Raw genomic sequence first — 72,089 nt, 5'->3', positions numbered from 1 at the left:
ATCAGCATCTGCATTTTATCAGAGATACAATCCTGTTTGCCATTAATTCTCATAATAATACAAATATTTTCTCCTGAACATGGTTATTTAATATGTCTCATGTACTAGAAAGAGAAGGTATTCCCCACTGCCCATAATAAAGTGTTACATTGTTCTGGTATATTTTACATGTGATCAGACAGGAGATGTAAAAGCTTTGGTCAGTCCAAAGCCAGTCACTCCACTGTGGCCAGTCTCTTTCTTCTCAGTTTCATCATGTCTTCAGTTGTCACAATGAGAAGAAAAGCACTCGTGGAAACTTTTCAACTTAATTACATTCAGTAACTGTTCTAACTTCTTGATTATTTCTCTTCTTTCAGACATTGGAAACCCAGATTTAGTGTTGTGACAAAAGTATGGCATAAGCTCCACAGAAATTCAAGACTGCAGGAAACCAAAGGAAAACTTTTTTTCCTTTTTTTTTTCCCCCTGAGAATGACAAGCATCTGGCAATTTTATGTTTGGTTCTTTCCATAATTTCACCCAATAATTTTGAATGCCTTCACTCATTTTCTGTTCCTGAACCACAAACATCCCAACTCTCAAAGCAGAAATGTCTTGTGAAGACTGAAAACTTAAGAACAGTTTTTACRAAGATGTGCTTGCAGTGGAAACATAGACAGAATCCCAGCATCAAACAAAACTTTACCAAGAAAGACATGTGAAAGATGTGTTTAGGATAAGACCCTGCTTCAGAGGAAAATACATTTTTGGGTGTCTGGAAGCCAGAATTAATCCCCTAGGAAAATGACTTTGTGTTAAAGAGTATGGTTTGCCCTCTCTGAGTAATAAATTGCACCTTTGCCTTTCCTGAGAAAGAATCCATCTCTTGGTTTTGTGCAGAATTGAARCAATCCCTGTGAAGCAATCAAGAAGGTCACGAAGAAGTTACTAAATTTGAGAAAGGTGAAATATTAGGGATAGGAAACACTCAGTTTCACATCTACTGAAGAGTCAGAGGGCAGMAGCTGGATCATCAGTTGCAAGAGCTGGTTTGTCAATTCTAAGATATTTTGCCAATTAATCTTCTCTGAGCTTTCCCTAAGATTGGGGAGTCTACAGAAACCAGCAGGAAGGAAAGAAAGCCTCTCAATCAGGCTGAGTGCATCACTGCAAAACTGATAATCTCACTGATACACAGGGAAACTGAACAGATCAACCTGTCTCTTTCTACCCAAACTGGAGATAGCTGAACTGGCAGAAGCCATAAACACCAGCCACGTTGGTTTTTAACTCTTCTTAGACTTAGACTAACCCTTAGACTTTAGCAGTCCAGGCATGTTTTCCTTGTGTGAGGAGTGTCTCTGCGCTTAGTTTCACATTTGGTAATGGTTTGGCTCCCATGTCTTCCTCACTCAGCAGAGACCTGTGCTAATTAGGTATGACGTGGTGAGCTGGTTGTAAAACACTTGTCACTTCCAGGAATGAACACTCTATGTGTTTCCATGATGTTACAGTAAGGAGTTTGGGCACTTCCACACCTGTATGCTAATGATATAATTATTTTTTTCCCTCCTGTTTTTGCCATTGATCTCTCTACCATGCTTTGGAAAGACAGGMTTTCAGTGCAGTGTCATGGGTGAGGAGGCTGGGACTGGGTGTGGGTGACAGACACTGGAAAATGCCTTTGACAGCTTTCAAACAGGAGTCACTCAACAGCAGCTACTAAATCCAGATGTCACTCCCTTATGGCAAGATGTCATTACAACTCTCCTGTGCAAAGCAGCTTCAAYTGGGAATTTTCTTACACATTCCCATTTTCTACTATGGAATAATTATCTGGTACTTGTCTGAATTTAAAATATTTTAAAATATCAGGTAAGACTTACTTTGGCTTATAAAATTACTCCCCACAAAAATCAGAAGATTCAAAATACTGCAGGGTGGGAACAGACCAGCAGATCCATAGCTAAATTGCAGGAACTTTATCCCAGAGCTTCTTATATTGATGCAAAGTTCCCTTGAAAGTTTCTTCTCCATGATGCTCACGCAGAAAGGAGTGAACAAGGCACCAGTTTGGACACAAGCATTCTGTCTACACCAACATTCATTGCTGTTCTGATTAGTGGTGCTCAGCTGGTTCTGTGACTGTGATGGAAAGGGGAAGAAAGATGCCTGTGTAAGCTCAGGCAAAATTCCATGTGAATATTCAATTTACCATTTTTGTACTGAGGCAATCTAGGTACCCATTACGTAAACAACAAGTGACACATTAAACCATCCTATGATCTAATGAAAGCTGTAACTTTTTTTCTTAAGTGCTATAAGCCAACTGGAAAATGCTGATGAGAGACGAGTCCTTTCTCTGCCATTGCAGCAATTTACAGTGTGGGTTTTCATTAATCTCTTCCCTCCATTACCCCTTGTCTTTCACTGCAGARCTGACTTGTTTTCTCATTTGAAAAAATCCAGTCCTCTAGCAGCTCACTAGTCTCTGGAAAAGGATTAACCCATTTGAAGGCATCACTAGGGGCTTCAAGCAGTTGCCCAGAAGAGCAGAAGTGAATTTCTGTTGGTAATTACTTTCAACTCTCAATCTGTCCTTCACTGGGTATTTGAAATTTAACCTTAAATGAGTCAAATGGCTCTTATCCCACAACTTCTTCAAAGCTTGTAAAACACAAAGCAAGAAAAGTTACAACACAGTAACTTCTCCAGCTTTTCTTGACACCAAAGCCCTTGCAGATGCCTCCAAAATGTAAGTGATTAGGAGAGGTGGAGGTTTTACCTGAGATGTCAAAGTGCGCTTGAGAGAGTGGAGGAGGCTGTGCTTGACCAGAATTTGTGAACAGGGCAGAGTAAGATCCAGATGARAAAGATTTCCAGGCAGTGAATCTTTTCTGTCTCCAGTGGGAAAATACCTCAAGTTACTGTATTTTAAAAATAATACTTCTTCTTGACAGTTACTTCACAACAGACTGTAGTCTCGGACACACTTTCTTACTTTGATAAATACATTCTCATAGTAAAAATTACAAGGGAAAGAAAGAAATTACAGCTCTGAGCAAAGTGATTACAGCAAAGATAGACAGGAATTAGACCATCCAAAGAATGTAATTTTAAGCTTTAATGATCACAGGCTRTACACTGCAAAATGCCTGTGACAGGTTATGTTAACCACCACAAGGCTGCCTGCAAAGAGTACGGCTGTCTTATCCTCCTGGCCACAGCAGGGTTCTAATCCTTTTCCCACATTAGGATGGCACATTTTTGACAATACCTTGGAAACTGTAAAATKATGTCTTGGGTTTGCTTATCTGATTTTTTTTAACCTTTTTTATTGAATAAATTTGTAAAATTGTCCCTGGGGCCACAAAGTCTTGTGGATTTCCATCATTCTGCTCTGAAGTTTTGCAGCTTACATGGAGTTTCCTATCTTAAAATTCATGAAGTCTGTTTAAACATCTATCTTTTGCATAGAAAAATGAAGCAGTCTTCATAAGCCTAAAAAGTAAGTTTTGTAAGTTAAGGTATCCTAATTTGTCACCTTAAAAACTCCTACAAGAACACTGAATTTTCTGCTGAAAGGGTTTCTCAAAATTCCTTCTGTTTCCTTACAACTGYGTACAATCCTAAAAAATATCCAGCTAGAATTCTCTTAAACCCAGAKGCATCAGACCTTGAAGTAATCTTTTCTGTATAGTTATATTTTCTAAACACTGATCCAATCAACCGAAAAGCATTTGCTGAACAATCCATCATCAGCTGTTGTGTTTTACCTTAAACAACATCCAGTTCCACAATCAAATGTCCATGGGGAAGTTAAACCAAGCAGGGCATGGGAAATGCCCCTGACTTCATTGGGTGGTCGCACACATCCACGGCAATTCTCCAAAACTGATGGCCACAGTCATGGTTCAGCCATGGGTTTTGTCTGGACCCAAACCCTCAGAAGACCCTCTGTAAAGTTTTAATGTCTCCCTCCCTCCATAGGTTTTTGAGGAAGAAGAATTTCATAGTTTTAATAACTGTAGGGGTTGTGCAACATTTGGTACTGCTGGGTGACACGTAGGTAAGAAATTCCCACAGGAATTTCTGGGGATGTGGTGCTTCAAAAATCAAGGCCAGATGAATGGTGGGTTTTGGACGAATTTTCAGATAAGTGAAGAGGTTGCACTTTCAAACTGGTGTAACTGTGTGTCTTGGGTTGATTTTGTGTCWTTKCTGTATTCCTATTCCATTGGCTTGTATGCCCAAAAGGTGTCTGTGCCTTTAAATGCGACCCAGAAGAAGGGACAGGGGCAGCGTGGGCAGTTTAAAAGCCAGGGCTGCAGTGCAGCCGTTCACTTTTGGAGMTCAGCTCCTGGGCTTTTGAGCTCAGCTCCACGCCTCGGGAGGTCCTGCTCACTGAGTGAAGGGGAGTTATATTGTTGCCGTTTARCTAGCTCGGGTGTGTCAGCTTGGGCAAACATTTTTTCCCTGGACTACCACCCCTTTCTACAATTCGTGTGATTTTTCTTCTGGAGCAATTTGGCGGCCGGCAGAGAGAAGCCGCCCTGCTCCGTCTTGTCCCGGACTCTGGAAGAAGCCAAGCCGGCGACAGAAAAACACACCGAGCCCTCTCTTACATCCACAGTGAGGACTGCCACAAGGTTGCCACTGTTGCCAGAGCGGTCACGTGGACTTGTTTTTTTTTTCTTTTGTTTCTTTTTTTTTTCCATGGGGTGGGAACCACCATTTTTTCTCCACATCACCAGGTGACCAAGCAGTTTGTAGGGGGAGGGGGCGGCGTGTGTTCCTGAGTGTTAAATATCTTACAGTTACTTTTTATCTCTGTCCTATGGGCACTGTGTTTTGTTAATAAACTACTTTTCTTTTTCTTTTCACTTTTGCCCAAACATCTATTTCATATCTGTGGAAAAAAATTAGCCAATTTTTCACTTCAGAGGAAACATTTACCTTGTAATGTTTTTTTCTCTGAAAACATTGTCTCAAACCGAGACATTGTGACAGAGAGGTCTCATTCCATTTCAGAGAGAAATACTACAGACTCTTGTTGTGTTAAGGGAAGGCTGAATTTCCTAAATACTGGCTGAAAAAYGAACACTATCAATACCAGTACAAGGTATCCATGGATATATTACCCAGCACACTTCTTCACCACACTTACAAGCAGTCAATGAGATGTAACACTATGGGATTTCAAAAGTGTAAAGGGAATTAAAAGAGAGATGGCTAATGGACAGAATAATGGAAAGTAACTGTAGAATGATCACAAATTGATTCAGTTTATATTTAAAATMAAAGAATAAATAGGAGTAGGTCTTTTTAGCTAAAAATCTGGATTTCAGAAAAGCAAATTTAGACAAGCTAGGGAAACTGATTAGCAAAATCCATTGGACTGAGATAATACAGCAGCTTGACTGTGGAAAGAGAAAGGAATTTAATTGCTATCTGAAGAGTTGAAAGTAACAGAAATCTTCAACCTTGGCCAGAAATAAAACTTATAGAAATTGATTCCACACTTATGTAAATAAATATCMACCTTTAAAAGGATATTTAAAAATATATTATACCACCTTTAAAAGGATATAAGCAAAAAGCTTGCTTGAAARGCAAAAAAACAGATATGTAAATAAAGCTGAATTTCACAGAGTAAGACATACAAGGATAAAACAATGTAACTGGAAAAAAAAAGTAATATGAGCTGCTCCTGGCTCTGCTCAAGTCCAGCTAACTTAAAAAATCCAAAACCAAGGAGAGAACAGGAAGCTAAAGCACTTAATCTTGTAAAGTATGCATTTTTTATTTGTAKTTATACCATAAAAGCACACACCACAATCAGCCTTTTTTTCTCCATTTCATAAAACCTTTTCTACTGTCCTACAGAGTATCTTGTTCTCTGACTAGCAGGCCAGAATTTTTTCACATATTCTGGATTCAGTTCATTTTTCTTGAACTGATGACAAAATTCTTGACTGCTGTATTTCAGAGGAGAGCTGGTCAGGACAGTGCCCAATGATATTTAAATTTCTTGAACTGGGAAATATTTTTCCCAAAGTATTCTAGGGGTATCTCTGCTATCTCTGTCTCTCTTATATGTGACAAGTGATAAGACACCTGTCATTCACAAGTAGATTCAAGTTTACCTTAGTCACTTCTTCCTTCAGGTTACAGTGGAAGTTTGTAACAGAGACTTTCTTGTCCTAAGAGACTCTTTTAATGTCCTGTACTTAAATATTTTTCAGCCACACCCACCATGTTCTCCGGTGTTTTTCTGCTGGTATTCTCATACTGTTCTGCATGATGATGCTTCTCAAATCTGTCAGTGCTGCACTCATCTTGTTGTTGTGAAGATCATTAATGGAAACCAACAGGGTCAGCTCTTCTAGGAACATCCTGCTACCACATCTTTAAACCTGACTATTTCCCCTGCAGCAAGTTCCTGGGTGTGCTCTAGTTCCCTGTAGAATTTTCCATATCTCAAACAGGCTGTGGTACTCAAATCTAAAATGAATGGCAATCAAAAGAGSTATAGAGCATCTAAACTCTCTTGAAATGATCAGATGAATTGCAGCCTTTATCAGGATCTGTCTCTGTATCTGTTTCCAGCCCACATGAAATATCTATCATGTAAACTAATAAATGTTGTCATCACCAGAAGGGGAATGATGAAGATGTTTAAAATAGAGGTACCTGGTCATTTTGTAAAGGAAATATACCTAAAGACCTGYACACCTTGATACAGGTTGCAGAAATATAACAGCATATGCAGGCAAATGTAAAGAATAGGAAAAAAATTTGCGGCTGTTCACTATTTTTCTGTTGCTTTTTATATCCCAGTTTCCTGAAAATCTTACTGCTTTCAGAAAAAATAACCAGAAGTGCCTGGAGAAGAGTTATGTGGCAAGAGGCTCTCTGGCAATATGCCTGGAGAGAGGTCTGAGCACCCTGGTCTGACCCCGGCAGACCCTGCTTTGAGCAGAGTCCTTCTGATTCCTGTTCCAATCTGAATTACTGATGGTCCAGTGAGGTGAAGTTGCATTTCTGCARCCCTGCAGCACAAGCAGAAATGCTGAGCTTACACAGCAGGAGTGTGCTGGTGGCGTCTAAGACTATAAAGTCCCAAAGCTGTGTCCAAAGGTAAAATCCAACCCCCAGTTTCCTATCATCTCTCTTTTTAGTTGGATAAACATAAAATGAAAGTGAAAAAATATCTCAATTTGGCACAAAGAGARGTTTGAAGGAATGTTTGAGTTTATTTTATTCTTCTGTGTGARACACTATGGAAGCACACAAGACTCTTCACATTCCTTTCCCCAGTGGGGCTACTCGTTGACCCAGCCAAGCAACACCTCCAGCCATTGGGACAGTGGGGTCAGCCATGGCTGGTGGCAGCTGTTTGCAAGGCTGAAAGCAAACAAGCTGTTTAACGAAGAGTATCTGGTTAAAAAAATTTTAAAAAAAAATAAAATAAAATTTAAAAAAAATTTTTAAAAAAAGAGCTTGGGACCGTGCTAGCAACCCAGAGCTCACCCCTACCCCTCTGATTAAACTGTCATAACATATTCTTTSTGGTGCCCCAACACCACAACATTTGTCTAGAGTTCAATGGCACTGGGAGGAAGGGATTTAGCTGTCTGCAAAACAAACACAGAAACAAAATCATAAAGCAATAGCAKGTGAGACCAAAGGCACAAAACTCTCTTTTCTGACCAGTAGCTCTGCAGTGCTCACAGACCTGTGCTGGCAGCCAGGCTATAAAACAGATGCCTGTGTCACTAACAATGCCTTGGGTAAGAGAATCATTACTCCGTGGTAAGAGAATCATTACTCATCAAAAGCGTAAATTATCTCCACTGATTTCCAGAGACGGTGAAAATTCCTATTCCTATTTATGCCAYTATTTTTCAGAAGACAGGATCTTGATGAGCCCTGGACATCTTCTACAGCCTGTCCTCACTAAGTGTACAATGGCTATTCTCACAGACAGGGGGATTTTTCAGTGAAAAATTACAAGAAATTGAGTTAGAGGTACCTTTCTGACCCTTGGCATACCCCCACACTCTCCTCCAGACAGCAAGCTCCCTGATCTTGGAGCTGGCATTGGAAGGCACAGCAGTGCTGTGGGCAGTYTCACTATATCCCACAGCCATGGGGCTCAGGAAAGTGGTTGAAATTGTAGGTCCAGCTGGAGTAGCTGAAGTGGAGCCCAGGCACAACATAAAGGCTAAAACAAAGCCTGTAGGAAATGTCATCAGACCTTTAGTTATTAAAGTCAGGCAGAGTATTGATCCTTTGTTGCATCTGAAAAGCAGATGACACATAGGCATGTAGAGATGGTGGATATACCTCTGTGCACAGCTCAGTTGAATTCACAATAAATTTTAAAACACTGTCATCTACCCACTGTCATTCCCCTCCCAGAGCTCCTGATTGTGTCAAGTTACCAGATTTAGAGAGAGCGTTGGGCAATTATATTCCAACCTTATTTCTTTTTAAAATTTACAAGCTGGCCWTAATGTAAAAATATTCCCTTTAGGGTTTCCTGGCAGAATTAGAAACATAAAAAATTATTTMATAGCTGCAGGAAGGCATGTTTTCTGAGATAATATGGTTTATGTAAAGAGATTATTCAAATACTATGGCAGTCCTTTTCAAAATACTGGAAGGTTACATTCAGGAAAGATCCTAAGATTGCTGAACCTCTCCAGAGGGAGGAGATAACACCACCTTCTTGAAACCCGCTGCTTCCCTCAGCCTTTTTAGCAKAGTGCAGCTGCAGGGTGGAGGGAGGTGTGAACGAAGAGAGCAGRCAGCAAGACAGGGAACAATCTTTCATTTTTACATTGAACCTCATCCCCCAAAACCTGTCATAGGCCAGTGAAAGTACACAGAATACAGGTGGGAGGGCARTGGAGCGTGGGTAGCCATGGCCTGCAGTCTGCCATTGTTGCTCTTTCCAAGTGATTCCCAAATTGCTGTCAAATGAGGGTTGGAGGCACCGTGCCCATGTGGGTCTGTGTAAGCCTGCTCTCCTGGGGGCGTGGATGACCACACCGGTTGCTCTGTGAGCTGGGGTGGGAGGGAGGCCTTGGGGAAGGACACAGCAAGAGTCAGAGCAGGGCTGGCTGCTGGGCTTAGATCTCCCCTGGAAAGGATTTCAAATGCCCTGGCACTATGAATTTTGGCAGAGTTATGCAGTAAAAACTGTGGCAAGTGGGGATTCTGATTTGGAAGAAATTTAGCGAAGAGGATAAAACTGTGGATGGGAGAAACTCATTTAAAAAAATCTCTGGATGGAGCAAAACCCACAGAAATGCTTGCAGAAAAAGAGCCTGAAGTGATTATTATGGAACCAGGGTTAACCTTGGAAGGCTGTGCTACACTAGTGCCAAACAGCACACCATGAGTAGGATTTGAACTTTTAAAGCYGTTCACCAGATCCACTTTCCTTATTCCACTTAGCAGAGCAGTTCTGGGCATTTTTCAGGTTCTGCCCTGAACAAAGGAATAATGGACCCATTTTCCCAAAGTGCTTGTTCTGTTGTTGGCAAACTACAGCATTTAAGGCAATGACATGAAGTCTTATTTAGCAGAAAATAGGAAAGGTACAAATTTCTCTCAGTTGGGTCCTGAAAAGCTGCTTTTTGTTTAAACAGAAGGGACAGCACTTCAAGGGATGAGCGCTCACTAAATCATTTGTGTGCTCTGTCTTGCCCTGCCAATGGCTCTCTAAGTGATATCTTTTAACTGGTTCAAAGATTTTCCCATCTGTTGACCTGGGATATATTCAAGCAGATTGGTCTCCCACTCCTGGTTTTGGTGTGTTTTTTTCTTAAACTGGAAGATGCCTCAGTTTGCACATGTGATTTTGCAGATGTCAGTGGATAAACTGGTAAACAAGGTGGGTGAAACAATAGAAGGTGTTGCTTTACATCTTGGAGAGAATCGCAGTGGGAARCACCAAACACAGGCACACCAACAGWGTTCCCCTTCTGCAGGACCACAGTTTGCAACACCTGAGCATGAGCAAGTKCTGTTTGTTTAGAGCACATACATAGAGATATTAGTCTCTGCATCCCTGTTTTTAAAGAAACTCTCACCCTTCTGCAGTCAGCAGCTTCCTGTCCTGATGCTTACAGCAAAAACCTGCTCATTCCAAGCTTTTTGAAATTGGATTCATGGCACMATCCAGAGCAAACAAAAGCAATACTGACAGTACCAGTGCAAACCAGAGTGGAACAGCAGCAAATGGTCTCTTTAGAACCCCTCCTTTTACCTAAGTGATGCTTTGTACACGTTAAGTATGGAAATGAAAGATTGCAGATATTCTGATTCAATTTTATTAAGTATGTATTTAAGGCAAGCCCTTGAGATGTTAAAACATCTTCAGACAGAGATCCTTTAATAACAGAACAGATTGAGCAAGTCACTAAATGACTGAGCTAAAAATTGTGTGATTAAAAGGAAAAAGACATAGACTTATGTCTCATTTTAATGAAATCAACTTCTCATGGCTGTCTCTAAGCTTGAAAATGCAAGCTTTTTTTCTTCCTGGTCATCTTGTTTTACCACTAAAATATGACCCCTACTTTTTATGTATGCACTGCTGATGCGTGGACTTCTTCAGCAGACTTAGTGATATTCATTGTTGTCATTTATTCCACACTCAGCTTTTACAATTCAGGATATGAAGCATTTTTGGGGCAGAACAGGACTTTTAAATAAGTGAGGCACATCAAACATACTTAGCTATACTGCCCAAAATATTTATTACACATTTGTCATTATTTTTAACAGATGTTGAGGTGACTTTGTATTAATATCTGGGAGTTTTAGCATTACAAGAGTAGCACATTTTAATGATAAATAGTTGTGTCAGTTTATCTAGTACCTACATTTGCAATCTAAGCTTTTTTCCCTGCAGGAAGGGGAGGARTACAAATATTTTTTTTGTATGAATTTCCTTAATAATTTTCTTTTACCTCTAGACCTTCCTGTTGCTGCCATACCTTCCACATATAAATAGATGCAGCAGTTAATATATCTGGAASCGAGCAATTAACCTGGCTGTTTTTTCTTAATTAGAGTTGTAAAGATGATATGTTTAAAAGTTTGACACTAGTCATGCATGTGACCTTAGGAAAACAGATAGAAGTCTAATTCTGCCTTTCTGTGAAGCATCCCAGGAAAATTAATTTCKTGATGGGGTGCCAAGATCAAAGCTTATCTGAAAACATCTGAGATTACAAAGATGCCAAGTTCATCCACAGCTTACCTAAGGCAGTTTCCACCAAAAATCTGGCCTAGCATTCTCCTTTCTTGGAAGTATAGCCAAATGGTTAATTCCTGGAGTGAAAAATATTTCTATAGRTTCAAGCAGTATCAAGAGATATGACTATCTTGCTGCCAGCTCTGTGGACAGTTTAATAACTCTGTTAATAATGCTCTACTGTGTGCCAGAGGCTGGTGTTGACTTTGGATGGATAGATAATCTTGGGCTGCAAAGGGAAATGCAACCTGTCTTGCTTGGCATGCAGAAGATAGGTGCTGAATTCAGAGAGACARCACCAAGGCTTCCATGTGGGAATCAAATACACCCCAAGGACATTAAAGGAGGCGAGTCACCTGGAAACAGTCAGGGATGCAGAGTTAGGCCCTGAAGAGTTTCATTATAAACTACTAAAGCTCTACAGCAACTCTGTTTTATGTTGTCTTGAGGCCTTGATAAGATCACTTTTCTTCTCCTGCTCATGCCTCTCTTGTCATTTCCTCCTGTCAATCACTTTTTTGAAAGCAGAATATTCTCTTTTCTGAGTTGAACGTTGAGCTGTTTACCTACCTACATTTGTTTTAAAGAGGAGAATCTCTGTGTTTGCATGGAGTGTAAATTCCCAGGCTGTATATGTGCTGTAGGTAATCCTATTGATCMCACACAGGACTCTTTGCAGAGGCACTAACAAATGGAAATAGTAGGCCTTTTTGGAGTTGCAAGTGTGGAAGAAAAATATTAGGATTCCTGATAAAAATTCTCAAAGTGCAACCAAATCAAATTTTTATAGACCTGGCTGATGGGAAAGCAACATCACTAAAGCATTAATTGGTGTTGAGATATCCAAGTGACTGCTACTGAACAGTTTAGAAGGAAAGATTTTCCTTTTCTGTATTGGAGAACATAAGAATAGATGGATATTCAGTATAGAAGTTTGCCTTGATCACTGTCATCATTAACCAAAGTYGTTCTTGAAAAATGTGTCCATGGGGCAGATAATTCCTATTAAATTTTAACTTAATCAGGCAAGATTGAGGGGAAGGATGATGACAATTAAGGACATTGTGGCATACAGTTCCGCCTCTACCTTAGCAATGCCTTTTCACACTTCTCATCACAAGTAGAGTTTCTAACATGGGAATCGAAGAGGTTTGGTAAATTATTAAAAAATTTTGGCTATTAACCAAGATATGTGGAAAATTTGGCTTTAAGATTTTTAATGCAGCTATCAAAAGATTGAAGCTTTTGATAGTTTTTGAAAGTTTTTGAGTTTAGATTGGACTAAAAAGTAGGCACTGACTCTCCCTCTAAACATGGTATAGAGTGCAGAGTTCACATAGTGCACTATCCCAGCTCCAGGAGGGAAAGGGCAAATAAGGCACAAACCTTCCCCTTGCAGCTGTTCCAAATCCCTATTGCAAAGWTTGCACCCAGGCCTTCATTTGGGATATAGCTACACAGTAAAACACCAAAGTTTTGCTGCTCCCAAGGTATCAGACCCACACAGTAGCAACAGCCCAGCTTTGGAAGGGTCTTCTTTGCAACTCAATGYTGTTCATTATTCCCTTATTGTCTGCCCCACTCAGCATACACAAAMTGCAAACAAATAATGAGACAAAAAGATGAATTCTAGGACTAAGGAATGTTTATTTCCACAGAACTTGTGGATTTAATCCAACAGCAAGCTATGTCTGCATGATCAGTGTTCCTCTGAAACAACAACATGCAGTTCTTCACTCCCAGCCTGATTTATTACCCACAAATRTGAGCCTGTGTGCAGGTCTTGTCATCTGATACACTTGTTTTAGTAGCCCATATAATACGAAATGACTGCCAGAAAATGCATATGTGTTTCACAGCCAAGATGAAATACAAAATATGTTCCAATTCCCCCATTTATTTCCCCCCCTCATTTATTAATATATGAAGCCCAATGCTATTACTCTTACTGAAGTCAGTGGGACTAAATGGGTTAAGGAATGCTTTCATTTACATGAGGTTATCAATGTGCACTGTTGTGAACAGATTAAATTTAGGAGAGAAATTTTAACAGCGCACTGAGACCAAAGCAAGAGTGAAAGATGGCAGAAGGTGATGCTGCCGGGTGACAGAACAGCAGAAGAGGCAGGAAGCATGAGAGACCAAAAGATCCTTGAAAACTATCCTTCAGGTGTCCCCCTAGCCCCCTCATCACTCAGGCTTTAATGACCACCAGTTATTCTGGTCACTTCAACTACCTTTGCTTCAGTATGCCAGCTATAAATCGAGTGTGACAGCAGCAGCTCATTTTACCTAGTTGTCATGAGATTAAATGAATGATGCATCCAAATAATAAAATGAGCAACCCAAGAAGTCTATGAAAAAAAAATTTCTGCCTTTAGCTCAACACTTATATAGGRTGAAGGCAACAACAGAGGAAAAATACCAAGATCTTGCTTTTGGAAAATGGAGTCAGGGACTCAGGAGAATGTTGCAYATGTCTCAGGGAAACTGATCTTCAAAGGAACCATCATACCATGGCTGTCAGAAAACATCTAAAAGTATCAGCCTARGAATGCTCAGAGATTGGGAACAGGGCTGGTTTAAAAGAAAACTGGTCAGAGAAATGAACCCTGCTCAACCACCCTAAGAGAGATTGCAGGTTGGAGCTACAATTTACTAAAGAGATCACCACAAATACAATGATACAGAGAAAACTAGTTTTAGCTCACGAGGTCGGAGTACAACCTGGCACCTCTTCATCAGAGGGGCAGTCACACTCCGGGGGAAGTTCTGGTCCCCCTCTGGATCCATCAAGTGGTGATCTCTCTACACCCCAAGCCCAAATATTTATAAATGCTTATGTTCAGGTGGGAATGCTCAGTATCTCCCCCAGGGCRGGGAGTTTCCCAATGGATGATGTAACACTGTGAGTCAGGGGATGTTTTGGGAATCCTTGAGGAACTAAGTCCTTCCAGCTGCCCATTCTGCTGGTGCCACTGAGTCCCTGATGGCCCATTAGCAGAGATGACCTCTCCAGCTGGGTATAACTGCACTGGCCATTCCCCAGAGGGGACTTATCACAGCTGAGTTATTTGTGAAGGAAAAGAAACATTACCCTGCCTTGCAGACTTTGCCTGTCTTTCCTTCTCTCATTTAACACCCTGCTTCTAGCCTGAGGTGTCACTGGACAGGTCCTGCAAACGACCMATCATTTACAGCCCATCAGAAATGATGTAGAGGGGAGAAGAATTCACAGTCTGGCTAYACCCACACGGTGCTAAACTCGTACCCTATCCCTGTCACCAGGACAGGAACAAACTGTCACCCTTCCCACAGACCGGCTCCCAGAGTGTCAGCGCAGTTCATCTCATCAACAGAGCCAAGTGCACAATTATATCACGCAGAAATTAGAGATATAATGAGGGCAAGGTGGCCTTAGCTTGGGAAACTGCTGCTGCTGACACTCGGTGGTGCTTGGAGTAGACACGACCTCTCGACGGTGGTGGACCAGCAATTAGTGAGAGACAAACTGACTGCCCTCATTGTTGCTGGGTTACATTAATGATAAAGAGATCTTTGTTTCAAAAACTTTGGCATGTACAAAAGTGAGATTAGAAAGAAAGCAACACCAAATCACCTGCTGCTCAGTTCCTCTGAAGTTAAAAGCGAGTTGCTAAATTATTTTATCTGTTGCACCAACATCTCATTAGCAAATGTCTCTGAGTCATTGATAGGAATAACAATTTTAACTTCAAATACCRAACTACTTTTCTACCGATTGATTTCTGGATGGTGTAAAAGTGTGACAGAGAGAGAGAGCACCAGGTAACAYAGATGAGCTAAGGTGCTGCTGCAGCTCTGAGAGCCTGAGGCTGAGATTTAGAAAAGAAAAAGARTAAGAACACATGAAAGTGAGAGAAYATATGAAAGAGAAGTCTGTAGCTTTCATTTTTAGAGGATACAAGCCTTGTTTCCTGCCCCAGCATTTTTGCTTTCTTTCCTGGGAGACCCAGAGGTAGCCCTGACACAGGCAAATCACCTAATTCTAGAAGGTGCCTTGCACAAGATTAAAATTTGAAGAGGTCTAAATCTTTAARAATTATACATGCAAAGTTTGTTATCTCTTGGGATCTCACTTGGAAAAAGTATCTGYATCAGCAATCAGGAAGGATCTGTTCCAAGACATGTTTAAAAACATTGTTGGGTTGGGGGTTAGTGTATTTTTTTGTTTGTTTTTAAAATGCCAGATATCATTGATGAAACAGCAAATAACAGTAGGAGGCTCCTCCTTGATTTTAGTCTTCTGAGATTTGCCTGGTTTGAGAGAGTAGAGGAACCATTTATGCCCAGGAGGAGCCCTGTGCCCTGACACCTGTGGTTCTAGTGAGTGCAGTTTAGTAACCTAGTGAYACAGGACAAGCTACTTTGCTGCTTTGAATACATAAATAGAGAAAATCTTAGTAGTTGCAAGTAGTTGCTTATTTTTACTAAGGGAATTATTGTGCAGAGTAAGGAATTACATCATCCACTAGCAACAAGTAAAAAAATAAATGTAAATATAGAGGAAATGTGGGTTTGAATATATATGCATATTTTATATTTAACAAGGAAAGTGTTCCGTATGTAGCAGAGAAATTAAGCTAGCTTTTTTCCAATATTAGAACTGAGCTCAGACCCTGCAAGAAGTTTATTTTGGGTAGATCTTGCACACTGTTAAATAGACTGTGAGAACAGAAGAACAGTCACATTCCACAGGAGGGGTCCTGGCCAGCAGGTTGGTTTTTTTTTGTTTACACCATCTAAGTCTCTATAATAGGCCATGCAAATGCTAATAAAAATTTGCTAGTTTTAAATGCTTAGCTGAATGAAAATGAAAAAAGCTACAGGAAATCAAACTTAACCTTCAAATGTTTCCCATAAACTTGTTGATAAAAGCCATTAGCTAGCAAAGTTGATATAAAATGTTTCTGCCTGGTTTAGGCAATCTGTGGAGAATTCAAGAGTGAAACTAAACTTCAGGTATTTCCGTGAGGTCCTGTAGTCAAGCCAAATAACCCAGAAAAGTAATTTTTGCTAAGGCAATAAATTGTTTTTCACTTTGCTATTAAAACAGCTAAAAAGCAGTGGTAAATAATTGTAATAAAAYTTCATTTTCCCTGATATTTCAGGAGATTTATACTGACAAATTTTTACTCTGAAATTTTAAGATGCCTGAAATTTTTCATTAAAGGTTTGAAGACTGACCATCCTTTCACTTGGAATGGACAAAATCAGAAAATGTTTCTGAAAGATACTATTTAATTTATTTTCTTCTATTTTAAAATTCCAGGTATTCTTATTTCTRTGGAAAGAACTTCAATTAAAAGTCTATCTTCTTTCCTAATAATAAAAATAGACCAAAAAGAGCACATAAAAATGCAATCCTGGATCCTCTTGCTCAGTGGTGAGATATATGGTTTTTATATGCCTAACATTCTTAGTATGATTTGGCTGGAGTCATTTAAAAATGAAATTTAAAGTGAAATACTGCTGTCCACTTGATGTTGGAAGGAACTAGGGTGTGGACATTAGAATTTACCAGAAATTTATAACAAGAACAAAAATGAAACCAAACAAATTCCAAGTTTTGTACTTCAAGCACACAAACCCACACAGAAAGAAAAATATTCACAAGGAAATCACCATGTAAAGTCRCATTGTCTTGGTTTTGCTCTGTGACACTGAGAAGGTCAATTGCTGTTTCCAGCACACTTATTCTTTTTCTACAGTCAGTATCTCCTACTAGGTGCCACCCAAATAACATTCTCCATCTTCTTTGGAAACTTCCTTCACGAAATAAAAGTAGCTACAATAAAATAAAAAGGCAAACAGTGCTTAAAGGATTTTGAGCCACACGGGACGTGAAATGACTCTCGTCTCACTTGTGTGAGTGATGCTGAAGAAATCCATAGCAGTCCACCAGAACAAAATAGATACCATGGAAGGAGACACAGGAATCCCGTTTATTCTGCTCATGCTGTTCATCAGTTGTGATACAACCCCTGGCCCCCATTTCTCTGTACCCCTTTCAGCAGGGACACAAATCTAAAGATGCTCTTGAGAGGTGTTACTAGCTCTGTTTCAAGACAAATGCAGGAGATWAATGTTTTGGGTAGTTCTTTTTTGATTTATTAAATATTTGATATTTTCCTTATGTTGAATTTTYTGGAAGGATGCACAAGCATATGCTCTCATTTGCTCCCTTTTCCAAGCTGAGCAACTGAATTCATCCACAGTCCACTCACTTGAAGCAAAAAGCCAGGTTCCTTYCATAGTTCTTTGTCTTGTTTTAAAGCCAATTGTTTGCTTCTGCCAAGTTTTAATTGCACAGAAAACTCSATGTCTGTGAGTGTGAAAGGAGGTTTTCTATCATTATGTCTGATGGCTGTTCTGCTCTGTTGRTGATTATTCATTTACCTCTCATGTTTGCAGCTTTTGGTGGCAGCTGCTGCAAAACTTGAAGCAGTTCAGTGTTGCTTCCTATTTGTCATTCACAGAAYGATTTGTTTTCTGTTCTAGGAAAACATCAACATCTTAATGCAATTTATTCTTCTGATTAATGAGAGAAGTGAACCCATACATTTTTCTAGTTTACACTCATTTTATTCAATAAGCTACAGCTGTAGGTATTCAAGAATATTTGAATTGAAAGCACGCCATTAAATTTTAATCCTCATGTCGAAAATAAAACATTTTAGCTGATTAGTCTCACTTTTTCCTATCATCTGCTACAGGAAACAGAGACATTAGGGAAAAGAAATTTAAAATAATCAAATAAGCTTGGCAAAGCAATATTTTGTTTCTATGTGCTCACTCTGACCCATGAGGAAGAAGCTGGCTTTTATCTGCCATGAGCAATAGGTCTGTCATTGGGGAATGTAAATCCTGGTGTCCACTCTGTGAATCCCAAGACTGTGCCCAAAACACCATCAGAAGCTTCAGAGACTAAAATTCACATTTCCTAACCAGTCCATTTTAAAAGGCCATTTAGTCAAATAGTCTTTTTCTATAAAGGCTTTGGAATGAAATAATTTCTTAGTTAAGTGTGAAACASGTCACAATCAGTCTTGATATTTAGTGAGGCAGTGTCATGGATATCAGTGGGTAAATATGTATTTACAGAATATGCATTTGATCAATCAGCACTGGTGAAAGGCATGAGACTACATTTTAGCTGGATCCTGACATCCTGCCAACTTGGATGATGGTGTGAAGTCATAAAAGGCACCCATTCCCCACCTTTGGTTTTAGGAGATAGTTTTTCACTTTAAAGGAAGATAATTTCTTTAAGTTTTAAAGACAAATCTTTTTGCTTGAATTTTCAGCAGGAAGAACTTAACTACCTCTTATTGAATAAGTAATGATTCAATATATCTTAATCAGATTACATGTCCTTCAGAAACTGAAGGTCTTGTAAAATTTCACCCGCAGCCCACTTGTAACACCAGTTTGACAAAGTTCAGCACTTGWTTGGTACTATAAAAATTTGCATTTTTTTATATGATGCATTTCATCATCATCTCCCTTTTGCTTTCTCTGAAAGACCTGAAATTACCCGCCCAGACCTTTCTGGTGTAAAKAAGTATCAAATCCATAATTTCTCCCAGCTGTTATTATTTAGTGCCTCCTTTTTTTCATGGTCTGGTACAGAATGAAAATGGGTTTATACCATCTTTCTATAAAATTTACATAGACTCTGACATCTTTGACCCCATATTTCCATTCAGGTGCAAACTCTACTGCAAAGTTTTTAGAGCTAGTGGTTGAAAGATAACTCAGTTTTCTATCTTTTGCTTGTTTTGCTGCAGGTGGCAAAAGATATCAGGGTGCCATGGATATGGCCACCGTCAACTTCTGAGTCCAAAGCACTGCAATAGAAGCTGAGAGCTCAGCAGCCCAAAACTTTCTCTGAAAAAGAGCCAGTTCTGTGTAGCACACAGAAAGCCTAGAGCTTCAGCTGGGGAGAGTAATAGATTTACTTCTTGATGAAAATTTTCATGCTGTAAAATGTCCCCTARGACTAATCCTGTGGATATGAATAACAGGCTTAAAAAACCAAATTTGGCCATGCAAGTGAATAATCTGTCACTGTCCTTCCATCATGTTTTACTGCTGTTAGTGGGCCTCATATGGGTCTTGCTGATATGCAGTGTAAGGTTCTGGTAACTTTGAGTATATTTTTCTAAAAGGCTACATAATTTTGTGCAATCATTAACCACCTCTTGCTGCTTGGCATGCTGCAATAATAAGGGTAATTGAATATCACGCTTCTGGGTGTATGCTAATTGCCTGCRGGGCTCTGGAAGGATGTTTCCTCCCTGTACACCACACAGAATAATTGGATAGGAATAGGCATTATGGGAGCCTTCCACCTTCCTCAAGAATATCAGCACAGAAGGCAAAATGTCAAGTTAGATGAACAAATGATTTAATACAGTGTGGCAAGCCCTCTGCTCCTACGGTGCCGTGGTGAGCCACTGATTGCAGGATGTGCACCTGCTATTGTGTAATGAGATCCTGAGCATCCTGGGTCACTATTTTTAACCTGAAACACCAGCAAAAGCCCCAAACTTCTCAACGTGCTAATTCCTATGGCAACCTCCATACAAAGTATTGTTCAGTTATGAATTAAAAGGTATTTATGCTAAAATGAGAGTCAGGAGTGACTGTTGCTGGTTTTATAAACACACCATCCCCTGAATCCCTTTAATGTTCTCTGTGTGCTGCTGAATGTCAGGTAATGGAGGGGCACAGTGTGAGCTCWATTAGTTTAAAATCTTATCAGTGTAATTGGGCAGGATGAGCTGTATTATKATGCCAAATAGGACTCAACACTTTGAGGTTATTTACTAATTTTTTAYATTCTTCCAAATGCAATKAATTGCATAACCATTAGAAGTTAATATTAATTAATTAACAGGGTTCCTACATAGTTKTGTGTGATAGTCATACCCAAATGARTCCTTTAAGATGACTGRACRGTAGGKAGGGTGATTGCTGCCATGAATACCAAATCTCCTTGGCACACTGATTCACCTATAAATGATGTGCAGGTACAATTAGGAAAATGGCCCRCGYTAAAGATWACTCTAGAGCATGCACTGCCTCACACACGGCCTCAGCATGGAGTTGCAGCATGGCATTAATCAGAATAACCTCGGTGAAAACAGGACTCTCAAAAAGCTGTCTACAAAAATGTCCTCACTCCTTGCATCTGCCTTAAACAGTGTTTCTGYGACTTCAACAAATTTCTGTCCTTCAAACTCTTTTTTACTCGATGAATATTCTTCCCTACAATTTCATCTAAGTGGAGCTGAAAATTTTCCTTGTAACAAGCTATTTCCTCCAGGATTGTTCACCAAGGACTCCTGCCTGTTCTTGCCAGCACACTGCTGCTCTGTTTTCTTCCCTTCACCACCAAAACAGCCTCCTCCCAGCAAAAGCAGGGACATTGAAGGGGGGCTCTGGGCTGCTGTCCTGTTTTCTTGGAGACAGCAATGTGGAAGGCACAGAATTATATCACTGACCATCCAGTTGGTGAATAAAGTCCCCGAACACTGCTGCTATTCTGCCATTAGAAGAGCCGCCGTTTATAGCAGCTGTAAACCCTGAATGCCTCTACTTATCTCAGGTGCTGAACTGCCTCATTAGCTAGAACAGGCTGTTTGATCGTGACCAATTTTCTGACATTGTGTTCATTTTGCATTARCAGGGTACTGCTGTTGTGATCAAAATTTTCTCGGTCAGGAATTCGACATTCTTTACTTGGGCTGTCTAGGGAACCTGTGTTTCAGCAGGATGAGAATGTGAACGGGGCTCCATCGACAGCCACTGACTTTTTTGCAAGGACATTGAGCACCTTTGAGACTCAGAAAGCATGTACTACCTAAACAAATTCAAAAGAAACTAGAAATTTTGGGTTTTGAAAAAGATACTAGCTGCAGGATATAACAGGCAGATCAGATACCTTTCACATGAAAATTGTAATACAAATAGGTTTGAACCAGGTAAGGGATGAGATGAAGTGAAATTTATTTTCAGTAAATTATTTTAGTTGAATATTCATTTTTATCTACACTTTCATGTGAAGGTCCCCTGCTGCTTCTGCTGGATTCTGCTTTGCTTCTGTCCTTTACTGCAGGACAGTGTTGTTATACACAATTWAACACATATCAAATTTGTGCTCCAGAGACTGTGGCAGCTGTACCTCAACAGAGGGTGAAGACAGAGCAGATGGATAGAAGGTGAACTGCTGTCAGTCCATTGGGATTGAAGATGCCACAAAAATGCAAGCAGAACCGATAGTTTATAAGAGAAAATAATGTCCTGACAGCCTGATGAAAGACTAACTCAGAAACCCTCATTCCCCCAAAAGTTAAGACCAGCTAAGATTGATATGGCTGCACTGTCAAATGCTTCATCTTTTTTATTCATTTTTATCTTTTTTTTTTTTTTTAATGAGAAACCAGACCAATCTAATCTGAATGAGGAAAGTCACCTTCCCTGGTGCTCCACTTCATTTTCCTCAAGCAATAGAAATGAAAATGAAAATTCCATTTTAAAAACATGAAAAGACGAATATTCTCATGAAGGTAGGAAAAAAAATTTCAACAGMCCCACAAGAAAAACTTTAAAACTGTCACTCATGTCCCTAAAAAATGAAGCCCTACAGAACAGGATGTTCAAAACCATAAGTGGGTGCTGCATTTTTTTTTCTTCAAAGACCAATAGAAACTGCAGGGACTTAAAAATTCAATTAATGCATAGCAAGGGAACACTTGAGAGGGGAAGGAGAGAGGAAGAAAAGAGATTAAGTCAAGTTAATTTGGAAGACACTTTCAGAAAAAAAAAATATGAGTCCTCTTCTGGAACTCCCAGTTCTGCACATCAGTCAGTAACGAAAGAAGGTACTGATGTGAAAATCAACACTTAAACCCATAATCCTTTTGGCAAAGAGCTGTTTTCAGCTTTATCCTTCTTGWTTTCCACACTGTACCTATTTTACATGCACATGTCCCTGTTTCTCATCATCCAGATGTTGCACATCTGAAGCTGTGCCAAGTCCCATGAGATCAATAACACTTTTAACCTTAACCAGAAAGCAGRGTATCAGTACATTTACATGTGTTAATCTTTGTGATCCAAAGTCATCACCTGTGGCAGGGTATGAATTCCCTCATTCCAGTGGAAGTAACTGTTCACCTCACCAGTTCCAGCCCAGCCAGAAGCACTGAACTGTGCATCTGCTCCCCTGTCAGCTTTGCTGATCTGCCCTTTGTGTATATATTACAGCAAAGATTTCCAGTCAGCCAGCTTGACATTTTTCTATGAATTGACTATGAAATGATACAGATAAAGGGCAGTATGCCAAGGAATGACCAATTCAAGCATGGCAAATATTGATCGAAACAGAATATTTCAGAGTATGAGTGGCTCGCTTGGATTTTTCCATAAGTGCCTCAGACATACTCAGCATTTACATTCTCAAAATTTCCACATGTTTTACAGCCATGCCTTCAGACCCAGCAGCGAGTGGAGCTCATTGCCCTGTCTGCTCTGGAGACAGCTGAAAAAATTTAACTTACGTAAAATAATTTTTAAAAAATTGCGTTTCTACAGGTTCATGTTTTCACCCAGTCACAGAGAAGTAAAAGAAACAATGGAAATGAATCCTGCATTGCTGAGGTCAGTGACCTGAAATCTCCCGGGAGAGAGGATGAGCAAGGACAGAGGAAGCCTGCTCTCACCCCACGAGGTGCCCTGAGGACACGTAGCACTGGCACAGTCTGCTGCACTGTCAAGCGAGATCAAGACAAAGGCACATTTAGGCAGGTCTCTCAGGAGCTGCATCTTCCACAGCAAAGTGTTGCCCCTGCAAAGCGTTATTGGAGCTCCCCARGTCTCTTGTCAAAATGTCCCCATTAGAGGGTTAATCACAGAAACTATGTAATATATGAGCCAAATTGTTGGGGAGATTTGTCCTTCCTCCATTTCACAGTCACTTTCAGATTTTATAATGTGACATACCAGGTTAAGAGAATGCATTTTTCCCTTGGAGTTTCTTGTGAGAAGTAGAAGAAAACATGGATTAAGAAAATTTGCCAGTTACAATATGGCCACATGCAGGGTAAATGCCTGCTCCTTACTGAGTGCTAAAGCATTATGATAGAGGATAGAAGGACAGGCCCACGGCAAAGGCAAACTAATCACTGCAGAAGRTACTATTGAGGAATCTTCTATGGACTTCTATACTTACATACATATTCATGAATGTTTTTTAGTCAGCAAGACAGAGAACAAAATAAAACCCCAAGAAACAGCAATCTCTGCTTGGGCCCAYGTATGGACAGGGCATTTTGATCAGTATGTGGGTGACAGACTTTTTTTATTAGAGTCCTATAAACATCAGGATCTGTAAATCTAGAGCCTTCTTTCCTTCCACTTTTTGGGGATGGTGGGAATATTTTGACAGATTTGCTAAACCACACACACACACACACACACACACACACACACACACACACAAATATACACACACAAGTATTGACTCACAGTTTCTTCTCCTGCTGGTTTCTCCAGCTATCCTGTTTTTGTACTTAAATAGCAATTTATCTTTGTGTTTCTCTCTGCCTGACTGCTCAGGTAGCGTGGGCAGAGCAGACAGGAGRTTTGGGCTCTCTGCTGCCCTCTGAACATGCTGGCAGGCAGCTGTGCAGGATTTCAACACTATGTCCCCAATACATTTTGTGACAATTCTCAAAACCTTGCTGATATAAGGAGGCTGTTGTGGTGTTTTTTTAAGCATGAGTCTGTCTCTGGTTTTGTRCCCAGCTGCAAGAGCTGACATTTCAAAAAACTCTGCCTAAGGCTAATCCCTACCATTCCTTTKCTCTGCTTTTCTCTTTTCCCTGCTCCCTGATGGGAAGAGGTGCCCAGGACAGGAGTCTGGACTGCCGGTGTCCACACCCCCACTGCAATGGTGGGTGTCAGCAGCCTGGGCACAAGGTACCCAAAAATTGTGCACAGCTCAGACACAGAGGGGTCGGTCTCTGCTATGAAGCTCCGTCAAACCTCATCCTTGGGCACATGGACACTTCCCTGCAGGAGGGCACAAAACCTGTCTGTGCACAGCAGAGCCCTCCCAGACTGCAAAGAGCTCCCACAGCAACCAAAAAGTTCACCCCTCACCTTGATACCCACTTTCAGGTCATGGCTTTGTATGTTCCATTTTTCATGAATGTATTTCCTGAGGGACTTCAGCCCAGTTCAGAATTCTGCCAGTGYGGCACAAGTTGTTTGAGAGTGGCAGGTGAAGACTGTTGGAATGGCTGCAAAGTCCTTTTTCTTTCCCTTTCTTTTTCCCCCACATGGCTCCCCTTGTTAGAAAGCTATCATGCCAAAAATATCMCAATAATCTCTGGTGTTTCTATCCTTGTTAGAAAACCACCAGTAAACTTATATTTTCTATGATTGCTCTCTTAAAACTTAAGAGATATTTTTTCCCCTTAAATTATTATTTATATGGTTTGGTGATTTGGGGAAAAGAAGGAAAATCAAATTCTTTGCATTACAGGCCAATAGTATTTCTYCATTCTGAATGCAACTTTTGCTGGCAGTACATGGGTATATTATATGGGCTAAGAAYGGGAAGATAGTAAACAATTCTCATTTGGTGAGGTAGCACCCAACATTTCCTCTTTTTTTTTTCACTAGAAAACGTTGGAAGTTATTGAATTAAACGCAGACTGCACATACACACCTTTTTTTTTTTTTTTGCCACTTACAACAGATGACAGTCTCAGAAGGAGCTGACATCCAAAAACCCCCTTAGGTTCTGGGGTGACAGTGGTGTCAGCATAGAGTGCTTCCACACCTTGTATACATCAGCTACCAGGGCTGGGATTTACAACATTCCAGATTCCTTAGRTTTCAGAATTTAGGTTTCAGAAACATCACAAATRTCATTTACTGTCTGTGGGCATCTCRGTGCTGGTGGGAACATTTGCTACCACTTCTCCCATTTCTTCTGAAACACCTAAGATTATTGCGTCATTTTTGGCATAATAGCTTTCCCCTAAGAATGCTTGCTTTGGAAATGAGCATAAAAATCTTCAAGTTTCTTCAACAATAAATTCTAGGCCAGGCTGCAGCGTGGTGGGATCAACTGGGATAATTTCCCTTCAGCATCATTCCAGAACTGTGCCAGTGTGCAGAACAGAATTCAAGTTTTCATTGGGCCAGAAAGGGAAAGCACAACAGAGATGYTGATAGTGGGATCTGGAGACCAGAATGCTCATGGCTGACAAGAAGCTGGCTAGTGCCCTTCCTGCTCTCCAGGATGTTTTTGGTTTGTTCAGACTCTTTAACATAAATTTCCTTCATAGGTTATACAGCTCAGCATCTARGGCCACATCCTGGTACACACTGTTGAGAAACATTTTCGGTGGAAAAGCGGCTTAAGCTTACAGTCCCATTTTCTAGACCAATATTTTAAACCCTGAATAATTGCAACTACAGCTATCACCCCTGTCCCACCACCCTGAAAAACAAGCATGAATGACCAACTTCATTACAAATAAGAGGTGTTTCCTCTAGGGGTGATGCTATGCCCCTATCCCAGGCAGGTTGAGGTGTTTATCAGAAGTTCTCCCGTGCTAGGGACAGCCATCAGATTTGCCTCTGACCTCTGATTTTCCATTCAGTATCTCCAGGTGATTCCTCAGTCAGCATGCAGGGGCATACAGGGGCTGGGACACCAAACAATGTAGATTTGTCGGTCCCTAAAAGCCCTAAACATAAAACTGGTTTGATGAAGATTTTAGCTACTAATTAAAAAAAAAARATATTAAAAAACGTATTACTGTCTGCTCCATGGCTGGGCTATTACAACTGCAGGTCACAGACTCAGAAATAAAGCTTTTTGGAAAGGGATGGGGACAAGGACTTTATGAGGCATTTGATATAAACATGAGGACCCTTATTTCTTGAAGTTATGTTCCATTATTTCTAGGTCTTTTATCTGTGCATATATGYATCAGAATTTGTACAGATAAAATAAATCAGCAGTTACATTAGCACAAGCATCAGCAGAGCCACACAAGCAATGTTAATGTGGTGATTGCTTTTACTTCGTTGTTTCAGTACCTAGAAACAGCATTTGGTTCCTGCAAGATTTTTACATCTTCGGGCTCTGTGAGAAGGCCAGATGAGAGTAAGTGCTTGTTTCCTTCTTTGTGCTGGGGGTCTCTGACCATGGGCAGAGAACAAATGGAAATCAAAAGTAAGGAAGTGTGAAGAGAATGAAAGTTAGGTGGGAATCGCATGCACACTTCATTTAATAACTTAATAAACCAGATGGATTTTGGGGMAGCAGATAACAAATAGGGCTAGGGGGGGAAAGTTTGTCTCAAGGAAAGCAGAGGTTTAGAAGGGACSTTTCAAACCTCCACACCTGAACAAAGATTTGGAGCAGGGAGTTCTGCTTTAAAACAGAACAAAATTAGTTTAGCTCAGCTCCACACAAAGCTGTTGGAGACTTCAATCTCAGCAAAGCATTTGCAGGTGAGAGAGTGTCTAGGTTTGGACTAAGGCTTTTTTTTTTTTTAATTCCCAGGGGAGTTTATCAAGTGCTTAATRTTCTGTTATGTGTGTGCTTAACAGGACATGTGCTCTCAGATGAAGAAGGTGGAGAAAAGGTTAATTACACTCTGACTCTTCCAGTATGAAAACTCGAGGTTATGAAATGCACTGCAAAACAAACAAAATATCCCTGGTTATTCCTCCAGCATGTAGCAGACTTRTGGAGTTCCTTGCCAGAGGCCATTGTGAATACTTGAAGCTTATGCACACAGCAAACAGCACAAGAACCCGAATAGATTACATATTCTAGATTACTGAACAGARAAATTACATCAGCTCTGGAACTCTCTTCAGCTACAAATGCTCAGAACCTCAGGGCAGCACAGTGTCTTTGATGTTTGCCCTGATCTCACCCTGCCCTTGGCTTCTGCTTTCAACCACAATCTGAGTGGGGTGTGGGGCTGGGGAACCCTCAGTGTGACCTTTTTGTCACACTGCTCAGTGCGACCTCTTTGTCACACTGCTCAGTGCAGTGGTGGCCTGCAGGAGAACAGCTTCATTGGCCTCATTTAAGGAGTGATGGAAAAATCTGGCTCAGCTGTAGTAGCTAGATTCTTGCTCAGCTGTAGCATTCAGATTSTTCAATAGGGAGACTTCTGTTTGCTATGATTTCTGCACATCTCTTGTAGGTGATTCAGAGCCACACAGAATCCTCACACGGTTTTGTGTTTGTCTTCACTGAATTAAAGAACTGTGAAGAAACACAGGTGAAAAGAAGCAGCTGTGACACCAAGTGATGTATAGTATTGCTCTGTTTTTTGGCAAGTCTGGAATAGGCAGTTAGCAAGATAGGGTACAGAAGCGCGTGGAGGATAAAAATTCCATGAGTCAAAGAATTTTCCCCAAAATTTCTGTAGTGTTTGAGTCAGTTTCAAATGGAAGAGTAGCAGGGGCAGAAAGTAAGAAGAAAAGCACAGGAGTAAAGGTGTACAGACTAGAGAAAAAYGGTGGTCATGCATAACTCAACAGAAAAATTGCTGAAAAATGCAGACTCTCCCCAAGACACTGCAGAGCTTAGTCGCATTTCCAGACACTGAGTATCTGACATGCACACCTCCATTCTTTTAATTTGCAGTCTTCAAAGCCCTGATCTTGGGTATGCTTGTTCTTCATCTTATTTGTTTTCCAGGGAGGCATGTGGCACGTGAACACAGAYGCTCAGAAAACTCTGCTGGTGTGCACAACAGATATTGTCAGATATTGTTTGTGTAAAGAAGTGCCAACACCTATTACCACCCAATATTCTGAACCATGAAATGATTTCACTTTGCCACCTTACACAGATTGTTTGAGTCACAGAGTCATGTAACAAGAGAGTGTTCTTATCCTCATAACCCATGGCATTTACTGGGGGCATTTTTGTTACAGCAACCAATTTTTAACTTGTTTCATCATGGTGGAGAATGYAACCAAGCACTTAGGCACCAAGTGTAGAGTTTTCAATTTGAAATCCCTGTGATTATTCTGGTAGTTAAATTTCCACAATCTATGTGTGTTCTGTGTATTTTGGTAAACCAATTTGTATCTAAAGAACATGTGACCTGAGCAGAGCCTTTCAGAGTGCAGGAGGGGAATCAGCCCAAAAAAGGRAGGAAAGGTGCATTGATGTGCATAGGCATGTCTTCTCTTTAAAAGTTTTTTTCCAAAAATTTTTTCCTCCTGCCCTGTGAAATGAAAGCAGGCAACAACAGGATAACAGATGCTGGTAACTACTGCATTTCTCATCAATGTTTGCTTTAGAGGTGTGGGGGGTTTAGCAAAAATTTTAACAGAGTGAACCTTGGATCTTCAGCAACACAAAAACATAAGTTTCAAATATAATTTTATATTATCTGTGCTATCCAATAACATATTTTTCAGGAATATAAGACAGTTAAAAGCATATAATATATACAATGTATATACAATGTATATACAATGTATATACAATGTATAATATATACTGTTGAGTAAAAAGAAGACGACACATTCCAAATTTAGTAATACCCCAATAAACCAAACTTACAAGCACAGAAATTGCCCTATTGATATAATTTTTAGCAATTTCTGATATGTTTCTTTGGGGGTGTATTCTTTTCTTTTAAAATCASAGTGCCATGAAAGATACCTTGAAATTACAGCTATTCAGAAAAGCAAAATAAAACTGTGTTTATAGCTAAAATTAAGTTATTGATTTTAGCTCCATAAGCAGAAACACACAAACGGTAGAGCTCAGCATTTTCTAAAGTGTACTCAAGTCATGTTCCCAGCAATCAAGAGAGACCTAATCAGATTTTTCCCTCTCAAAAATAATGATCTTGGCAGATTTTGTTAAACAGCTTGCCAGGTTTTGCTGYTCCCAAGGGTGTTGCGTGCTCACAGTGATTGCTGGGTGCTGAGATGTATTTGTGTCTCCCTGCTGTGTTTCCTCAGTCCCAGTGCCTGTGTCTGCTAGCTGCACTCTGAGGCATTTCCAAGTGCACTGGAGCACCAGAGAAGATGGGATGCTGTGACAGTGGCTGTGGCTCTGCTGTCCTGAGGGAAGAGCCCTGAGCCTCTGCCCTGCCACCCTTGGTTGACACAGCTCTCCCTCGGCTGTCTCCCCTCCCTGTCCTCAGCCTGTGTTGCCAGCCTCACTTTCTCCTCTGCTTCTTCTCAGCTGACACAAGAACTCAGGAAGGAAGGCCACCTGTCCACTTCCTCTGGCTTACCTCAGTAGATTGGTCATTTCCCCAGTTCATCTGTTTTCCTATTCTTGTTTCTCCATCTTCCTCTGCTGGTCTGGYATATCTAGTTATTGCCTTACAAAACATTTTGCAGTTCTTTGCATGAAAATTGCTGCAAAGCAATGYATATATTTTACTATTTAGGAAAAGTAGAAGACTTCAAAAATTCAGAAAAACATTTTCTACTTTAGCTGCCCATAGCTGGATATCTAAATTAACCATAATTAAAAAAACAAAACAAATAATCAGCACCCCACAAATGATATTTTCAGTGATGCTGATGATACTCTATTGTGATTGCATTATTCTTTGAAGAAGGCACTTGGATGGAAAGTACCATAAGGCACCAAGAAAACTACACTAATTCTGGCTAAAGATGACAGCATCTGTTCATGCATYCTTATTCCAGGTGAGTAAGATATCTCAGGTGGGAAGAAGGCATGGWCAGAGTCCTGGTTCTCATTACCAGACCGTGGGCTGCCTGTGATTGCATCAAACTGCAATAGTCACACATGTGACAGGACAGTGTGCTGGGGACATGGACAAGTAACTCAGTGAAATTTAAGGTTGTCACCTAGACCAAATCAGTATGGAGCTCCAAAGTTACTGAAATACTCTCTGATCAAGGGCTCACAGGCACCCCCAAAGCCACTGTGAGCAGAGGCACTGGGAACAGCAGTTCTCCCATCTAGTTGCTAGTAGGGGACTGAGGTTAAGCATACTTTGTGTTTTGTTAAGAAACAGAACAACTCAAGTTTAGAGGTTAATTAATCCATTTCATTCGTAGAGTGAAGCTGGTGTCAGGGCCACTGCAAATCAGTTACGATTTCCCAGCCTGGCTCTCTGGCTGTAAGCACAGGTGTTGCAGTGTGGAAGATTTCTAAGAGGCTTGCCTGTTTCAGCAAGGCACATGAGAAGAGAAAGACTCCATCATGACATGTTTTTGTTTAGACTYCCATCTGGAGCTATAATTCAAGCATATTTTAGGCACTGCCCTTCCCATTAGCTCTTTTAAGGCACAACCTTATCGATCCTATTTCTGAGCCACACATCTCTGCGCAGAGGATTTATGTGACTGCCAAACCACAGGGCACCAGAAACCATTTTTGTGCTCATGAAGCTTCTCGAGCTTGAGGACACTCCATGAGTTAGCTGCCCAAGAGAGGGTAGCCAGCTGCTCTCTGCTCTCAAAAGCTTACCCCTCCGTGCTTCTTTCTTTATATGGCTAAATATTGCAATCTGCATTTTAAGCCCAAATACAGTCTTTATTTCGCAACCTCTGTGTTTACACATTTTATTGAATTTTTGAAGATTGGATTACTTTTCAGCATTTGATTTGTTGCAGTGACTTCGGGCTGGCTGCCCAACTCAACCATGGCTGCTACTCTTGGATGATGGCCCAACCATTAATTATTTCCCTGCTGAAACTGCATTACCACAAAATAAATTTTGTTATAATGTCATTAAGTAAAGGCCACAGAAACCTGTCCAGCATTAGAAATTTCTTCTTGGCAGCTGTTTTATGCTTTTTCCTCACATTATCTAAATCAAGAATGAGATATCATTTAATATTTTACCAGCTTATGAATCGAAACAGGACTTCTATTTTCCTTGATGTAAATATAACAGTATCAGCATTGAAGTAATCATCAAATCACAGACATTACCCTACAATCTTTATAAATTCAATCTCCCAAATGAGACAACACATTTAAGCATAAAAATATTGAATCATGTCAGGTTAAGTTAGTTACCATCTTTAGTTCACAGGATATAAAAGTTCTTACTATTGTAAGACAAGTCTTAGTACGTAAAAGGAGTTTAATAAAATACTCATTACTTGTCTTCACAAATATGGAAATTCTTAGTCACAAAAGTGTAAACCACTTAGGACTGTAATGAAAGACCTTGAGGTGAAAGGAAGAGCRAGACAAAAATATGTATAATTAGGAACAAGCACCCATAGGTTCACTGTTAGCACAACTGAAGTGCCCACAACATGGAGTTCACTTGTATCAAAATCATGTAATTATGTTAACATATGGTAATGTCATTGCCATRAAAATACTGCTTTCCTCTAATAATTTAGGAAGGAGCTCAATTATGAAGTCATGTGGTTTGGTCTTGTGTTGGTGATATCATTCTGTTTCTGAAAACAATAAAAATTATTAATTCTTTTCCACTTCTACCATTCCAGTCTGTTCCATCAGAGCAGCCCCTTTCCCTTTAAATCWTTAAATTGTATTCCTGTGGAAAATRAATCACAGAWTTTTTCCAGCAGAAAAWTTTTTAAATAYTACCTACAGAGGTGRTTTACCACTGAAAATGTAAACAGARTTGGAGACATTCAGCTATCTGCTGCATTAATCCAATTCCATTTTAGCTAACAGCAGCCTGATGCTCATTATCCTTCCAGAAGGTAAMTCTTCCTTGCCAAAGATATGCTTTTATGGTAGGTATTATGCTTATCAGTATTTTCACATTGTTTTCTGCTGCACAGTGTATTTTTTAAAAGAATAATTATTTTTGATACTTCATCATTGTTTTGAAACATCTCACTGCAATTAAATGATGAATAATAAAAGGAGCAACAGARTAATACAGCTACAGCAAATGTCTTAGGCTACTTCAAATACCTTTTTTTTTCCCCTTAGTTACAGACCAGTAAATTCAATGGGTTTCACACATTAGAGCTCAAAAAGGCCATCATGGTAGTTAATGGAATAAAACTGACTTTTTGCATTCTTGTTTTAAATAGGGATTTTATTACCCRCTCCTGCACAATCTACTGCCTTTTTTCCTTACCATTGTGCAAGTGGGTTTGACTGGCAGTCTCAAATTTTAATTTCACTCCAGAGCAGAGAGACTGCTTTGCACATTATTTTGCGTAGCACATACAGCTCAGTTGCCAGGTGTGAGACTTTCCAACTATGGAAACAAATCTGCAGCCAGAGCTTCATTGTGCTTGATGCTGTAGAAAGAGGGAAGATCAGAAACCTACAATCTAAGCAAAGGGGCCAAAGTCCAAAGTGTAAAATAGGAGAGGAGTAAGGGAGAAAGGAAGGTATTCAATAATCACACAAGCCAGACCAGCCCCCTTTCATCAGGTTGCATCACCTAACTAAAAATGTCCTGCAGAAGACTGTCACTAGCACTTTTCTGATGTCAAAAGGAAAAATATCCATGAAACTACACCTGTCAAAGCCCAACCCATCCCTCAAGGAGCTGTGCTTGTTACAAAATCACTTGTTTGGCCTAACAATGACATTGAGATACTTCAACTACTAGAGTTTTTAAATGTTCCGATTTCAAACAGCAAATTCTATTTTCTTCTATAATTTAATAGAGGTCAAAACACGGCTGTAAYAAGGCAGAGAATACTGATGCTGATAGCATCACAACCATTTTCCCCAACTGAAGCTCTTCTCTGATGTGTTATAAAAATATTTCTACCTGGTTCCCATTATTGTCCATGTATCAGTTCAGCTTTTTGGGCCCCCTCCAAAAAAACCATTACTCTTATCTAATTCTAATTGTTTTTATAGGAGCTGTTCTTCCCTAAATTTTGTAGCACTTTAGGACTAAAGTAGCAAGGAAATATACAAGTGTATAAACAAGTGTCTTCATCCTTTCATCCAAATTACTTCAAGAGGCTAGTCTGTGGAAAGAGCTAATGATCCAATCAGTATAARATAATATTACAAATTGGAATTCTAATAGATAATCTCTAGATGTGGTTTATTAAGTAATTATACATTTGAAGAAATCGAATATTTTTATATTATTGATGTTGCTGTTGCTGTAGTCCCTCGCAATGGTCCCTTTAGCATTTTTAAGTTCCTAGTTGCATTGCACAGAAAAAGCTTTGAATGAATGCTGCTTGACAGAGTGGCCTTTGATGATGAAGACAGAAAGGTGGCAATCAGGGAAGAAAAGGATGCTACAAATAGGCACAAAGGGACTGCAAGCCCCTGGAATTGCCAGGGACCTCTTTGCATTCTTTGTTAAGGTGGTGTTGACAAGTTTCTTTCATGCAGTTCATGAGCTAATGCAGTCTGTAGATGAGATGTTCTCCCAAGCAGTTCAACAGAGAAGCTGAAGTGGCAATAAGCAATGAATCAACAGCCCCTTGCTGAAAATGACAGTAAACAATGAATTAACAGCCTGCTAGGGTATCCTCGAATCTGTGACTCCTGTGTCATATGAATTCCTGCCCTACAAATGAAACATCAGGCTGCTTCCAYTGCTGATAAAATCAGAATTAGGAAATAGCTGATACAGAGTGGCTGTACTTACTTGTATACTTACTTGTTTGTGCCATGTTATGCACTGCTCGGTCCCAAGAGCCATAAAAATATGTATATAATTAGCTATCGAACAATAATCAAAYCTAAAGGTATTTGCACCAATATTTATTACAAATTACATCTCATGGAAAGGGCTGTCTGTAAGGGGTGACTGGAAACACATTTAAAGCTTTTAAATATATCTCAATRGAAATGTAAAACTTAAGCAAGCTGKGCTCTCGACTTCTTATGCCTTTGTCCCTTGCTCAGTGCTTGATTTTGAGAAGAACATGGTAGGAAAAGCTCACCAATTTTAATTAAATTCAGTCAAAATGAGGTAACTCCTGGGCAGGCAGCTCTAGTTCTGCACATTTGCACGTAAGCCCAACAGCCAGACACCAGCACTCACACACTCCCTCTGCTCTCTGCACTGGGCTAGGAGAACAAACACCTATTTATATCTTTAAAGGTACCAGAGGTACCATATCATCCAGGTACCTTTGCTGCAATGCTTTTTGAGATTTCCTGTCAAAACTGACACAAACAGTAGACAAGACATGGTCTGTTTCCATTAAATTGGCTGGTCTCACTTCTATAYAGAAATATTGGTCATGACCCCTTCTGCTGTTTTTGAAATTGGGAGACAAAGACATGACAAAATGGGCTACTGGAATTGTCTTTCTGTCTTTATTTAAGAGACAACTTTTCTCATCCATTTTCTAAAGAAGCAGTGTTACTGCAAAAAAAATCAGAAAAAAAAATCACAATCAAAACCACACATGGAATAACTTAAATAAACATTTTTCCTTTTCAAGATGATTGAAGWATAGGATAAATAAAACATATTATTTTGGACATTCTCCATAAACAGTTCATATCTAATAGTTTCTCCATTAAGTATTCAGAAAATCAATACATATCAGTTAAAGCACTCTGCCATTGACTGCATCTTTAGAGGAACAAGTTGCTTGGAAAAAAATGAGATTTCACTGAAGAATAAACCTATATAAATTAGGTTTCTTAACGTTTATGCATCTTTAATCCTCTCTTCTCTCTTCAACACAACCTACAGCAAACTGGTTTTATCTGAGCAGGCCTGGAAGCTGTTGGTGCCACTGCTTAGTTAAGCYAAGGGGTCAAGCAGCAATGGAAAACATTAGGGATCATCCACAAGGCTAACATTAGTGCACTGAGGCTAAGCTCTTGAGAAAGCATCCTCTTCAAAGTGCTCTTTGTTGCTATAGAGGAATGCATTCACTTCATCCACCCCAAAGACAGCTCAGCACTACCTTCAATCAGTCAAATCAAACATACACACACACAGTTTGCACAAGGAGGCTTTTGCTGTGGTGAGGGTATTAATATAGGYCAACAGCCCAGRGGCTGCAGTGCCAGTCATGCACACAGGCTTGTCACACAATTCCTGTAGGTCCTGTCTCACCCCAGTGGTTACTGCTCAGACTTTTTGGCACCTAAAGGAGCCCCCTCTGCAGCACTGCATGGGCCAGAGGAGCAAAATGCAGCTTCAACTCAGAGAATTCACAACAGAGCGAGACTGCCACAGCTGGAGCTGTTTCTTCTCTTCATGCCACATCCCAGCATAACCCCRATGTCATACAATAATATAGCTGGAACGCATAATATTTAACATTAACTAGAAAGACAAAGAGAAAATTTTTGTTCACTGCATTAGACAGTAGCTTTTTGTTTTTAAACACTGAGTTGTTGGACCGGTTTCCTTCTGGTCTTTCCCATTAACACCACTTGTCTACAAAATTGCTACAAAACACTGCAACAACCTAATATCCACCTAAAATAACCGATCAGCTTTGATGCAGATCTGATCTTAACAGATCAGCTTTGATGCAGATCTGCCCCACCCTAACCTGAACCATCATCCAGTCAACATTTGTACATTTTTTTTCAAGAATGCCTTTGCTTTCTTGTCACTGAAATATTACAACCCTATTTTACCTCACCTCTTGTTTAGTGTCTGCTCTAAAATCTCAGTTCCTATAGGTAAGTAGTTAAAAGAAAATCTTGTTTCACTTTGCAGAGTTTCTAGGTCTCGTAATTGCACCAAGAGGCTTGAAAACATGAATCACGTCAGCTTAAAGAAAGCAAAAAACACTCAAAGGCACTTTTAAAACAAAATTCTCATCACTTTTACAAGAAGCTTATAATCTGAACAGGTGAGGTGGGTGCCTGAGTAACAATTTCTAAGTCCTTGGAGTTAAATGTAAGGATCCTCTTCGCCTTCCTTTTCCTCTTCTCCTTTTCTACTCTTGTATTTGGTATGAGGGACGAAGGTGCCCAAATTTCAGGTAGAAATCATCTTCAGCACGATTCAGAGCCTCCTCGTCGATGTAGACAGCTGGTCTCCGGGAAGCCAAGAAGTACTGCACCTTCCTCAGGCTCCAGCCCATCACRTACCTGAGCCAGCCACTGACAGCTGCCGTGGACCTGCCAACGCCRGCATTGCAGTGGACATAGACCGTGTGTCCATTCTCCAGCAGCCCGTGCAGGAGGCACACAGCTTGTGGCAACATCTGTATCCTTCCTGCAGTTGAAAACAAGGCACGCTCATTTGCWCTGGAGAAAGTTAGTTCATGGTTGAAATTCTGCCTGTGCAGCCTGATGAACTGTGAAATATAATGGCAAACCTGACATATTCAACTCTTTTTCTTACTTTTCTCAAATGACCTTCTAGGCTAACTTAATTTTTTTTTCTTATAACATAGAATCACCATAAAATATCCCAAGTCTTCTCTAAACATACCCTGTGATTAACATCAGATGTGTGTGGCATATTCATTTTCAAAGGAACTAAGACAAGGCAGCACATTATATAGAACAGCACAACTTCCACAGCATTAAAGTTAACAAGCCAAAATGAAATGTRTTTTTTAATACCAGAGGTTTATGAAGGTACCTATGTGCTGCTGATTTCCAAAACATTTTAATGAAGGCCACCAAGTCAACGGTAAGTGTGGGGGGAGAGCAGAAAATTTTACTGTACAACTTAAAACTGTTATGATTTAATTGTGCACTAAGCATACAGTTAAACAACACAGAAAAGTCTTTCTCATTCCCAGAGGGATGAATATACTATATTTTCTGACATTTTCTTCCTCCTATCCTAGTAGCCAGAGCTGCAAAGAGCAGAGCCCAACTTTTCCTCATGGCACATAYGAGCACTGACATTAAGTCCTTTCAAAACCCTGTTTCAAGGTCTCCTGTCTTCCCTGATGTCCTATGCTGAKATGACAGTCCTCTATTTGGGGCAGCAGTATTTCACTGTGTTGAAAGCACTCTCTTCTGCTGGCAGGCTGCTCAYCTGAAAACACACTCATTTTCTAACCTTCTGGTTCAAAACAAGACTTTGAACAGAACATTCCAACCAAGGACTTAAACGTACCAGTAAGTGATGTTGCAGGTCAAGTGCTACGAGTATTCTAAATAAACTGCAAGTTATTATATAAATGTCTCTATGGAGTTTTATCAGACTGGGATATAAGAGTTAAAGAAAAAGTGTTTGTTGGGAAGGGAACAGCAGACACACAGCACTGTGTCCCCATTTTTAATCAGCAAGGGTGGCAAGCTGCCCTGCTGTGCAAACTTGCAGTCTTCCACCTACACAGCATATTTTCGTTATATGGGCTGAATTCAAGCTGAAAGCAAAAACAGTCAAGCAGTTACTGATGTCAGATGGCTTTAACTCAAAATCACATAATACTGTCAGACACAAAGTACTTTAGATGGCCTCTCTTCCTACTAGAAAATATGAATAATTYGTTAAAGACAGCACACAAAAAAATTATACCTTTTGCGCTAGCTGTATTTTTATGCAAAAATTACACAGAAAAAAACCCACCAAACTGTCATGAAAGTGACAGACTAGTAACTCAAAGGATTTGTGRCTATTAATTTACTCCTTGAGTGAGTGAGCATTACCTTCAGTGCTCATATCTGCAGTTGGCAGCCAGACATAGGCAAGACCTTCTTCCTTATACAGCCTCATGAGGGTTTCAGGGCTCATGGGTTCTGGGTAGCGGTTGCAGCCCCAGGAATTCTGAACAATGTCAGATTCAGTCTGGAAGTTCATCACAGCCGTAACACCCAGTTCATGCTTCAGCTTGATGGTCACGTGCTCCAGCTGCCGAGGACAACTTCCCAGCCAGATGTTTGGCAGAATCCTGGCATTGAGAAAACATCRCAGTGGGATTGATTACAGTATCTTACAAGTAAACTGCCAAGTTCAGCAGTGTTACATTTCCAAACCTGCTGGACATCATCCCACAAACACTGCTAAACACAGACTTTTCATGTAATGCAGTAAGCAACTTCTTGTTTCATCACAAGTTCTTATTTTGTTACAGAGGAGTTGGTGATGTCTGATGTTGGGGATCAAGCTCATAGTCTACCACAAAGAGCCAGATGAACTCAGAAAAGAATTCAGAGCACAATTATAGTGCAGGTTGCATTAGAAGCTTACCAACATCAGAGATTTGAATAAGAAAACGCTGAAGATTCATGCAATTTGCACAGAGACAAAAAAAAAAAATAAAGAATTCACATGATCCAGATCTGAATTACTTTAGTAATAAGACAAACATAAAGAACTCTTCCAACTCTTTAGCTACCACTATAATGAGGGAAGTAGGGRAAAAAAAGCAATTTGAACTACCCTTCTGTGATGAAACTTAAAAATTAATGWGTAATTTTCTCCTAATTTTCCTCTGATCTCTTGGAGTCTAGTGGGAATCAAATACAGTATTACAATGCATGTCTAGTGTCCCTCAAGGCCTGAAGGACCAGAAATGTTTCAAGAAAGCAAGAAGTTTATGTAGGATGGGTAAGTACCAGAAATATGGTTGTTTATCTAAATCAAGCTTCAAGACTTCTGTGGTTCTCCCATTGCTAATTATCACAAAATAATTGTATACTTCAACARACTTTGACATTATAAACTGAATATGAAGAAGCTTGCTTTCAAATGAGGTTTATTAATATGCACAGGCAATTAAATTGCTGGTATCTACAATAGATTATTTAAATGTTTAAATTATTAGTGATCTCCTTAAATATTTTTTTTGCTTCCAAAAATTTTGATTTTGAACATGCAATCCACAAACTACATAAAATATTTCTGCATTTAACACTTTGTTAACAACTTTGTAAAATTATTAACTGCAACAAATCTGTAACATTAGCTGCATACAATTCAGCAAACATTATCAAATGTCAATCTACAACAAAAGCAATACCCTCAAAAATAAAATGTCTGCCATGCATGTCTTATGTCCTTCCCAGTTTTAACCTCAGTAACAACTAAGGAAAGTTTTATGTTTTTTCAGGAGCATATAAGCCACCCTTAAAGCATCAGGTAGGTATTTTGATTTCTCTATCACAGTAAAAACTGCTTACTAGCATTTAATTAAGACTTGTAATTGACTGTAATGATTAAATCCTGCTATATTACTACTGAAATATTGTCAAAAAGAAAAATTCAGATCCATGAAGACTTTATTATTGTTTTCAGTGTCATGTATGTCAGCTGCATCCATGGTGAGTTGCACACTAGCCACATTGCAGTGGGACAACACACGTGATCTCAATATATGGTGACGGAGACCAATTTAAACAAATATCTTACATAGAAAATAACCATTTCAACTGTGTCCAACAGTGAGATGTTTTGAAGAGATTTGACTTAGTTGCTGTTTCACAGACATGCTCAAGAATTGCCCCAATTCCCATATAACCAGCTCCAGCATTCTCACTGACCAGAGGGATGAGCGAGGTCTGCTGCAGCAACTGTTCCACTGTCCCCCTTCCCACGTGCCAACCGTACAGCCACCCCCATCCTAACCTGAACGAGTGACCACTGTCAGGATTCTGCCACAGAAATYATTAGAGCATTTCAAGGTGGCAAATGTAAGTTAGAGAGCCCTAGCAGATGCTGACAAATGGCTGGAGATGAGCAATGCCCACAAAACTCCATTCCCAGAAAAGAAAAATGGCAATATTACTAATACCGTGTGACAATATGAGGATATTATTTCAAGAATAAGAACATTAGTATCCTTCCTTCAAAGGCTTTCCTGGAGACTCATACATCTGTAATTCACTTGATATTTTKTGAAACGCCTAATGCACTAAATTACCTTGATGGGAGAAAAAAAAAGTGTGTTTTCTAGGATTTGATTGAATTAAGAGTGACTAAAGCATTCCTGAAATAAATAAAATTCTGGGTAGTACACTTGTTGACTGGTAAATCAATGCTTTATAATTTTTTTTCCCAAATGATTATTTAATGGTGAGCACCACAGCTGTGCTACCTGGGATATAGACCATTTGTTTATTTTGTTCAGCCTAATAGGTCTTGTACATGACAAGACCTCCTGTATTGCACAACACTAATTGCATTTACTGAACAGTCTGARGAGTTTGCCAGGTTTTTATCCCTGTCTTTCCCTGTAATTAATCAAACCAGTGGAGGCATTCAAAGAATGACCAAAAAAATACATTTAGGACAGGTGATTCTTATGGATTATTTTTAAGATCCGGTCCTGAAGTTTAGCCTTTTAGAGGATCAAGATGTAGCCTTGACCTTGGTCTTCAAGMCCCTTATCTACACACCTACAAATAACTGTAATTCTTGGTCTTGCTGGACWAGGCTTAATCACCCTTTTTCCATGCAGAAAACAGTATTGTAGAGYTGTCCTATCAGCCAATTTATGTAATCCTACTGTATAGTTACTATATTTATTTGGCTTTATCTAATTCATACCTTACCTTTTTCTGACAAGGAAGGAAGGAATAAAAGGGGTTAGTACACAGGCAAGTACAGAGACTAATGGAGAGTTTAGCAGCTATATTTTAAATATTTTTTTTTATAGTCCTGCTGAGGGCTTCATTATGCTGAGGACCAGAAAACATACATATTACACCAAGCAAGAATGTGGTAATTTCATTTTTACATCTCTCCTTAATAATATAACTTTTAGTTTTCCTTTTCACTGTGGCCTTTCTTCATTAAGTTGCCACTGTACTTCAGTAGGTAGCTAGATTTTAGCCACAGGACTATATGGCATGGGAAAGAGAGCCTTTTACCTTACTGTCTAAACTGTCATGTTATAGTGCTTTGAGCTCTCTGACAGCCACTGCTTCCCAGCTCACATGTGATTGTACTCCAGTARCAGATTATCTAATCTGATCCCTAAGCACAGTTCAAAAAACATTAAGACATTATTAGTGATCAATAAACCTTTAATCTTTTCAGCCACTAACTCATTTGATGTTCCCCAAATATCAAAACAGGATGGTGTTTCAGCAAAAATTCAATTTGGAATTCTGCTTTAATATAAAAATGGCTCTTTGTCATTGTACATCTTAACTCTCTCTGTGTTAAGGAKAGTAAACCAAGTTTGGCTCCAGAATACATGATCAATTCAGTCAGAGACAGTTTACCAATGAAGAAATCACCTAGAGTGATTTAAGCATCAACAATCAGCAATATTCAGCAATCTTCTGAGATTAAGACTTGTAAAGGTACTTTCTATCAAGTTACTTTCAGCCTGCCCTACATTTCAGTTCTCCACTAGCAATATGGATATAATATTTATCTACCTTAAGGGGACTTTTACGGGTCAAACAGATGAATTAATGTCAGAAGTTTGAGTTTGTGGTAACAAGGACTAAATGTTAGGTAAATGTTAGTCAGTTTACTTCACAGAGCTCAGACTGAAGGCTGACATATTAAAAGCCTGCCTTGTGACTTACAAACTGAGAAAACCAACAATCATTTATCATTACCAGGGAGTAAATACAGAACACCCTGCAATCACTGGTACACTTCTTTTCCAGCACACTTAAATTACTTTTAATGACTAAGACATATATTGCATTTGTTGGCTTCCCCCAAGGACTCTGCACAGCCTAGATTAAAATATAGCAATTCACTGTGAATGCATCTGAAATAACAAATGCATTCCATTTAATCAATGCATATGCAAATAGTCTTCCCATCCTTAAGGAGAAAATTAGTCTGAGGCAATGAAAAATTAGCATTGTGATTTTTTTAATGGTGCAGACTAATTTTCAGGCGGGTTCACAAAACATGACACATTGTTCCTTTCAATCTTAGACTTCCACAGAGGGTACAAAACCAGCCCAGCAACTGTAATTGTAGGGATCTGATTCCCAGGGAAGGTGACCTGTCCTAGCGGAAGACACCAGGTTACTGCATCAGGCAGTCAGCCCTTCTTCCATGACATCAATTTTTATTCTGCTTCTTCAGCAGCTTCTGTCKAACTTTTGTTAATAATGCCTTTAGACAAACAGATACTAAATTCAAATTTCCTTAAAATGCTGAGTTGTAAGCTGGGATGACTCAGGTTCTGCTTCCAGATCTGAGCAATCATCAGTGCGCYAGGAGGAGGCATCTTAGAATCTACCCTAAAATCAATCAACCCTCTAAGGAGTCAYAGTTCTTATGAAAAGAATAGGATTTGGGACCTTAGGGAACATATTTATCAGAGTATCTATAAGGTACATTATTTCAGATATCCTTTTATCCTTATAGTCGCCAGCTTTAATCAAAAGAGAGGACTTTGSCAAGCTAAGGAAAAAGAGTAGGGTGTTTGTCATTGGTTATTGGCAACAGAGCAATCCATCAACCATGCCATTTGTTTATATCAGTAATATTTTTGACTATGGTCCAGTGTATTATTTCAAATGAAAAGCAATGGATTGATTCATCCCTCAGTGCCAGGTCAAGGTGTAGCCTGTGTCCAAAGCTCACAYTTCCCTTGTCTATGCCAGACTTCCTCAGATCCCATTAAGCATCTGATGACAGTCAGATGAGTGCTAATACATACTTACAACAAAATAGAGCAATTTAGTTGAAACAACAGGCAAAATAATTATTAAATGGACTCTGTCCTCCCTCAAGACTCTCATTTCCTGAAGGTGTAGCATGCAACCACARCTACCTGGAAGTTGCAGTAAAATTTATCCTGCATTCCCAGAAGAGCAACATAATAATTCAGTCAATTTACCCCCAGCCTTTGTGTTGCTTCTAGGCATACAGAGTGGTTTTTTTGTACCAATGTAGTGCTATTACCCTGGTACCACTACAAGCAAGCAGCCCAAAGGGAATATAGGCCTGAAATACAAATCAGTTACAGATTTTTGCAGCACTTGAACTACTAGAGACTGTTTCCAATTACAGTGCATTCCTGTTTCCTCCCCAGATGACACTGGAGTAGGGTCTCATTCAGAATATTTTTACAAGGAGAATTTTTAATGAAAAACTAGTTCAAAGACCAGATGTCTGTTCCCTGTCTCATTTGACACAGAAAAGACATTTCTGGAAGTATAGCTTTGGGCATATTCAAAATGAGAATATAGGAAACCCTTCCAGCTACAGCTGAGATGCTCTTTCATCTKTTCTGTATTCTCTGCCTTGTGACAAGGCACATCACTTTAAATGGCGACACCACTGGATTATGATGACCCAGAACTATCATCCTGCATGTGTTCCTTTTTTTCCAGTGGCATCCTGCTAACAACATAGAGCAGTTTATTCTGAGGTCTGTGTGTGCCTTTCCTGAAGTACCAAATCAGACATCTCTCCTCTGGGCCTTCCTTGTTCTTTTCTCCTGAACTTGTGACAGTGACAGTACTAAAAGCATTTGCTAGAAATCAGATGAGGTTCCTGTATTTTTGTCACAGCAATCTAGAAACTTTACTTAGATTGTGGTCTAATRCCCTGAAATGCGATCACAAACAGAGAAGGATTTTCAAATGATCAAATTCTGTTCTCCAGTGGAAGATCTGAGCATGTTTAAATATTGTTTGATACGTAGAAAGCACACTGATTACTATTCTCACCTCAGAAAAACTTTTCTATATGAATAGTGCAGTCACAGCTCATAGAGACATCTCTTGTCTCCACCATGGACACAAAGAGCAGATTATTCCCTCCATTCCACAAAATCCTTTTACTCATCTCTAAGTTACACACTCTGACACAGCTTTGCATTCTTCACACATACACACGCACCCACACATTTGTCATATATTCAAAGTATCTGATCACTCTTGTTTGCCTTTGGACTCTCTGTCTTTTTAAATATGTTATGCYCAGTACTGAAAAGAGTACATTTCTGTGAAGAACCAAAGATTACTTACTTCTTGYGCTTCAAAGGCTTTATCCCTCTTTTTAGTTCCCTGGCAGTCCTCCTACAGCATGCCATTGCTGACCTATATTCAACATGGGATTCTTTTTTCAAGTTAAGATCTTTCCAAACAGATGAACCTAATAAAGGAGAGACCAAAATGTGCCCGAACCAGATTAGCTTCAASTGCCAGTGGTGTCAAATTAAAACAAATGAATAGGCAGCAAAGGAACAGATGAGATTCACAGTTGATGAATGCAACTCAGTAATATGTCTTGGAATAAATAATCTCACATGCACATCACTGTGCTTTAGGCTAACTTATATTATAAGTTATCAAATATAAGTTAGCTTTAAGCTAACCTATATTTGATTATAGCTAACTTTTAGCTATAATCAAATATAAAGAGAAACAATACCTGCTTGCAGTTATGCTTGGTGAAAACATTGCTTTATAAAGAAGTGGTAATGTGAGCCAAGAACTGAACTGAAAATAACATAAAATTTACAGTCATGTTCTAAAAATCAGTGAATCCATTCTAAGGATTCAAACTGATATTTTATTGTATCAAGAAAGATACATAAAAATGAAAGCATTTAAAAATACTGTAGACTCCAGCTATTTCTTGTGAAAAAACTTCCATATGAGGGCAGATTAAGAATTTGACATTCTCAAGAGGGAGTTGGACAACTGTATAAAGATAATATATATGGGAAGGGTGAGTAAACTGGCTTTATCTACATAAAAGAGGTAAAGAACATCAAATTCCATGTAGTCTCACCTATAAAGCAACTACCAAGAGAAAAGGAAAATGGCAACATTTTTAAAATCATTTTTTTAGTCTTGAATCTTCCTCCAAAATACTGACAACATAGGCAGATCCAAAACAGAGGAGTCCCTGGTTTGGTTGTGTACAGAAATTCTGGTTTCACTATTCCTGTTTAAACAAAGGACAGAAAGATCTCTCAGCAAAATGCCTCCTTAGCAATGAAATAATAATGTAGAACCGAGGGGTTAAGACACTGACATTTCATTGCATATTCCATAGGGCACAAGGGTAAATGGCTGTGGTCTTCACTCTTTCTCCTGCTGACTTACTGATAAAGTGTTCTTGCAGAAGACAAACCGACCCTTCATGATGAGAGGCTTGATTTCAGCAGGACTGACTGGGAACAGTCAGATGCACTCGATTGYCCGGCACACAATCAAGCAGTGCTGGCCAGAGCAGGAGAGCAAGGCTTGATGATGCTATGGTCTAACTCCAAGACAGAATAGAAGGCTTAATACGATCACTCTTATCAAGAAAGATGGAATAAATGGCCATACCCTTTGCAGAAGCCATCAGAGGAAAGCATTGATTAATGATAAAACTACATCTTACTGAAAYGACACAGCTGCAGACCTCGGAGAAACTACTTATGTTCTTGAACAAAAAATTGCTCTTACCTAAATGTCAGATGTAGAAGGAGCATAAGTCATTGCTTATAAATTTGTTCCGCTTACCACTGAAAGAGTGCAGTATATTGTGAAGTTAAGAATTCTACCTCAGGGCTTTAAACAAGGAGAATTAAAAAGACTACAATGTAGTTCCAAGGTGGGCTTTTTACTTCTCCTTCTTATTTGGCACTCTGATGAAAAGCAATTAAGGTCTGGCAAATTTTCTTCTTAGATGTAATTTGCACTACTTATCTAGCCTCTCACACGGGAGCAGACTTGGAATGTAAAAGAAACACCTGCTTTTATCACTTTAGAACAACACTTTGTCAGTTTAGCAATATGCAAAGTTTCTCAAGCCCTTGAATTCTGAGTGTTATGCTTAACAGTATCTTATTTATTCCRTGTTCACAAATTAGTGCCGTAAAACTGCCTCACTTGCTGATATGCTAAGAAAATAAGCYGTTAAGGTTTGACCTCGAGCTGGCAGTGGGCTAAAACGAAAGCAGGTAAGAATAACATCAAACCTGTACCTGAAATACAGAGTTACCAAGACATTCAGCTACAAAGTAGCTCCAGTGGTACACTGCCCTCAGGTTCTGCTGCCTCAGAGAAGATTCCCATAGCATCAGCTTGATGGTGCAAAGGGTTTGGACTGTCCTTACTTTATCCAGCAAACTGCATGTTCAGCAGGCAGCATGGTGCACTCTTGTGATGAGACACTGAGCAACCATGCTACTGCCTAAGCACAGCACAGCCCTTCTCATTCATAACCACCCGGTGCATTTTGTAGGCTATGTGTGCTCCAGCTTTGAATTCACCAGGGATACAGGAAAAAAGATCCACATGAGAAGAATTAAAGTCAGCACGTATGAGTTTAGTCTAGACAGATCCACAAAGCTTTCTCTTTATGGCCCATTTTCCCCTTCCACAGCAATCCCAAATATTCCCTTACCAGAAGCATAAGAGCTTTATTAGAAGAAACTCACCAAAAAAAAAAAAGGTCTCATAAGGACAGATGCAGATATCGAAGACATTCCTAACATTCTGTACCCTGCCACAGCAGGGAACTCATTTGATGAAAACACCTGGACAACTGGGAAGCAAACCACATCCCACGCTGCAAAAATGACAACCATACTTGGATAAGCAGTAGCACTATGCTTGAAAGTCACAAAATAATCCTTTTGTTGTATTCAGTACTGGGAGACCACCATCAGGAGAAATGGAGGAAAGGAATAGAAATACCTGGAGAGCCCAGCAAAGAGTGCCAGAACAATCAGAGTTCTAAAAGACAAGTTTTCAGAGAAAAGGCTGAATGACCCAAGGACTAATCTCAGAATTATCATACTGAGATATTCCAAAGCCAAGCACTCTGATTCTTGGAAAAAAAGGGAAGGAGTTTCCAAGCATATATGAGAGGGCATAAAGGGGCAGGATAATAATTTGTTCTCCAAGTCTTSTGTGGAGAGAACAAGAAGAAATTAACCTAAATTGCACTAGAAAGACTTAAATTGAGATTAGTAAAGCTTTTAAATGGTTGGAATAGTGAGGTAATTGAATGGAAGAGTAACAGGCCTATAGAGTCTCATCACTAAGATGAGATCATATTTTAGATCAGGCTGGATAAACCTGAAATGATTTAAATATAATTGAGATGAAGTTGGGGCAAGGAAATAGACTGGGTACTTTCTGAGGTCTCTTTAAGCCTATGATCTATGATATTATAATCATAAACTTTAATTTCCACTTCTGGAATCACTACCTATATCAATTTATCAAGCACCATCTTGTAATAATTTAGGTTCCTTGTCCTTCCTGGCCTACTTTAAAGGTCATGCCAGAATTCAGACATCATTCCTTTGATGACAGAAACCTTGTTCTAATTTACACTCTAAATTCATTCAGAAGCAATTAATATCCATTTGATCTTAAAGCATGTTCAATTTCAATAATTCTTCTTCCCCCTTTGTACTAATTTCTGAATGTCTTTTACAAATAGTAATAGATCCTCTTTCTTAGTCTTCATTAAACTATGCTGTCTATCCCAGGCACCAGAAGCAGTCAAACTATGGAAGCACAGAGTTCCTTTCAAGCCAATTTATTTTGCTTCAACTCCAGTGTCACAGAAGCTGCACATCCTGTGGAAAATATTTTCATTCATTACATATTTGTTCCCTGGATGCAATAATGGATCAAATTTATCATATTTTGTCACTAAACTAAGCTCACAAACTCCAGTAAATTCAGTGGAATTGCTGTTATCAACCTTGCAGTACATTCAAATCTACAAAGTGAAYAGACCACAATATAAATTCTTCTCCCCTATTCTTCATCTCATTTCACTAAATAGCTTAAAGCCAATTAATTTATCTCTTACACATTTTTTATAATTATTTTATTTCTAGTCTAGATATGATCTAAAATAACATGGTCACACAAGACTTCATGTACATAACCAAAACTAAATTGTGGAAGATTAAATTTTATCCTCCCCCTATTCAAAGTGAAAATATTCTATGTCATATTTCTCTAGGTATTTCTACTGTGAAGATAAGAAAGTAATGATTCACAAGYACACCAATGCCTCAGAGGACAGGGTGTCCAGATCCAGCCTTACAGGACTTCACCAGAATTTGTTTTCAAACACACACACAAGGTTTCAACTGATGCCTAAGGAGCACACTGTATGCAGCAGAAAGCAGGATTTGCCTTTGTAAGGAATGACTCTTCTTGTACTTTCATTTTATAAACATTCTCTGGAAGCAAACAATGTGCCAATTACAAAAATACAGCCTGAGAAGAGAATCAGGTTCCAAGGCTTGCACTGAACAACCTGGAAAGGACTCCTCCATTGGCTTGTGAGCATTAATGCTTAAATGCTCCCATTATAGAACCTTGTCTCATGCAGCCATGGTTGCCAATGGTTACTTCCCACATATGCTTCCGTTAGATTGCCAGCATTCCCATTTGTTTTGAATTAGAGCAAATACCCGGAAACACAAGAACAACAGGCTGCAGAGCTCAGCCAGCTCGCAATAAGCCATGAATCTCTTGGCATCGGGAACGAGAATTTCTAACATTAATGCTTAGCAATGGGAGTGATGCCACTGCTGGCACATGTAAGTTAAAGCATCTTAACAAAATTGACTTAAACTGCTACAAGTGAACTTTAAGTTAGCGCCTGAGAAGAATCAGGAACAATTAGTAAAAATACCTTTTTTCTTCTTTCAGAGCTTACCTATTAGCGGCTGCTTAGGCATCTAGACTGCAAAAATAATGAAAGATAAATCYACTTTTCAAAATGTAGCTTTTCAGATCCAATGGAAATACATTCCAATACTTCAGAAAAAAAGTATATATTCATGAAAATTATATAATTGCAAAGCATGGTTTATTGCTAGGTGGCCTTGTGATCCACATAGCACCATTCACACATGTACAAAATAATGGAATCTCTCAGAATCCCAACAGCCAGAGGAAGACACATATCCATCCCTTGTGGTGCCATCCAAAAACACTTTGATGAGCACTGCATCTGTGTTCATTTCAATTTCTCCAGGATTTCTAAACCCACATCAGTTCATTCAGTTGAATTTTAAAGAGGGACAGATACATACTAGAGAACCACAGGCTAGGGGAAATGTCTTAGAAATAAAGAGAAAAATGGGATCAATGCATTGCCACAGTCAGTTACATAAATATCTAAAATAATGTGCTTCCACAGCAAAGTCAAATCAAAGGAACAACAGCTGTATAGCACTACCATAAAATTGTCAGAAAAGTTCATTTTGGCTAATGTACCTGCTTATAAGATTCTCAACGTAAGATTAATAACCCTGCTGGATGAGTAGCCAGCATCAAAGGTTGAGGCTGGGATGGCAATGGAGCAACTGACAGGCCCCAGTAGAACCTATGCATGTCTTTAACAAAAAACTACAAAGTATAGTGGAATCTGTTGAAGAATTCTTGAATGATAAAAGGGAAAAAAATAATTTATGAACAATCAATGCGGCAGTTTTTATTGCAGCTCAAAGATTGACAAGAATTACCAGGGGTTCGCTATCTTTTTAAAATGCCCTCTTTTTTTCTTTCATATTTCTTCCTTCTTCATAGTAATATCATTTCACCTGCTCGGAAATTGAAATCGCAGGCATTTGAACAAATATATTAAAGTTAAACAACTCTACTATTACTAAAGTTTGTTTAAATGTGTTTACAGTATCAGCTGAAGTTTGACTTTGTAAATTTGTTAAACATACTAGATAGCCTTATTACCAAGACTACAGRTATATTTGAAAAGCTTTTTCTTCCTTTTATCTCGCCAGACTGAAGCAACTCATTATTACAGCGAAGCTGAGAATTTCAGTCTTCTGAAGTGAAAGCAGCATTTAACACTCTTTAGGACTGGTCTGCACACAGCCAACCCTCCTGGCAGCCAGACTGCAGAAAGGAGGAACATTAGAGAAATTATTTTAATAGAGAAGCTGCATATCCTCCTTACCAGATCATCACCTTGGGAAAATGAAAGCACTGGATATAACTGAAGAGCTTTTAAAAGGCAGTCCTGGAGAAGTCAGTTAAACTAAAAAAAAAAATTTAGTTTCAAAAGAAAAGGCTCTAGAAGCCCACCAACATCAACACACATGTACCAGCACCCAGCATCCAGCCCCTGAACTAAWTGACAGAGTCATGGAGAGCCTTGCTGCTGACCCACAGCTGATGGATGGGAGGGGAGAGGAGGGAAACAAAGGGACAAAGTAAGCAAGTACCTATTTCATTATTACTTTTATACATATTCTACATTTTCTTGTGTCTGTATGAAAAGTGAAATGCATATTTCTCCTTTATCTTCTTCTTGATGCTTAAAATCATATATTCTATTACTAGGTTTTTCACATCAAAGAAAAAAGACATTTCATTTAAACTTATAATCCATGCTGTCTACTGAACCAATAAAGAAGAAATCCATATTTCTCAAAGCTTGGCAGTGTCTATGACATTTGACTCAATTTTTGTCACAGTTCATGGGAGGACACACATTAAACTTCTGAACAACAGCAGGGATTATGTACCTGACTCCCTGAAATTAAATTTCCCAAAGTACAAGCATTAAAGGAGGGAACAAGAGATTTTCAGTTCAGCCTCTTAATATGTTCCCTGGGAAGACAAAYGCACTTCATTTCTCTGTTGTTTTTATCTTACAGAGAGAAAATTATATACAAGAAAATACAGGAACAATTTCATAATCTCTATTTACTCTTGGGAAATAAAATACTTATATTTCTGAGACACACTTCAAAGGAACTAGAGCTACAGTCTAGCTTCCTTTCTAATATATTATTTTTTATCCTTTTAGTAGGATGCTCCGTATTTTCATATGGAGGTGCATTTTTTAAATTATCTTATAAATATCTAGAGCAATTAAGCATGAAAATTTGCATTTATATCTCTCAACATCTATAAAATTATAGAAGATGGAGCTAGAATTCACAATTTAATAGCTTCAGCTTGCTATGCCTTAAATGAAGTATCTTTAACACTTTTCCTATTTCATTTGAAATAACTCTACAGCTGTTTATTTCAGATTTTTTTACTTTCAGGTCACCTCTTCCAGAAATATAATATACACTGAGCAAGTAAATAAACACCAAACCAGCTGGTGGAAATAAAACATCAGATGGCATCACCTTTCACATTTGGGGACTAAAAACCCTATCGTTCTGAGACTTTTTTTCTGTACGAGCCAGCCTCAGGCTGGCTGGGCCAACCTGCCCCAGGAGCCATGCCAGCAAAACATCAYAGGAAGGGGAAACAGAGTGGGTTTGTGCTGCAAACACACATCCCTGGTCCAACAGGTGCAACAGGTGTAAATTATGGAGTTGTGTTAGTGAAGTTTTTCCAACAACAAAACAGAAATCTTAATTCACTCCCTCCTGGTAAACTAAATAGCAATAAGGATGAGTACACAATCTCTGCTTTTGAAAATGGGTTCTGCTGTCTTTAGATAAACTGTATTAAGAAATGCCAGCAATTACCCGGCACCTAATAAATGCATGTAAAAGCTAGGAGGAAATAAATATCTGCAAGACAAATGGAACACCATCTTCAGTGAGAGAGTGATGTTGCCCCTTCCTTGTCATCCCAGCTGTGAGCTAAATTGCCCAGGATTTCACAATCTCACTCAATTTCATTCACAGCCAGCAATGCCAGCAAATTGCTTTCCAATGGAGACAGAACTTTACTCCCTCGCTGACAGCCGGAATGTTAAAGAGTAAAGAGGCAGGAAAAAGGGCTGAAAACCTCCAGAAGAAATATGGACAAGCGGCAGGGAGACACAGTAAAACACACAGAGAAATTAGAAGCAATGATAGTTTCTGCTCCCTAACAGTGACACCCCACATAAAATTCATACTCACTGGACTATCAACATTTTTCTGTTATATCCCACTGAGAAAAACAGAACTATGCTTACTCCTCCAGGTTCTTCCATGGAGGGTTCCCTATCTTCCTTCTGGTTTTTATTTTCTCCCAGAATGACACAGAATTGTAAGTTTTTCTTAAGAAGTAAGGAAATCATTTTGTGCTGAGGCACACCTATGAAAAGATCCATTTTAGAGAGCAACAGTGGTTTCAAGTAAATATTACCCATTACCTGCCAACTGAATAAAGGCCTCATCTTCCCATCAATAGCCAGTCTCTGAAAAGTGAATTCCTGCCATCTAGTTCATCCACAGTATTCGACTWCATGGTGTGTGACTGCACTGCTGGCATACCCTAACTCTATTTCTGATGGCAGCTCTCAAGACTAAGATTTGTAGCTAATTCATCAATAGCCTGGCTCGGGCTATCCCAGCCAGGTGATAACCTGCCCATGTAAAATCACAAAACTTGGATGAATAGAATCCATTTTCATGTTCTTAGCCATTGTTATGTAGGGCATCAGTTTTCCAGTTTTTAGCCATGGTCACATAATGCATAGTTTGGGGAGTTCATAAAAGGAGAAACTGTTTGCTTGGATGGACAACAAATGTGGAAGAAAAATGCATTTGTTACCCAATACAGAGACCACCCAAATTAAATAAATGAAAAAATAAGGACCATCAACTGATTGAATTCKAACCTCATAATTTGTCTTCTCACTCTGGCTCCTATTTCCTCACACTCCCTCTTAATTTTCAAGAAGTTAAATAAAAAATTGCTTAAATTTCACTTCTTCCACTGATTTGAAACCCATTTTCTTCACAACAGAGGCTAGTAAAAGCATTTCACAGCTCCAGTTGGGGGTGATGTAGAAAAAAAAATTTAAGATAYACAAGGGACAAAAAGTAGAATAAACCTTTAAACCATTCTATAAAAGATGATTCCCACTGGTAAGTAAGCAATGGCTCTAATTTAAATTAGTTTCAGACTACAGCTCAGTAMAATAATACAATATTCAAAGCAGTAGTCAGATGTCCTAGTTTATGGGATAAACACATTACAAACTGTGCCCTAGAATATTTTCATTACTTAATGTATAAAATGGCCAGATAATTTTACAGTTAGAGCCCCAAGTACTGAAATCAAAGGCTGAACTCTTATTGATGTTAAGCCTTTTTGATCAGGGCTATTTTACTAGAATACAATTGACAACTTCTGTTACAGAGCTCATTATTTCTTATTCTTTTCTCTAAAATCACAAGCATCCTTTCGGCACAGGGGACAGCTAGCTCTCAGCTTTTAATGTTAATTATGACAATCTCTGTAGACATCATCACCTCTTCTYTTAATTCATAATGTAGGCATAAAATGTCAGTGCAGCTTTCTGTTACAGTAGCTTAGGTCACTGCACTCCAGGGGCTTTTGTGAGAGCWTACTCTTTAAAGCCTTTCTTATAAYCCAGTAATAAAAAAATTAGTTCAGAATTCTATTTAAAACAGATAGGTCTTTTATTTTGTGAATGAATTACAABGAGTAAGAAGAGAAATTAAAGAGAAAAAAAAATAAAAGTGCTCTATTGTATTTTTAAAGGATAACTCTGATTTCATACTGAACCAAATATATTCAATCAGGTTCTTGTTTTCCACCCCAATTAAAGATACATATCAATCAAGTAAATGCTCATTTTTCCCATACAAAGAAATTCTGTGCTCCATCAGCAAAATACTGCTCTAGTGCCTTCAAAAGGTAAACAAGAAGCATCTCCATTTTGTGCTGGATCATCCTTCATTCACTCACCTATCTTCATTAACATTTAATACAAAGCAGGAACACACATTTTATGTGACTCTCCTGATCATTCCCACTTAACACCTAACTTAGGTTATAACCCATATTATTATGGCAGTGTTGGAGTAAACTGTTTCACCGACAAACCACAAAGCATTTGTAAATACATCATAAATTGTGCTTCATTTGCAACCACTGAGAAACAAAAATAGTATTTTCAAGGATGGGAGTAAATTTTCTTTTATTGTTAGCTTTATTTTGTCTTCTAGAAAAATATTAGGGATATAAATACTGATGATAGAAAACATTTATCAACTTCCCAATCACTCCATAAACATGAAATAGTAGTATTTGATGGCCTTTGATATATATGCATATATATATATATATAATATATATATCTAAAAAAGCCATCTMTGCAAAAAAGCTACTAAAGAAACCTGTACCTCAAAAATTTGTTGTCAGGACCCATGGCTACTGTCATGTAGCCATGATTGTGGATTGCAAATTGTGTAACTTCCCCCAAAATATTTAGCAGCCATACAATACCTCAGTTACAGATTAGCTATCACTGTTGTCTGAGGAACTCAGAGATTCCACTTTATCTGCATTTTACATGCAAAGCATGTACAAATTATTTTTCTTTGTCAGATTTGAGAAGTATGACTCACACAAAGCATACACCCAAAATTAGTCTGAAAATTGGAAACTAACTGGATTGCTTTTCCTATCAGAGATATTCATTTCCATAGCATCTAATTCATCTAATTCTACCATCAAGCATCATTGTCTTCAATGTRTTATTTAAGGATTTTGTAATTTTAGGTGTCACTCCCTCTCTTGCTCTTATGCCTTGCTTCTGAGAAATGCAGRTGTTTTTATATAAATAATAAAGTATATTACATTACAAATTAGGGACTTCCATCTTTCACAGGYGGAGCTGAAACAGATAATATAATCCAGATTCACAAATTTTCCCAAGTCGTCTCCCAGAAAAGATTACAATAAGTCTAGTTTACTTTGGAAAATTACTGTGCCCTAAGTAAATTCTCCTGCAATTTGAAGACGTCTTACAGCAGTAATACCTAACACAAAAGAGAAACTGATTGCTGTTCTTTTTCCTGGATCAGATTTTGATTATAGGCATCATTACATGTCCAAACCAAGTGAATATTAATGCCACAGAGTCATCACTCATATCAATCATGACCCTAGCTATGGGAAAGCTCCATTTCACATTTACAAGAAATTACTTAAAAACCMCATTATATACTCTCCTACCTGAATRACCAACACAAAATGAATTTTATAAATATAAGGTTAAAGTTAAGTTCACTGACTTATAAGTGATACATCTATATCAAATAAGAAAAATCTGATTCCTCAAAGCATCATCATCATCAGCCTCAGCACAAGGCGAAATTGTTTTTTGCCCCAGCCAGAAGCAGGCTCCTCTCATCCTACTGCAGCCCATTTAAACCAGAAGTTTATGTTTYATGAAGAAGCCAGATGGCAGCAAAGGTCAGAGCAACTGTTTTAATTGTTGTGATTTCAGAGGCCAAGTAAAATCAGGGGTGATGTGGGAAGTCCCAGGGCTGATGTGGGAAGCCCCTTTAACAGAGGAAAACCTGCCTCTCCTGTTAATTCTCACATGGAAATCCTATTCGGTGGAGCAACACAGAGGAGGAGTTCACCAAAACTTTTCATTGATAAATCACTTCTTTCCAGCCTCCACCTTGTAAAGATCCTACAACTGGTGACAGGAGTCTATTTGAGGTTATAATGCCTCCCACAGGCATGCCTTCACTACAGCATGGAAAAAGTCCTCTTAGCCAGAAAACYACGATCTGATCATACTCTGAGATTAAACTGTACAAGCAGAGGGGCTGGCTTTTTGCTGCTGTTTTGGTTTTTGGTTGCTTTGGGGAGGATGGGGGGGTATTTAGGTAGCTTTAAAAATTCTTTTATTAGATTAATCTTCATAGTACTCCTCTGAATCAATAAATCCAACTGCAAAATAAAGGCATTTTCATCAGCTCACTTCAGYCGCCAAAAAAAAAATTTCTTAATTAGCTAGTATTTTTGGGCTGCTTTATTATAACCAGCAGAATGGTGCATCTGCCCCCAACTGTTAATAATTAAAAACATTTAAAGCTGCATATCTTCAAAGTATTAGAAGTAATTATGTAACAGAACTGTTACATAGAATGCATACTTAATATAGCTCAAAGAAATGAGATAAGAATTACTAAGATGTACATATAAGGTTGCCTTTCAATGAAGGTATGTATGTGTGAGAAAGGAATCAAGAAGATCATCACCAGCACAAGACTACACAGCTCAGAAAATTTTCTTCAAATATTCTCCAGCAGAATCTCCAGCTTTTTACCTAATCTTTGAAACACATAGTCATGCAGATAAGGCAGCATTAAATGGATCACTGCTGCCTCTGGAAAGGAAGATAAGCTAGCCTTTGGTACTTAGTTATTCACTTTCTGACAGCTGTTCTTCTTTCTCAAAAAGAATTGCCTGCCAAACAAAGATTATTTGGGACTCACAAGCCTGTGCTCTGGAATAAACAAGATCTTTACTCTGATAGGATGTTGGAAACAGATGCTTAAGATCCACATAACACTACAGTCTATCAGGCGTCATGCATAACTTGAGGSGGCCTCAGGGAGAACATATCAAGTCACAGAAACACATACATATGCCTGACTGTGTTTATGGATCCATGCTATTCCAAAAGATACCAAGAGAAAGAAATCTTTCCCTTACACCCTGCAAGTTTAATAAGAAAAAGACAATTCTCCTTCCTACCATGTGAGAGGGTGGAGATAGAGAGTACAAAGAGGAGACGGTGAGGTTGGGGTAGCTGATACAGTRTTCTGGAGAAATTCAGACAAAGCAATGATAAGGCCTAATGCAAGTACAAGGTGGTTTGATTTTTARAAWATATATATATCCCTTTGGATAACTGCTCTGTAATGCATGTGGCATATCAGGATTGCCAGCATTCACACATCTATTATCAATCCACAAACTTGCTGCCATATCCATTGACTGGAAATAGGGAAAAAAGTTACAAAGGGTCACAAATTCCTCAGTGCCACTTTGTTAATCAGCAGTGCTCAGGCTGCTGCTCTAAATACAGCCTGTGCTTCATCGTAAGCCCCAAAGGGTGGGTGCCCCCCTTAACCTTTACTGTCTCTTAACTGAAGCCARGATGCTTTTCCGCTGGGACAGTGGACTCAAGTGAACATTGTGGAAGTACAGACATTTTAAAACYTGTCTAAGTTTCAGTATTTTGTTAAATACATGCCCAGAAGCAGATGTCAACTACAGCAGTTGTCACTAATGGCAGCTGCTGCCACACAATAACATGTCATCCATAAGTTCTGGTGCTGAATTCTATTCTTTTTGTTTCCTGGGAGATGTTCTTCAGTAAAATCATCCCAAACCAAACACATAACATACATGCAATTTTACATGTGTATATAGACAAGCATTTGAAAATGGCTATCCATAAATTATCACAAAACTTTTTCAGATGTGATGCAACATAACACACCCATATAGGGTGCAGTATAGGATAAACTTAATGTTTGTCACACTGGCATTTAATTGCAAAGAGGTGCTAAATCTTTGTTAAAATTTACTGTTACATATAGATAAACATTCACTATTTCATATGCAGTTTTCAGATGTGCATTGTAATGTCTAATTCAGATGTAAAATCTAATTGAGATTTTCTGTTTAAACATTTGACACCAGCCTAGCTCTGCACATTTCTTTTTACCTGGAGTAATGGATAGCTTGATGTCCTGCAATATTAAAATAGAAATCGGTTGTATGTTTCATCTCATCAGTATGTCCAGAGACTTCAATCCAGTGGGCTATTGGGAGGCAGTAAACTCCATCCACTATGTTGCTCTGGTTGTAAACACAACTTCGATCATGGTGGGGTCCACTGCCTAGAACAGAGGAAAGGACAGTTGCAGGCTGTGTATTTAGACAATATTCCCCAGAAAATTGCTGGGAGATTTGAACTAAGCATTCAAGGCCAGGAGTGGTGTTTCCTGCCTCTTCAAACTGCATTTCTCATCACACATTAACAACTGAAATAGTGGCAATAGAAGCACTRCAAGAAAGCAAATGTTCAGCATTAAAATAAATTTTTGCAAATGATTTCAAAAAATATAATTTAATTATTTCTTTTCAAATCCTCATGATATTAAAGAATCCTAAATCACTTAAAATGTAAGGAATCATTAATTTCATTTAAATTCCTCATTTGATGTGTCATAATATGTGACCTCAGWGTTTAATKTTGCTGTGGCTCAGACACACMACAGCAACCTCACCTTGRTTCAGRCTGACTTCTAACAAAGTTGCCAAAMCATGGGAAAGACYTCASAGAAACTTCAGAGGACAGCCACACATAATCAGAAAAGYAAAACCACAAAAAAAGGTAGGACTGGTGACACAGGATTAGCTACCAGTTTAAGGATTCGAGAAACATCAATGTGGAAAGGCATCAAGTCCCAAGGAAGGTGGCAGACAGCAACCTAGCAGCAATGAAGACTTCTTTAAAGGAGAAAAAAGGGTGGCCCTCTTCCATCCCTTCACAKCTGCCTGGCCAGGAAAGACACTTCAGATTCCTGTTGCAGTCCAGACACATAGGGATAACCATATATAGGAGTTCATTAAACCCTACCTGTCTTTTATGTTTGCTGACCAATAAACATTCACTTTGTTGTCCTCAGATTCCCATGTCTCACTTAGAGAGTCTGTTCATACACAGTAGAAGCTGCCCAAAGTGACTCACAGAGAGACGGCCACATTGCAATGGCCAAACAAGCARAATTACTTTAAATGGCCTAATCTAAAGCAAGATTCTTTTTCTTACAGTTTCCCATCAATATTCATTACCTCTCCTACTTCTCTCATAGAAATAGTGTGAGCTTTAGKTGGAAAAACAGTTTTTAACACCATGCCAGAGCAAGCAACTTGAATTGAACTGGTTCGTGTCATCAATCAAAAGGTTATCCAGCCTCCAAAAATACAGGACATGTATCTTATCCCCCCCACCACCATTTTTACATACTTATTGTAATACTAACTGCCATGTAGGAATAATTATTGAGCAGAAGTGACCTAGTCTATGGCTTGCTTAAGCCTGTTACACTTATACATTATTAATGATGTTAAAACATTTCTGAGCAAAATTATGCCCAAAGGAATATCTTCAATTTCATATTGCACGTAAATGCATGACCAGTTTTCAAGCACCACAGTTAGGGAAATTTGCTGGAGCAAGAGCATTTTGGGAGATGTATTTATGCAATGATTAGAGAGTAAGAATAACATTTAATAMAAAAGCTCAAGCATCTCCTTATTTACAGATGACACGCAGCCCATTTTATCATAATTGTGATAACCATTGCTTACCAAAATGAAAAATAAAATACACAGCAGAAAACTCTCAGATTGCTGAACAATTGTGCATCACATAATTGTTCATTATTTCAATTATAAATAAGGTAAGCAAGACCAGTACATAGTTTCAGAAGCTACAAATTTTTCCACTATATTTTTCACTATACATTTCCACTATATTTGTTTTTTTTCCTCAAACAGGTTTGGTCAAATCTCATTCTGAAAGGCTTTCTTCTATAATCAACATTTATTGCTGTTGATTTTTATGCACCACTCAATTTCAACCTTCCCAGAAGGTTGGGAACCTTCAACATGAAGTCAAACATGAATCCCAGAAGGTATGTTTCTGGCTTGCCTTTAATAAACAGGTAAACAGCAACAGCTTGCATTCATATCATATTTCATGAGAATTGCCAAGCTCTTTGCTACTCCTTATGTTATGTACTAACCTAGGAATTAAACAACTTTCCTACTGAAATAAGACATCTGTGCAAGAGAATGTATGTCAACTTTTTTCGAACATATACATATTCACATGAMATACAGTTCCATACAGGAAGGACAGTGCTACCATCATCAAGAAATACTAATCCAGAGAACAGTATGATCAAAGCAGACTGTGTTCAGAAAGCTGAATTCATATACTTAAGGGAGTTCTGAAAATCACCAAAAAATTACCAAACAAAAATGAGGTTGCACTCTCCAGGTAATAGCTGCATGATTACACWAGTGCTTCTGCCCACAGTTTGCTTCACAAGATGCATTGAATAAATAAGTTTCAAAAAAAGAAAAAAAATATTGTGTCAGTTCACATCATGCTTCTGCTAACACAGTTTGTCACAGGAAATCCATATTTTTGATGTCATAAAACAACCATGCAATTTTTATAGTATTTCAGCTTTTTTGTTCCTAGAGACAATGGCAAAGCCAAGAACACCAAATGTTTTCCATTTACCTGCTTATCTTCAAAGAAAAGGAAAACAAGCCCAAATGTCCRTTGAGAAAGGGCTCTACACAACAGCAAATACATGGTTTTACAGCTAAACMCATTACTACATCAGTATTTTTCTTCATTTTATTTTTATTCATATTCCAAGTGGAAAAACTTGGAAAATAGGTTTAATTACTTACTGCTTTGTTATTAGTGTTGGGGTTTTTTTTTTGTTATTATTATTATTATTATGTATTGCAAATACACAATAATCTGAAAACACATAAGATTCAACCATATAAAGGGATAAGTGAAATATTTTAACAGTACTGATCTTCYTGTTAATTGACCATGTTGGCTTTCCTAATTAAAGAAGAAAATAATTTTGTAGGAGTTTATTAGAATATACAGGTCCTAGTCTAACTTCTAGGATAGCATGTTTTTTCCTTTAATAAGGTCCATATTTTTTAATTCAAAACCCATCTAGATTCTTCACAGCAAAAATGCTTATTGAAAGAAAAAGATTAAAATGGAGCTTCTAGGCATTAAAGTTTTTCACTGCTTTTGCAACCCACTTGTTGCTCTCTACTGCAGCTGGCTGTGCAGCACAATCCACYGATGCAGAGAATTGCTGGAGGACAAAGCAACCAAGTAGCCCCACTTACAGCTCAAGCCTCACAGAGAGCTCTTCCAAARTCTGCATGACTGCAGTTTAATCTTAAAAGATAATAAATAAAATCTGCATCAATGAAATTTCTTGTCACCATTAAGAGCGTTGAACAAAAATCACACAATGAAAAAAAAAAATTGCCTCTCCCACTGTCTTTGCAGAGCTCCTTGCAGCAAAGGTGCTACCATGCTGTTGCACACCTTGCCCCAAGTTTTAATATTTTCTGTTCTCTGGTGTGTAAGGGAAGGTGTGCAGGAACTACAGGGCACAACAGAGGCCATAAAGACACTGGGTATCTCATCCCTGCCTTAGCCAGACCCTAAAACACAGATATGCAACTTCCAACCCTCCAAACSCCAGCAAGGTGAGGCTGTTTCTCARTTCACTGCAACCTCTTTAACAACCACAGGGCTACACAGATAACCTTAGTCACACACATTACCTTCATTGGTAACTAGCAAACAACAAGCAGTCAGGCAATTTTYAGATCACCTACTCACAAATCAGTTAGAGCAAAGACTAACTTCTACAATCTTTGTTCAGAAATTTTGCATGAACCAGCACACTTTAAGTGTCAATTCAAAATTTTAACTATGTCCAAATATTTTAAGTAATTCCATTTGCTATATTAAATGAAGTCCCTTAACAAGGTAAATTAGTATTTTAAGTTCATGCATAGACATTCCCCTGGAAGTGTTTAATATTGTAAGCATTCTGGGGGCAGAGAAAGAGGGAAGGCTCAAGGAATAAAACTGGGTATTTTTAAACAGTAATAGAACAGGAAGTAAACAAAACATAACAAAAAATCTCCAAAATAAATCATTTAAAAGATTAAGTTTTTGCTAGCTTTTATACCAACATTACCAACATTACAATGAAGAAAAGTCTCAAGTCCTATTTTGGACAAAATTCTCAGTTATCTGAATGTGCTACTGCATGGTGGTGTTATCACACATCACTCTAACTAAACTCCCTTCAGTACAGTCACAATATTCAAATTTACTTACCCTTTACACCACATTCTGTCACAAAAGTCTCCCTGCTGCCTGTGAACAAAATTCAATCTCAGATGTTTTGAAATAGGATCTGTCTCAATCTTGCCAAGGCTAAATTGCTATTGATTGTTAAAAAACAGAGGTAGGGGAGGCTGAATTCCCCTCACTGGAACTGAGCAAGGTCAAATATTTTGGCAGTTTGAGTCTGCCACAGGCTCTGGAATCCCACCTTCCTCAAGTCTCAGCAAAGCCCTGAGTGGCTGCCCTTTGTTTTTATAGGTCTGATAAATAGCTCCAATTCTATATGCCATATGCAAAACTTTACTTGTATGCCTAAGAAAAGCATATTTTGATTTTTCTGCCAGTAGTAAACCATCTTTCTCTTAGATACTTTAAGTGGTAGCTGAATTCATTGTATTACTTAAATACCTAGTATTAATATAAGACAAAATTTTTAATTTGGCACATCTAGTTCAGTTCTACCAGACTTAAAGCAGACTGTTTCAATTTCTCTTTTGGTAGAGCTCATACACAGAACCATGGAAGCAAATTTTAATTCTATTAAAAACCAGGCTGAATTTGAGACTTTTTAGTCTATTTATATATCCTAAGAAAATTCTTTTTACGGAATGATATTTTGAAACTATGTCAGAATTAGAACTAAATGGTTTACAGGAAAGCCCTTCTCAGCACTTCATGCTGTTAAACACTAAGGTTTTGGGGTTTTTAAAAATCAGAAATAAGAAAATCAGAATTTTCAAAGGCAACTTTCAAAAACATACTTCACTTCTCTCCCTAGGTCTGCTTMGGCACAGGTGTTTCTCAGTGGGATCTTCTACCGCACTAAGAGATTTTAACCAAATGCCTGGTTTAATGACGGAGATGAAGTCAGAGAAAAGCAACTAAAAGGAAATTCACCTCATGTAAAAAAGTTTCTTCTCTGACAGATGGTAGAAATAAGACTAATGGAAATACAGATGAGAGAAAAATGGTTGATAGCAACAAAATCTATAATCAAATACCATCCTCCTTATTTGCTTTGACAATCTCTATGGCACTGTACTGCCTATTACTGATTGCAGCTTTGTACCATACCAGAATAACAGGCAGGCAACGAGCTGCAACAAAATAGTAACCACAGTAATACCTTAACCCAAGTACCCTCCCAGTTACTTGTTAYTTCTCAGTGTTTCTTGCCATCAAAAATAAATTGTTGACCCCTGTTGTATACTACCATCACTTGGGACTGATGGGAAAAATCGTAAATAAAGGATTTGAATAAACAATGCATTCATTGTAAATTTGCCATTTTAACCACAAATGCTTTAATTAGAACTCTCACAGCAATCAGAACTGGCCTCTGATTATCTCTCTGGGTAGGAAAAGATACATACCTGTCAAATCCAGAGGAATGCAAGTATACATATTTATTTTTACTCTTCTAATTTTGCAGTTTCATAGATAACTCTACATTGTTTTCTTGAAGTTCCAGTTGTCTGCTTAGTATAAGCTGGTTAATGCTGATAACCAGATAGAAAGCAAATGAGAAACTTGCCACCATTTAATTGCACCCAAATATATGCTACATGTACGCTTGAAGGGGTTGAAGAACAAATCACCGGGAGCTTTTGCACTCTGCAACCAAAGTTTCTTTTTCTTTCCTTAACGAGGTATTGGGTTGTAGAATTCAAAGTTATCCACTTTTACTCATTAAATTTCCTCACATCTGAAAAGTATTCAAGCATCTAGCACTGTCCAGAAAGCAGCAACTTGCAGGAACAAAATGCCTGTGATGCACAATTATTCAATTATTAACATCCACCTGTGCTGTATGTTGCTTTCTAGACACCAACTAYTTCAGAACAAGACTGGGATCAGGGAAATAAGTAAAACCCTGGATTATCTTCAAAAGCAGAACAGATTACACTAAATACTAACGAAACATGCAAATTGTTGCGCGACACTAAGCAGCCACTGGCTATACACAGGGAATATGGCACCACCCAGTGGGAAGAGCACTACATRCAATAGCTGCATTAAAAGAGGTATGAAGAAATGTAACTCTTTAGGGTTTGCTGAATATTTTGGTTTTGTTTTGTTAGYTTGTTTTTAATAATGGAACWGCTACCTATTYTGGGGATGTGTAAATTAGATTGGGAAGAAAACCAAGGAAAAAATGGATCTCAGTTACAAAAATTAACATTGCATCCAACTGTACTTAGAATGGCCTCAAAATAATTTTCACTTTGCATTTCCCGGTAAGACCTAGCCCCAAGTATTTTTCGTTCTGTTACTATCTATTACAAATGGAAATTAGACCTTAACCTTCTCACACAGCCTCAAAAGAACCTTCTCCTTTAAACAAAGAAATTATAACTGTTTTSTTCCAAGAGCTGAGGTCAAGAAGTGGGATTTGCTTAAAGTTTCAACAACACACTGAAAAAATGAAATTTTAGTGTGCTTAACAATCATGGATGTTTTCAACCAATCAGGTGTTCAACCCTTGGAACCTATAATCASAATTTACTTCTGATATTGTCACTGATTATATTACAATAACAYGAAAACCTTTATTACTCCATAAATATACTGATCTTTTGGTTTATATGAACAAGGAGCATGAACTGGAAATGTTGGAAGGCCAACACACCACAGGCTGAAAAACTTAACTGTCTAYAAAACTAACTGTATTGTATGTATTGTTTGGTTTAAGCCCCCAAGAAACCACCATGAACAGCAGCAGCAGCTAATTGCAAACAAGACACCTCCTTTTCTCTCCTCCCACCTCCCCAAAACCAGAGATGGGGTTTTCTTGGAAGGAATAAGGCTCTGTTCACCTGAAATCCCTAGAATGTAGCCTAATCCTGCTTTCGATCTTCAATTTGCGATACTGTATCTTTCAAGCTCCAAGCAAACTCCATCTGCATCAGACAGCTACGTGAAAATCACAGAATGGTTTGGGTTAGAAGGGGCCCTAAAGATTATTCAGTTCCGAGAGGCCCCTCTCCTTCCCCAGGCAGGGACACTTTTCACTAGACCAGGATGCTCAGAGCCCCATCCAACCTGGCCTTCGACACTTAAGGAAGGGGCATCCACAATTTCACTGGGCAAYAATGGATCAACATTTTACAATTTATTTTTCCCCTTCTCAAAAACATAAMGTGTCAGCAGACTGTATTCCATCATCTCAAAATACAGTTTGGGGCATACCCCTGGTAAATTTTCTGTCCTTTTATGGAGCATGTTTCTTGATTAGTAACTGCAGTTTCTTTAGATGAAGTTAAGGGGACAAAGGCACAGATGAGTGTTCCATCATAAACTCACAAAAACAAATTCAAGCGTAGGTTTCATCTTGTATTTATTTAGTTTTGACAGTAGACACAAAATACTTTMATTTCCAAGCTGAGAGATGTTATGTCCAGTTTTGAAGAAACAACATGAAAAACAAAGTATACAGACAAACACATGTAGTTGGGGGTGGGGGGGGGAAAGGTATATACACTACTTTTTTTCTAAACCTATTCCCAGATTCTAAAGCTCAACATAAACAACCTGTTTCCACAAATTCCACAGCATATTAAACCATCCTGGATACCAGGCTTCAGCCTTCATGGTAGGTAAACAAGTACCAGCCCTGAAGAAACCCCATAACTCACATGATCTGAGCCAGAAATACTCAAGTGACAGGTTCTGGGTGCAGACCAGCAACATTTCCCTGGGATAGCAGAGGTATCTGATCCTTCAGGAGCACAGGGGATTCTCAGCTTCCACCTCMTCCTCCTCTCCCTTCAGACACAGGCAACAACCCAGTGATTTTCACACAGGTCAAGCCTTGCCTGAAAGCTTCCTACAAAAAGCCACAGAACACTGGCCTGAGACTTCAGCCCACAGAAACAACTACTCTCATTTTATTTTGTAGTTTCCCCACTGGGAATACATACAYTGGAATGGCTGAAATTTATACTCAAAATATATGATACAWTATGTATTRTACTATTATAAAAACAATATGCACTGACAGTGGACTACTCACAGATAAGTCTTAATAAAAAATGGGAATAATTTTCTTCAATACAGYATGATTTCAACATCCAATATACGCAAACATCTGACATCCATAAATGGGCTAGAGCTCCTCTGGTTACAGATAAACTTCGAGCAAATATCATTCTGCACTTTCCTCTATCCCTCCTCACCATGTCTTCAAAACYGCAGATGTTCTGCAAGCGCTGAATGTTTCCCAAAGAACATTTTAATTCTAAACACRCAGGATACAAGAGACAATGCATAGCATTTGTTTATTTTAAAAAATTGTTCATTTTTAAAAAAAGGGAATTGTCTTTTCAAATGGTTTTTATAAGAATAAACACATAATAGCCAAAACTTTTATTAAGAGGTAAAAAAAAAACCAAAAAAAAACAACCAAAAAGCCATTAAAACAAAATAGATAAAAAAGAACTGCAAGATTGCTCARTTATTGGATAGGAAAGCTTCCTTAGGTTCCCTTCACATAATACATGAAGAGCAACAAATTTCAAGGTTTAAGCAAATTTGGTCTWTCCTGTAAATATCAACTCAGGAAAAAATTGTTGATATGAACAACTACTTAAAAAACTGTATTTGGATGATATGTCCATTTACTTTCTATTACCCCAGCTGAACAGTGAGCTTAAACTCCTGAGCACTCACAATGACAAGAATAAAATACCACACAGGTTAATCATAAAACTGCAAATCTGTCAAAACACAGTATGTTTATAACTGACTGCATTTCCTAAATGTGCTCCCAGAAACAGACAGTAACTTGAGCTCTCACTACTTCCAAACCAGACAGTAACCATCAGCCTTACAACTGCTCATTCTCTGTAGTTACTCTCTTTTATTTCTATAGAATTCTAACTATTTCTAACTCTACCATTATTTCTATATTCTGCATGGTGATGACCTCTTTATATACCAGTATCATTGTCATATTATGTGTACAACTTGGCACCTTCAAAATTCTGGCACCTCCAATTCTGTTTCCTTGGACAGATGTAAAGATTTTTATTCCATAAATTCACTTTTCCTGCAATTTTGAAAAAAAAAAAAAAAACCAACAAAACACAAACATGGTTAAAACAGGCAGAATATACTATTTGTTTTAGCTGCTAAATAAAACAATTACTACTGCATGATGTACATAATCCATGATGCAAACTTCCATGAATGCAGCATTAACATGTAGTCTTTTATTAGCATAAAGAACAACAAACAAATGTAAAGTTATGACAACATACATGTTTTAGTCCACATGACAGAGAGGCAATTTAGAAGAGTGGMATCTATTCTTAAAACGGATGAAGAGCAACTGCTCTACAATGTGTTATTTTGGAACATGGATTAGAAAGGTATGAGTCAAAAAAAAGCCCTCAAAAAAAATTATTTAGGGATTGGTCTTCCTTTCACTAGGTCAGATCCATTCCTCAGTAACAAGAGGTATATTTAGAGCTTTATTTGACTCAGCTGCCTGAGTGTTCTCTTGTATTTAAGACCCTTAAGTACAYTAGAACAGCACATGGTAACTGACGAGAGTAATTCAACAGCTGACAATACACGGCAGGAGGAAAACACGGTGGAAGTACTGAAACAGCAAGAAGACCGGAACAGCTGTAATTGAACTTCTCCCTGGGTTTTTCTTTAAGAAATCGCAGTGGTAAAATTTACCAGCCTGAAAATGTCATCATGACATTTCACCTTAGCGAAACAAAATAACAACCCACACCATAATGCCTAAGCAGGAGATCCTGAATTACCTTTGGGGAAAGAGAGAAAATGGACAATGGATGCCTAAAATAAGGGGGAAAAAAATGAAACCGCTTCAAGTAACTTTTACCAACCTAGAAAGGCAGCTTCCTCCTGCATTCCCTCGCCTCCATCACACGGTTAAAAAACGTTTTTTGTTAGCCAGAACTCACGCCGCGCCAGCTGGACGGCTGTGCCTGCGAGCACAGCTCAGGCCACCCCTTTGGAGCACCCATGGGCTCAGGCTCCGGCCCAGCYGCCGGGACACCCTCCCGACCCCGGCAGGAACCAGGCGGAGCCGCGGGAGCGAGCGGCGGCCAAAGCCACCCCCAGGGAGAAGMGCCCGCACCGCCGCTCCGCCCCTCCCGGCGGGGTGGGCACGTCCTTGTGGACGGGCGGTGCCGGGGGTGCGAGGGGCGGCGACGGGACCCCTCCGTTACCTTCCCAGAGGAAGTGGCCGCCCTCCCGCCGCAGGAACTTGTACCAGAAGGGGCTGGYGGCGTCCTCGTCCGGCAGCGCCACCTCCGCCAGCCACAGCGCGGGCTCCTGGGCGGGCAGAGGGGCGCTCGGCCGCGCCCGCCTCATGGGCACWGCGCGCCGCGGGTCCCACTCGCCCAGCTCCGGCCGCGACCCGGCCACCAGCAGCTCCGCGCCRCCCTCCGTCACCCGGGCGGGCAGCACCACGCCGAAGCGGAACAGCATTTYACTGCCGCACAAAGAATGCGGGTTAATGAAGAGCTCTGTTACTGCTGCAGCAATGGCAGAGAGCGCGGCTGCCGCTGGAGGGCCACCCGGGCCCGCCCCTGCCCCGGACACCGGCCCTGCCACAGACACCGGCCCTGTCACAGACACCGCCCCTGTCCCGGACACCGCCCCTGTCCCTGTCCCGGACACCGCCCCTGCCCCGGACACCGGCCCTGTCCCGGACACCGCCCCTGTCACAGACACCGCCCCTGCCCCGGACACCGGCCCTACCACAGACACCGCCCCTGTCCCGGACACCGCCCCTGTCCCGGACACCGGCCCTGCCACAGACACCGCCCCTGTCCCTGTCCCGGACACCGCCCCTGCCCCGGACACCGCCCCTGCCCCGGACACCGGCCCTGCCACAGACACCGCCCCTGTCCCGGACACCGGCCCTGTCCCGGACACCGACCGTGCGGCTTTGGCTCGGCGGTGCCCGAGGAGCGGCTTCTTCGGCCCCGTCTGTTCCCAGTGCAGTTGTTTCGGGCGCTTGGCAGCCGCACGCCGTAGCCGAGGGAACTTCTCCCCCGAAAGCAGCRGCTGGGAGTTCAAACAACACCGACCCCGATCGCCTCCCTGCAGCTAAACACTGGCTCTCCTGGTTGCCGAAGGCTACGCGTCACGTTTGCTGATTTTAACAAGGATTATTGCTGCATTAAAGGAAGCCACTACAATTAYTCCCAAGAGCCCAAGCTTAATAGCACAGCAAACATTAAAAATGGCCATATATGCAGCACAACAAACAAGGACTGGCTACAAATAACGCTTTAGTGTTCATTATGTTAGTGCCTTCACCGCCGACAGCCAGACAGTCGTGGTGAGACCAGAATTGTGAAATGCTGAGGGAGATTACAAAGCTTTCTAAAAAAATCTGGTGCTCACTGCACGCGTTCTGTTTACACCCAGAAGGGGAAAATTTGGCAACTCCTACRTGTAGCAATACTCAGGACTTACAAAGACTGACTGAGGAAGAGGATGTGATCCAACCATTTATAGGGCAGTCCCTGCTTGAATAAACCCATTTCAGAAGCTTTTAAGGCAGAAACAGAGGAGTGGTAACTTTATTTAGGTCAAGTTCTGGGAACAGGATGAAGGCCTTTCAGTGACTCAAAAGAAATCCTGCCTCAAAAGATCGCTGTTTGTTTCCTGTATTCAGGGGTGATGACGCCGAAATGGGCTGCCAAAATTATTTTTAAGAGAGCTTTAGCTAATTTTCACTGATACTTATTGAACTCGTGTAAGTGATAYGCCACTGCTTTTTCAGATGTAACCAAAGCTAATGGAATTCTTGCTGTCCATTTCTGCTAGCAGCAGTCTTCACTATAGCACTGTTGCCTTTGTGGAACAGTGTGTTACATTTTAATCTTTGTTTTTGCTCAACCTTACAGTCGAGCTACCKCTACCCTACCTCATTGTCTTTCAAATATTTATCTCTTTACCATACACCTTCATTTTAGCATCATGGGCAAGACAGAATTTCAGCTAGAGTAAAGGCAGGGGAGGTAGGGAGGAGTTACATTTACTGTTAGTATTTGGGATTGAAGGAGTTGATGAAGTACTTCCACAGTTGACCCATTGCCATAACCCTAAATTTAGTTTTAAGTGTSACCATAAGCCTCTTAAGGAATTAACAATAGTTTCCTTTGCCAAAACGACCTGTTATTCTAGTACTGCCTGGCCAGTGCTCTTCCCCTGCAGTCGTCAACACCATTCCGAAACCTAAAARCTTTCCCCATAATCCAGTCATCTTTTACAACCACAAATTAGACATGACCAAATCCTTTTTTTTTTCCACTATAGTACGTCCTCATTCCAATCTGGCAATCTTTACAGTTCCCATCAAAAAGCTTTGGCGTAAAGGGCCCAAACCCCTAATAATTAAGTTGCTTTTAACTGTCACAGAAACTATTGACAATTGTTGAGTCCTGTGGGAACAAACTACCATCYTAGTGGTCTGTCTGACCTGTAATAATAAACGTTGTGCATTTGTGTCCCTCGCAGCTGTTTAGGATCTCTCAGTATACTTAACTTACAGAGCCAGTTGCCGAGTGGAAGCCTCGATTGACCTCAAATTGAACAGTGGACTAGCAACACAGTGAGGCTTGGTGCCAAGTTTATTTTAAAGCTTTCAGTTTGTTATCACTGCTACCATCCCAGGCCTTTGCTAAAGCTCTTTCTAACTGGCAAAATGGAATTGTATGAAAAAAAAAAAAGACTGCTTATTTTTCCACAGCATTAGTGTGTAAGAAGTAACTCTAGAGATCACAATCTCTGCAAGAATCAATTGCTTTGTGGGATTTCTCCTAAATTGTACCAATATGTAGTAGCTTACGTAATTTTCAGCTAAATAGCTGGTTTATTATCCAAAATTTGTGCTGGTGGTGGAGATCTCACAGGAGGACTCACTGAGGCTGTGTACCAACTTAACATCACCTAACAGTTATTCAGTTTCTTCATCACCTAACACYTCCAATTTCTGCCTAATGGCTGTATCTGAAAGGATTCTAGGGAAAAGTTTGAATGTCCAGAAATTGGAGCTGTGATTTTATTTCCAGACATGGAAAACACATATAAAGACATTTTCAATTGCTGTGCACTAAACTTTTGCAAAATCACAATTCTAACTTTCTGCAGAAATCCCTCTAATTTCTTATACTGTCTCTACCTACCAGTTAGAAAACTTTGACAATGTATTGCTGGTTGAAATTTTACTAAAGACAGTAGTTCAAATGTTTGACAGTATACAGCAGTTCAAAATTCAGCTTTCCAAGTGGAAAGTTGTATTTTTCTTCATAGTTTTCTTATTTGAAAAATGTCTACTAGGTACAGTTACAGATCAACATGAACACTACTAAAATGACAGGTGAACTTAAAACTTCCATGTTGGGGTAGCCTATGTCCGCAGTGTACGTGTTCTTTACTGATTCCGAACTTTTACCCCATGGCCCAGTTTGCAGCTTGGAACARCTTTGTCTGTTGTTGCTCTACAGTGATCTCAAACGATAATATTTCCAAGTAGGGAAATCTGTAGTGAAGAGAGAGACTTTGAATAACAAAAACAAAACACAAATACAGAAAAAGGATCTGGYTGGAGAAGGGAGGGGGTGTCCCTGATTTCAAGTTGTGGGCGATGTTTAGATTAGCTGTGCTCCTTCCTAGACTAGCCTTCCTTCCCTTTTTAGGTCATTTTCTTTCTTGTAAAGATAAAGAGAAACTGTTACTGCAATTTCCAAATGTTTCTGCTAATTATAGAAAAGAGAAAGGCAGCACATGGTACACAGTCTTGCTYGTAAAAAAGGCAAACATTTATATTATGTGATAAGCTGATTTAGATGTATTAGTGATTTGGGTAAAATGTTCACTGCTGAAAAATTTAGACAGCCTGTATTTCTTCAAAGAGATTGAGCTAAATATAAAAAATTCCCCTCTTCTAGTGCAGGTAATTTAAGACCACTGATTTAAGTGAAAGTTGATTATGTTGATTAATCTAAACTAATCAATCTATGGACCCTCTMATTGAATTCTATCTGTCCCTTCTCATAATAATTCTGATTGAACTAATGTTCTCACTGCTAGTTCCAACTTGACAATACAACAGCTAAGAAATACCTTTATAGTCTGAGGACTGACAGAAGACTAAGAAGAATTAAAGAACTTGTTACTAGATAAGCACTGCTATTCATAATTCTCAGTTTTAAGTTGAGCTATGTCAGAGCAGTTATAACTGCGTGAACCATTTTAGCTGCTTATTGCTAGGAGCAGCCTTTTATGCAGACTAAGTTACAGAAATT

At 39.2% G+C, this 72,089-nt stretch overlaps 1 protein-coding gene across 3 annotated transcripts; it reads right to left on the bottom strand.

Moving 5' to 3' along the window:
- Positions 1-35,759: 35,759 nt before the first annotated feature.
- On the bottom strand, positions 35,760-68,320 carry EPM2A (EPM2A glucan phosphatase, laforin). 3 transcript variants are annotated; one of them, XM_057364016.1, is made up of 4 exons: positions 67,995-68,320; positions 57,535-57,709; positions 37,860-38,101; positions 35,760-36,465 (listed from the first exon to the last, which is right to left on the bottom strand). In XM_057364016.1, exons 1-4 carry the CDS (start codon positions 68,254-68,256, stop codon positions 36,185-36,187), a joined length of 960 nt encoding a protein of 319 aa, XP_057219999.1. In that variant the 5' UTR covers positions 68,257-68,320; the 3' UTR covers positions 35,760-36,184. The 3 variants fall into 3 exon arrangements, with proteins under 3 accessions (XP_057219999.1, XP_057220000.1, XP_057220001.1); XM_057364017.1 differs by lacking the exon at positions 67,995-68,320 and adding an exon at positions 67,650-67,978; XM_057364018.1 differs by lacking the exons at positions 57,535-57,709; positions 67,995-68,320 and adding an exon at positions 44,103-44,225.
- Between the last annotated feature and the right edge of the window lie 3,769 nt (positions 68,321-72,089).

Source organism: Malurus melanocephalus, unplaced genomic scaffold, assembly GCF_030028575.1.
Source record: "Malurus melanocephalus ecotype Western Australia unplaced genomic scaffold, MMel_1.1 scaffold_33, whole genome shotgun sequence".
Lineage (NCBI taxonomy): Eukaryota > Metazoa > Chordata > Aves > Passeriformes > Maluridae > Malurus > Malurus melanocephalus.
The sequence above is the reverse complement of the archived record's forward strand: the minus strand, read 5'-3'. Positions and strand labels throughout refer to the sequence as shown.